The sequence below is a fragment of the Akebia trifoliata genome, chromosome 14, assembly GCF_017979445.1.
Source record: "Akebia trifoliata isolate Shusen 1 chromosome 14, ASM1797944v1, whole genome shotgun sequence".
In the NCBI taxonomy this organism is placed as follows: Eukaryota; Viridiplantae; Streptophyta; class Magnoliopsida; order Ranunculales; family Lardizabalaceae; genus Akebia; species Akebia trifoliata.
The window spans coordinates 35,014,345-35,075,292 of NC_141388.1; the positions used below are offsets into that span (position 1 = coordinate 35,014,345).

Below are 60,948 nucleotides of genomic sequence, written 5' to 3' on the forward strand. Positions count from 1 at the left end.
TCGACTTCACAAATCTCAATAAGGCGTGCCCAAAGGATAGTTTCCCTCTGTCGAGGATCGATAGACTGGTCGATGCTACGTTCGAGCATGAGAGAATGTCATTCATGGACGGATACTCCGGCTATAACCAAATCCCTTTAACAACGGAGGATCAGGAGAGAATGTCGTTCATCACCGAGCAAGGGCGGTTCTACTTTAAGGTCATGCCGTTCGGCTTGAGGAACACTGGGGCCACTTACCAGAGGCTCGTGACAAGGATGTTCGAGGGATTGATCGAGAAGACTTTGGAGGTGTACATCGACGACTTATTAGTAAAAAACAGGAAAGTAGAAGACCATTTGGCAGACCTCAAGCAGACTTTCGACCGATTGAGGAGTTTCCAAATGAAGTTGAATCTGAAGAAGTGCGTATTCGCAGTTTCTTCTAGGAAATTCCTCGGATACATTATCACCAGAAGGGGCATTGAGGCCAACCAAGATCAAATCCGGGCTTTGGTGGAAATGCCGAGCCCCAGTAATCAAAAACAGGTATAGAAACTTGCAGGAAGAATAGCAGCGTTAAATAGGTTTATTTCCCGAGTATCCAACAGATGCCGCCCACTATTCAAGTTGTTGTAAAAAGAAAAGAACTTCGCCTGGAGCGCAGAATGTGAAATGACGTTTAACAACCTGAAGAAGTACTTAGGGCAGTCACCGATCCTTAGCTCTCCAAAGGAAGGAGAGGAGTTAGGGATTTATCTGGCAACCAGCTCATCATCGGTAAGCTCGATTCTTTTCAAAGTCGACTTGGGACGGGAGTACTCGATCTACTACGTCAGCAAGACGCTAGGTCCATCAGAGAAGAAGTACACGAAGACAGAAATAGTGGGATTATCGCTCGTTTACTCAGCATACAAGCTCAGGCCTTATTTCCTCTCATACCGTGTCCGAGTTGTGACAGATAGCCCCTTAAAAGAAATAATGCATAGGTCGGAGAACTCCCGGAGGATGGCAAGATGGACGGTGATTCTCGGAGAATACGACTTACAGTTCGAACCACGAACGGCACTGAAAGCGCAAGTGTAAGCAGACTTCCTCGTTAATTTCCCGGTCGAGGATCCAAACTGGGAAGAGTTGGAAGAAGAGGACGAGATGGTGGAAGAGATGGAATTGTGGGACAAACACGCAGGTTGGAGGGTGTTTGTCGATGGCTCGTCAAATTATTCCAGCTCAGGAGTTGGAATAGTGCTAGAAACACCGAGCAATGACAGACTTGAGAAGGTAATCAAGCTCGGATACTAGGCATCAAACAATGAGGCTGAGTACGAGGCAGTTATCAATGGGCTGAAAATGGCAAACGAGCTAAAAGTTGACCGAATTACGTTATGCACCGATTCGCAACTCATAGCAAATCAGTGCAATGGTAAATACGAAGCAAGGGACGAGCGTATGACGAGATATTTAATCGCGGTAAAATGGGAAATTGAAAGATTCGACCAAGTAAAGATATGTCAGATACCAAGGGATGAAAATAGGCATGCAGACTCGTTGGCATACATCGCTTCAATGCTAGGGGAAACAGAAAGTCGGGCTTTACCGATAGAATACTTGCCCAAAGCAAGCATTGATTACGATGAAGGATAGTGCGCACAGGTAGAGCGAACCTTGGGATGGATGGAAGAATACACGGAGTATCTACATTCAAAGGAGCTGCCACGGGACAAGATGGAAGCAAGGAAGATGCTACGGCAGGTCGGAAAGTATACACTCGTTGAAGGAGAATTCTATAGAATGTCGTTCGGGGGACCACTTCTGAAATGCCTTAATAAGGTGGAATCCAAGCTCATAATGGCGGAAATTCATGAGGGGATCTGCGGCAACCATTCGGGAGGACGATCACTCGTCAATAAGGTAATCAATCAGGGCTATGTTTGGCCAATGATGCAGGAAGATTGCAAGAAGTACGTAAAGACGTGCGATGAATGCCAAAAACATGCCCCTATGCATATACAGCCTGCCAGTGAGCTCCACCCTATGAAGTCACCTTGGCCGTTCTCTATATGGGGGATGGACATTATCGGACCTCTACCTCGGGGAAAATAGGGTAAGCTCTTCATCCTAGTAGCTACAGATTACTTTACTTAGTGTGTCGAATCTGTTCCGCTCATTCGAATTAGGGAGGAAGAAGTCATCAAGTTCACATGGGAGCATATTATAACGTGCTTCGGAATCCCCTATGCACTAATTTCTGACAACGGAACACAATTCAAGGGTAACCGTGTGCAATCGTACTTCAAGGAGTACGGGATCCAATCGCTCCAGTCATCCCCGAGGTATCCACAAGGCAACGGGCAGGCGGAAGCATCCAACAAGAAAATCCTCGAAAACTTAAAAAAAAATTGGCTGAGCATAAAGGAAGATGGGTGGACGAGTTGCAAAGTGTCCTATGGGCTTACCGGACTACAGCCAGGAGGGCAACAGGGTTCACTCTGTTCGCACTGGCCTATGGGATCGAAGCCGTCATCTCGACTGAAATTCAGGTCCCCACTACTAGAACACAAGTGGCCGAAACTGAACTGAACGATGAGATGGTGGCTCAGAATTTGGATTGGTTGGACGAGACACGAGAGAGGGTCATAGAGAGATTGGCACGATACCAGCAAGTGTTAAATAGGTCTTATGATCGGAAGGTACGTCGCAGGGAATTCAAAGTCGATGACTTGGTGCTTCGAAAGGTATTCTCCAACACGAAGGAAACTAACAATGGAAAGCTCGAGGCTAATTGGGAAGGACCCTACATCGCAAGCAAAGTCGGAGAATCTGGCGCATACTATCTAGTAACATTAACATGGGATGTAATTCCGTCGCCATGAAATGTATTCAACCTAAAGAGATACTATCAATAAAAAGTTACCTGCACCTACGCCTAACTGTCCAGATCAAAGCCTTGGCCCTTCACGAGAGCCAAGCCCAACTGATGAGCTAGATTAAGAAAAAGCCTCGGCCCCTCAACAAAATCCGAGCCCAACTGAGGAGTTGGTTCAAGACAAAGCCTTGGCCCTTCACGGGAGTCAAGCCCAACTGAGGAGTTGGATTAAGGAAAAGCCTCGACTCCTCAACAGGAACCGAGCCCAACTGAGGAGTTGATTCAAGACAAAGCCTTGGCCCTTTACGGGAACCAAGCCCAACTGAGGAGTTGGATTAAGGAAAAGCCTCGGCCCCTCAATAGGAGCCGAACCCAATTGAGGAGTTGGTTCAAGACAAAAGTCTTGGCCCTTCACGGGAGCCAAGCCCAACTGAGGAGTTGGATTAAGGAAAAGTTTCGACCCCTCAACAGGAGTCGAGCCCAACTGAAGAGTTGGATCAAGTCAAAGCCTTGGCCCTTCACATGCACCAAGCCTAGACTGAAATGTTGGTTTAAGGGATGGCCTCGGCCCACAACGAGTGTCGAGCCTAAGGAGTCGGTCAGATGGAAACAGGGTTAATTATTCTGAGATTATTATTAAACAACAGACCTCAACATCAAAGAAAAGCGAAAGGCACAAGGATTAAAAAAAATAAAATACTTTCATTAATACGAAAAGAAGAGTTACATTCAAAAGTAACATTAGAAAATTATAAAGGTTGCATTACAAGGTAAACAAGAAAAGAAAGGGGAGGGATCAGGAAGTTTGCTTCGATTTCGGCCTCCGCATCATTGGGGGTCTGACCCTCAGCTGGTGCTGCCAGAACTTCGGGAATCGGCTCGGGAGTAGCATCAGTGATTGGCTCGGGAACAGGCTCGGGGACAATGACAAGAACGGCTTCGGGTTTCTTCGCCGCCGCCTCGGCCTTCCTTAACTTTGCCTTAAGTTTGTTGTAGGCTCTCTCCTAGGCCTCCTCCGAGGAGTCTAGCTGGGCTTGGAGGGAGTTGAGCTGATCTTGGAGGGCTCTCTCTTGCTCCACTTCTTTGGCTTTCACCAGTTCTTCTAAAGAAGAAATTTTCTCCTCCGCAAGAGCCAGCCTATCTTTATTCTGCTCCAACTCGGATAGTGTGCTATCCAAGCTCGATTGGAGCTTTATGGAATTGGCCGTAGCCGCATCCCTTTTAGTTTGGAGCTAAAGTATGTGAGCTTCTACGACATGAAGGTCATGCGCGGAAGCATCGCGTGCTTCACCAAGCTTAGCTACGACATGTTGCGCCTGAAAGAAAAACAAAAAAATAAAGAAGTTAGGAGGTGGAAATCATATAAATGACAGATCAAAAAAAGGGGGAGGAAAAAGAAAGGGAACTCACCGCAGCTAGCGCTCGGAAAACATCATTATAGAATTTTGTCGGGTCACCGGAAAAATCCTGACATGTCTTTTCTACGTCTCTCGGTAGAGCAGAAGCCTCAAAAATAGCCCGCGCTACCGCGGGATCAGACAGGACGGAGTCCCGATCTGTCACTGGCCTTCGCCCCACCATAGGCCTTACCACCTAGGAAAAAGGCTGGGGAAGGTTTCCTCTTAGCTCCGAACCAGCAGATGAAACCTGAGATGGCTTGGTTGCCTGGCTGGGCCCCTCGAGAGCTGGAGGTGGTGGAAGAGTTAGTGCTGGGCCTGGGGAGCAGGGCCTCTTCCTCAACCTCTTGAGGAGAAGTTGGTGGTCTTCTTCTTCTTCATGGGCTGCACCCCCACAGCAGGTGTCCCTTCTGGTTCGCTCGCAGCCAGGGTGGGGAGAACCTCTGGGACGTCGTCCTCGGAGTCCGACCCCAAGATCGGGGGTGCACGCTTGGATTGGAACGCCATGCTTGCGGGCCGGAGGGATAGAGGTAGAAACTCGATAACGTAGTTGAAGAGCTCGGGGTTTGATAACAAATGGGTTATCACCACCGACTCTTCTGGGAATTTATCCTTGCTCGGACCTGTGAACATATTCAAGCAGTGAGTAATAAATTCCAGGAGACTAAGGAATACAAACTACAGAAAGGTAAATGGGAGGTAATAAACGAGACTCACCATGAGGATTGAAAGAGTGGTGCGTCAAGGGGGGAAGCTCGTCCCCGGGAGCATTTTCCCACTGACCGGACAATTGAATCGGAAATAGAAACCATTCCTTATGCGAGTCAGGAAGCTCGATCAAGGACGACTTCCCTCTCCTCTTGGAAAGATAGAAGAAGCCCGACCTGTTCGGACATTTCTTTAGGGCAAATTGGGCCCTAATGTCTGGTAGGCCGAGTTGCAGACCTTCTTCCAGTCTGTCATTCATTAGCTCTAAAGCTTGAATTAGACGGAAGAAGTTCCCGCTCATCTGGCCGGGAGCCCTCCTGAAGAAGTTCAGGACCTCTCGAGTTAGCCTACTAAGAGGAACTCGGAGGCCAGCCTTCCGTTGTCCCTAGTATACAACAGTGGTACCGGGGAGCATTCGCGCTGGGTAAGGGTCTCGTCCATATAGGACAAACCCACACTGCTAGGGACACTAAAAACATCCCGGACAGTGCCCAGAGGAGGACAAACAGGGGAATGGGACTTCCCCTTGGCCATTTAAAAGAGAGAAGAAGAGGTAGAGGAGAGGGGAGGGCCTTGATTTCGTTACCTTTTCTCCTTGACCTTCTTCTTCAAGGAAACCAGGAACTTCAGGCCACTGGGTAGTAGGTGACGGAATAGCACAGCGAAGGCGCAACAGAGGCACGAACGGAAACAGGAAGGGCGCAAGAGGGCAGACGGGCAAAATAACGGCAATGTGAGTGAAGGTGAAAGTGAAAATGAGAAATGAGTGGGGTATATATAGACATGAGAGACCTTGAGATGCGCGCTTGCAATCAACGGTTGGGATCTCATCAGCTAATAATGATGGGGCATTAAATGCTGGGAGATCCGATATGACCGTTCCACCGTCGCACGCGAATCAAGCTATTCGAGAGCGCCACGTGTATGCTGCACATAAACGCGCCAAAAAAATCAACAGACCGGACACGCCCTACGAGAGCAACCCCACCGACCGCCGCCCTAAAAAAACGAACGGACTAAGTATCGATTCATCGCAGTAAAATCATTAACCCAAGCTGAGACCCGCTGAGAGCTTGCCATGTGTCAAATTTCCACTTTTTTAGATTAATTTCTCGAGTACCCGAGCAATTGGCTCGTGCCCTCGAGAGGGGGTATTGTGGGGGGAAATTCTCAAACATGGACACGTGGCTCGAATGAGGCCCGGAAGTGTGGACTTGAAGCTCGGATGGACTGTTATATGGGCCCAGTTAGTTAGATGCCTCGGATGCACGGACACCCAGCTCAATCCATCATATAGCACGGACGGTGTACTCCGTGAATATCAAGTGCCAATGTAGGTCGGCAAGACGAGTCTAACAGATGTGCCATTGATTGACAGTTCTGACAACCCATACTATGTCAGATCAGCTCTGATTATTCTAGGATTGACAGAGGAGTTGCAACTACTCCTGCAGCTTACGTGTCAGAGGGTGAGCTAACTACCCTGAGAGTAAGCTAACTGCCCTGAGTCACTTCAAAGAATGGCACTGAAAACGATCAAGTTGGATGCTTATAAACGGAAGAGGACCATGGGCAAAGGGGAGGTTCTTTTTCTTCTTCTCTCTGAACTAGATTAAGATTTTTAGACTTAACTTTCATAGTGTCTAACTTGATCGTCGAAGTGGGCTAATTCGCAGGTCCGCCCGAGTAAAGAGAGGAGGGAAAAGTGTAGAGCAAGATTTTGCATCTACAGAACCATAGATGTTTTTCACTCATATCTCAATGAAAAACATTTATGGCTATGTATACACATCCACATCAGCAATGTCTGAATCAATGTAAATTTCAAAGTCATTTCAACATTTTTCTTACTATTAAATTAAAAGCATGAAGTATGAAATATAATTGTTGGATTTTCATTAAATTCAAGTGCGAAAGATAAATTTGAATTTATATTTGTTAGAAAAATCTGTAGAAATTTGTAAATTTCTATGATCAAGTGGGTCACTTTAAGTTATGATTTAAGTAGGACCCACACTTTGTTTGAGATAGGACTACTTAGAAACTTATTCTTTTCTTTGAAGAGAATAATTTCATTTATTAAGTTGTCGAAAATCCATTTTGGATGAATGAGAAATCGACTCCAAATAACCTCTACTAGCCATGGTTTGTTAGTATGTGGTTTGTAGAACTATTGAGTTTGTAAGTAAAACTCTTTAGTCCCACATCGAATAGGAATAAGAAATTTGTCTTGTTCTTATATAGAAGTTCTCATATCACTTGAGTAAATATGAGAAAGAGACTTGGGTAAGCTCACGCACGTGCAAGGGACCCATGGGCTCAATAAAGATTTAAACCATTGGTCCAAAAAATCCTTAACGAGTGTGAACATGATACGCGTGCAGGGGGGGTGCAAATTTCAACAATTTGACTTCACATGTGTGTGCGGGGGTCCTTTTGCTGATTTAAGTGTTGGGTTTAATATGAAGGGGCGTACTCCTTAATTCCTATCTTGTTTTTCATGGTGTCTGTTTGTTCAAAAAAAATTTCTTCAAAAAGACACATCTCTTGGGTTGTGGGTTGTTTCTTAAAGAGACACTACATCTCTTTTTCTTTTTTTTTTTGAAATAAGTCATTTCAACCTTCGTTGTCATTCATTCGATTTTCTCTTCTCTTCTGTTTTACTTGCATTTTGAAATTCTCATATGTATTTCTTGAGAGTACAAACTTAGTGTTCGGTTTGCTAGACATACAGATTGAAGTGCTGCCTCTGCACACATGATCATTATATCTTAGGAGACAATTGTTCATAGATCTGTGGGCACCAAATTGCGGGAACAAAATTATCTGAAGGAAATTGTTTTCAACACAAGCCTCGGTCAATCTCTAATTTGTTCGGTTTGGATTTCTAACCAGTTGTAATTTTACTTATTTTGAATCGTTTCTTGCTGATTATCTTGTGAAAATCGATTATCGAGTATCTACCTAATGACAATATCTTCCTCTTGATGAGCAATCCATTACAAAATTGACTATCAAGCATATTGGCTAGGTAATACACGATTGGTTAAATAATCATTTGCGAATGATATTTGTCATCCGATTTATTTATTTATTTATTTTTGCTAGAACGATTTTCAACAAACATCTTTTATTTTTGTAATAGTGTATCATCATCATGAAAACCTTATCCTAGAAATTAGGGCACTCATTCTGTCTAAAGTCATGTCTTTTGCAATTGGGTGATAGTAGTAATAGGATGGTTGACCTCCCAGGAAGTCCTCATGTTACAACCCTAACTCTACCAATGTAGTGTTTCTTTTACTTTACGTTATCAATCCCAAACTTCGGTAAAGGAGGAGGAGGGTTACGTCAAGTTAGCAGTCGGTGTAAAAAATTTGCCACCTCCTAATACGAATCCTATTCCTTTCTAACATGACATGTAATATATTCGAAGAATAATTTGTTGCATAAAGATGATGTTGATAACGTCCCGACGAAAGACGCCATATTGGTAAGAAAATTGCATGCTTGAATTCGGTACTGCACATTAAAGTCATTCCATGATCATCCCCGACATACGCATTGTGTATATGTGCAGAGTGCTTCGATTTCCGACAACAACTTCCCCTTTCTCGAGTATGTCGTTCAGATGCCTAATTCCCCCCCCCCCCCCCCCCCCTCCTTTCCTTTTGTTAACAATCTTAGCACGATCAATGAGATTCACATTTGTTTAATCGAGAATTTCTAAAAGTATACTTCTTTACTTTTCTTTTCTCATTGAAAACTAATTAATTTTACTCAGAAAATTTTAGCATTTAAAAAAAAAAAAAAAACAAAAAAACTTCTGATTCAATGTAAGTATTTTTAAAATTAATGGGAAAAATTCAGTTTATAATGATTTATTTATTTTTCTAAAAAACCACACATATCATGATTCGTTCACTCGACAATATTCGTAAAACATAATATAGATTTTGAAGGAAGTGATTCTCTCTGGTGGATCGACTCTGCAACATTAAAAATGCTCTTATTGACACAAAATCTAAACAAATAAAAAAAAAGATGAAGAAATGAATTTTATTGAGGTGTCTTAGAGTTTCAATCTTTAAGTTTTTTTTTTCTCTTTAATTACCTTATTAATGCTATAAAAAATTAAATAAAATGCACGGTACAAGAACATTTCAGAGACATTTTGTATGTGGAAACTGGTTTTGTACAAATATTTTCATTATTTTCCAAAAAAAATTTCTCAAACCATGTAAAAAAAGGATAAAATCATAGCTTCTTACACCCCACTGATAGCTCAATGGTCGGTTTGCATCCCACACCCAAGTGGGTGGTCATGGGTTCAACCCCATGACAGGAGGGTTAGCCTAGTTGGGCACCCTACCCATTGAAAAAAAACAAAAGAAGGAGGAAACCCGAAGTTTCCATCATGTTTAGAAATGGTTTTAAGTGTATAAATACATCATATATAGGTATCACGGATGCAAATTAGATTGAATTTCTATTGTTTTTTCCTTTTGATTGTAACTAGTAGTGTGCTTTATCCCACGGTGATGCAACTTAGATGGTTGAGTCTTCAAAGTTTCTTTCGACGTCTGTAGTCCTTCTAATGTGGTGATAACATCTCTCATGAGGGGTCTGTTCTTGGGGTCATTGTGGATACACTGAAGAGCTAATGCAGCGGCTGCTTGGGCTCCTTTCTTCGAGTATTGACCCCCTAATCTTGTGTCCATGATTCTCAGTACTCTCCTATTATCGCCTAAGAATGGCTTTGCCCAATCAACTAGGGTATCTTCATAACCGGGTCTATCGTCGTCCATTGCTCGTCTTCCTGATAACAACTCTAATAAGACAACCCCAAAGCTGTAAACGTCACTCTTTGTCGTCAAGTGTCCTGGTTTCAAAGAATGTATTAAGAGGAAAAGATGAGTAAAAGCCCAAAATAGTGTCTAAGGAGTAGCCCCCCAACAGTTTATAAAAGGGAAAGTCGATTTAGGTGATTCGGTCATTTGCAATGAAAGCTGATTACAATCATACATAGAAGAAATGTGCAAGTTGAAGGTCTTAAGAGCAACTCCAACCAGGCTTCAAAATGAAGATTTGGGCTCTGTATCACTGATCATGTCTTTCAAATATAGAGCACTGGAGGATTTTTGAAGCCACTATCTCAATCACTGTTCACCTTATTCAGAATACCTATTTTATCCTCTCTCTTTAAAAAAAAAAAATTTTAATTAAATGCTAATTTTAGCCTTCTTTTTGAAGAAGCTGCCAATTTTAAGCCTTGGGTTGGAATTCAAAAGTGGTTCAGAGTATATGCCAATTTGAAGCCTTGGGTTGGAGTTGCTTTAAAGGAGTGAGAGGAAGACTAAAAGGTATGTAGATTGAGGTTGTGTGGGCAGATATGAACACACTAAAACTAATAGAATACATGACTTGAGACAAAATTGAATGGAGGAATATACACATTGAAGGTTCTAAAAGAGTGAGAGGAAGACCAAAAGGATTGAGGATTGAAGTAGTGAGAGCAGATATGAACACACGGGAATTAACAAAAGAAATGACTTTAGATAGAAAAGAATGAACATTGAAGTTGAATGTTCTAAAAGAACAAAAGGTGGACCAAAACACGTGGATTGGGGTAGTGAAAGCCCATATGAGCACATTAGGATTAACAAAAGACACGGCGTTGGACAAAATTGAATAGAGGAACAAGAGTCATTTAGTTGACCCCAAATTTTCAGGATAAGGGTTTGATGGTGATGATGATGATGGAAAATCCATAAAAAAATGTAGATTTAATTCCTTGATCCATTTTATTCATTTCTTCTTTGATTTCACTAAACTTAAGTAATTGAGGTAGAAATAACCTGTTGCCACATATTCTGGGGCAGCATAACCGCGAGTTCCCACCACTCTAGTCGAAACATGAGTGTTATCTCCGGTAGGACCATCTCTTGCTAAGCCGAAATCCGAAAGCTTTGCATTGAAATCCTACAATTTTTGTTACATAAGACATTTGGTATCCAAAAATATGAGATGAATCTAAAACCATAACTACTACATTCATCTATATTTTCTAGCTTACCGAATCAAGCAGAATGTTGGAAGCCTTTAGATCGCGGTAAATAACTTGGGTTTCTAAATTATGTAAGAAAGATAGTCCCCGAGCAACACAAATAGCGATATTCATCCGTACAGCCCAAGATATAGGTTGAACACCTCCTGCAGAAAGAAGAAATGTGGTCGCTCATTTTCAATCCATCACCGATGAAAATTGTTTGTAACTCGATGAATGACATACACATTATGAATGGTGGATGATGTATTACACTACGACTTTGAGGACTACAAGGAATGTAAAGAGCATCGTACCGAAATGAGGTAACAAAGTCATTATCATCATTATTGAAGCTTTGTCCCCAAAGTTTGGGGCTGTCTAAACAAATCTTGTTCTTTGGAGTCAAATGTTTGAAAGAAAATTAGTTGAAATTTAAAAGAATAGATTTTCCAATCATGTTTCCTAGGGCCTTTAATGTGAAGGAAGGTGACTCTATTATGGTCTCCTTGGTATGGACGAGGGTGTCGAATGTATGGAGGCTTTTACTTGCAAATCTTAGTCAAAATTTTCAGTTTTGAATACTAAGTCATGGAATGAAACATGATAATCTCTGCAACCAATTATTTTTCATATATTCCTCATTTAAAATGAATTAAAAATCAGCCAAATGTTCTTGGGTATTTATTAAAATCATTGTTGATCTAGAATCTTGGTAACAAAAACATGGCACCAATTAAATTTGGCTAACTATGAGGAATTGTTTCTAGCCAACAAAATCTTCGAACATGTGTTATTCATTAGAAATGAAAGAATTCATGAAAATTTAGGAGTAGCCCCAATCAGTGTTTTAAAGTACCTAAGGTGTACTTGAGGTGTTTTGTAAAAGAAAAGACATTGGGAGGGGGGGATTTGTGTAAAGCAAGAAAATAAAATAAAATTGATTTTTTTGAACCATGATATTGGGTTTTGCCAAACCTATTGAGGCGTAAGCCTAATTTTTGATAAGGCTTAAGCCTCATGCCTCGAGGCGTAGGTTTTTTAAAACACTGGCCCCAATAGGTGATAAACTAGGATAAGGTGTTGATGATTATATTATAAGATACTGAGCACGATAAAAGAAAAGAAAAAGTTGATAAATCTTCAGAAGAGATGGGATAACAATAGAAAGTTTACTTTTAAATAAATGATTTTCCAAGCTTCCCCTCGGCATGAACTCATAAACTATAAGTCTGTTATCCGATTCTGAACAGTATCCGACGAGTTTCACGAGATTCTCATGGCGAAGTAGACCCAAATAGTTAACTTCTGCCTGTCAAGCCAAAAAAATCAAGATCAATCAGATGGTGAATATCGAGGCCAATAGAAAAGTTAAAGAGCAAGAAATCGAGTCCTTATGTTACATACAAGCCATTCTTTATGTCCTTGGAAGCTTTCCATCTTGAGTTTCTTGATAGCCACCACAATCCCAACTCCCGGTTTGGTGGGTGCAAAGGTGTTTTCATCAATCCATCCTTTGAAGACACACCCAAATCCTCCTTCCCCAAGAAGACTGTCTGAGCGAAAGTTCCTCGTAGCATTCTTGAGGTCATTGAAGCTAAATGACTTGAGATTTCCCGAGACCGATACATCACTTTTGGACATTGTGAGAGTTCTGCTCATACTAGAAAATATTGTTTCTTGGCTAGAAGAGGTCAAGCTCAAGATTGACCTACTACTAAAAGGCTTTGGAGTCTCTGAAAATGGGGGGAAAAAAGGTAAATGAGAAGGTAAAGATTAGATTTCGAAGCCATATTAAACAGAACTAGAAGATATACTATATGACTTAAGTAGATACTTTTGAAACAAAATATGATCTAAATTTGTATCATTTAGGAACAACTTTTTTGAACTTCGACATAAACAAAGATAAACAATTTGATCAAAATTTACACCAACGACCATGATTTACATTTTCCAAAATCTTGGACATCGATAGAACTCGCAAGAATTTCAATAGCAGATCTACCCGTGTTAACAAACAACAATATTAATTTCAAAATCTCAAATTTTCACATAAACCTTGTACGATATCATCAAAGAATTGGGACAATTGGCAAGCCTTGATGGGGGAAAATGTGGAAGGAAACTCAGAGTTAGTAAATTGTGATGGAAACTCGGCTAGGCTTTCTTAGGACTTGTTTGAAAGATGGGTGTTGAGTACCTTCCGATGATTCCTACTCCAGCAAACAACCAACGCTGAAGTTCATTTCGGGAGTTGATTTGAACTCTCAATACTTCAACTCCAACTCTTGACACTCCACCTTCCAAACAGGACCTTAAACTCATGTTGACGGTCGCTCAATCCAAAATTCTACCAATTAAAGAGGTTAAGTTAGCTTCTTAGTGATCTGTTAGTCTTAATATACATAGACGCCATAACGGTTGACGATGATCCTTTAAATGTAGGATGAGACTCAAGTCCTCTGACCCTCAATAAATATGAGATTCCTCTAATTTTATTTTCTGGTTTGCTCTGTTTGTAGTTGAGGAATCTTCGAAAATATCTACGGATCATGATATTGAAGCTAATGAAACTTCTAATTAGAAATCCATAACTTCATCTAGACTAGAAGATGCATAAAAAAAGAAAATTCAAACATTCAAAAGCTCCAAATTTTCATCTCTCATCAGTCATCAGTGCTTAAAAACATAGTTATTGCATATATCTTCTCCACTCAGAGAAAAAATCAAACACAATGACACAAAAAATAGTGAAAATTTCAAATTCCCTTGTATTGATGGTTTCCACACTCCCCAAATATCTTAACTGAAGAACCTAACATAGTTGACAGAAGAGATACAAAATTCTGAAAATTCAGCACTTAAATTAACTAAAAAACATGTAAAATAGAAGTTAAAAAATAGTTTAAAAAAAAAAACCCCATTATCATAACTTCATTAAAAAGAATAAAATAGTTCCAAAAATAAGAAAAAATTGTTTTATCCCAAGATTGCACTTCAGGAAAAAAAAAAAAGACTAAATAGTTTTTTTAAAGACAGAGTAGTTAAAAGAAACTCAAAATTTTATGCCAAATTTGACTAAAAAAAAATCATAAGCTTCTTTAAAACTGAACTACCCATATAATTCAATACGCATAACAACAAGAAAAAGAGAGAGAGAGAGAGAAAGGGAAAATAAATCAAAATTTTATGCCAAATTGTACTTTAAAACATTATATACAACTGAACTGACCATATAATTCAATACCCATAACAAAAAAAAGGGGGGAAAATTAAAAACAAATAAAGAGAAAAGAACAAAAAAAAAAAAGGGAGGGGGGAGAGAGAGAGAAATAAATAAAGAATCAAAAGACTTGCCTGAAGAAGCTGCAGAAGAGGCATGAGCACATCTTGCACTACTTCCATAACAATTTCCCATGGAAACTCTCCCAAATCATCATCAACTCTCCTCCATCCACCATTAATGAATACATAAACAAAAAAAAACAAAAAAAACAAAAAAAAAGGAAACTTCTCCAATGATCCAGTCAAGGTCTGCTATTAAATTGCTGAAAAACATAAAAAATTAAATAATCAAACCCAAGGTCCCACAGAAATAATATTTTTTTTGACTTAATAGATAAGAGACTAAGTCTTGCTTTCAGAATTCAAAGTTGATACACTTAATGTAATAATATTTGAATTCATGCATGGGTGGTGGTTGCACATAAAAGTCGGGAGAGAGACGTTGTTGGAGTAGATATGACCTCCACAGGTCAAGTTGCTTGGGGTCTGTTTGACTGGAGGGATTTAGTTTTCAAGAGATTTTCAAGTCCTTGGAAAATATCAAAAGAGAGTTGGAATGCTATTCACACCACAACTTGGGCGAGCTAACTAAACTCTACCCGATTGATGGGTGAGTCTGGGTTGGATTATATGGAAAATGAGTTGAACTTAGGTTCGAAAATCTCAACCTGAATTGAATTTGGGTTGAGGCTTTGGGCAATCCAACTCCATCCGAATTGGATGCTATATATTTACATATAAATATTTTTATTTTTATTTTTTAAAAAAATATATTAATTTTCTCTTCCTAAATATATTTATAAAATTATGAAAAAATAAATTATAATATAAAAATAAATGGATTTGGAGGTTGTGTGCAAATTTATTTATTAGTAATTTTATTTTTTATATTGTATTTATTTTTTTATGATATAAAATAAAATTTATGTGTAGATCAAAATGAAATTAGACTTGCTCATTGAGCCCAATCGACCCAACCTGCCCGAAATTACCTAACTTGGGCAAAATCTATGCTTAACCCAATTTTAGAAGTTTAATCTCGGGTTGAGCTAGACTGAGTTTGGGTTAATGAGCTCTAACCCGATGATCGGGTTGAGGGTAAAACAACTTGGGTTGACCCTCCAACCTGCCCAGGTTGCAGCCCTACCCCAATTGTTACTCATTAAGCCCCAATTAAAAATAAAGAAAATAAGTGAATGGTTGAAAATAAGTTAAAATTAGAGTGCCAATAGAAGCTCTCTCGGTTTTTCTTTTTCTATTTTGCTAAATTTCTATTTTTTGGGTTTAGGATTTTATATGAATCTGATCATAATTGTAAACAACTAGTGAAATTGTTTGAATGAGTGTTATAATGTAAAGATTATAATTTGGGCCAAATCTTTGTAATGTTTGAAGAGAGTGTTTTAATCTTTAATTGGGGTGTGATAAATAATTTAAAAACTTGGGGTGGCAATAGCAACGCTCTTTATAAAATTTTTTGAGTCAACCAAGTTGAATGACTCAATTGAATATTCATTGGAACCAACTCACCAAGTCAACTTGACTAATCATCGAGCCAATTTGATCAAGTCAGCTCAACTGAGTTATTTAGTTATATATAATATTTTTGGAGAGAACAAAAATTAAATATTTTAAATATTAAAAATAGTTATTAAATATTCATAAATTTAAATACTTTTTTTTACTCATTCGAGTCAACTCATGAGTTGTCAACTTGAGTCGATCAGAGTCGGGGTGGAGTTATATTTTTTTATTATTTAGTTTTGGGTGTGAGAGTAAATAGAATAACATTAAGAGGAACGTGAATCTATTTATCCTTAAGAGGATCACATTGAGTTAGAATTCGAATTCCCAAAAAAAAAAAAATCAAGAAAAATATTTTTTACCAAGGAAAATTATTTTTCCACCCATTTGCCATTCACAATCAAACAAAACCTTAATTACACCGCCTTGAGATGTATCTCAGTCGAAACTTTTTTTTCATTCACGTGGCTTTTGAATAAAGGTAATATGAAAGGTGCCCCATCTTTATTGTATACTAAACTTAGAAAATAGCTCCATATCAATCAAACAAAAGGTTGAGATGCTTGGGATTTTCAAGAAAATGTATTTCTGAAAAAATAAAATTGTATTAATTTTAGAAGGCTTGTATTGATCTCTCGGAAATCAGTGTTTTTCTTATTATCTCTACTACCTATTTGATGGAGAGCCTCAACCCACCAGATAAGATAAGTCCTGTAAAGATAAAGTTATGGGGCATTATTAAAATATATATATAAATTAAAAGGTAAAAGATGAAAAAAATAAATAAATTAAATGATTAAAAAAAAATAAAATATAATAAAATTAGTAGAAGTAAAAAAGAATAATAATAAAGTAAATCCCACAAAAATTATAATTTGATGAAAGTTTATCCCTTACAAAATTAGATCATACAATTGTGTTTTATTATATAGATTTAAATGAGATTTCCTTGAGATTTGATCTAATTTTCTAGGGATTGATATACTTTTTTTCGAAGGAATTTTTTTCTTGGATGTCCCTTCCATCCCAACATAGAGCGTCAACCTGTTATTAAGTCTAGTTTTTTTCCTTTAAAATAAGGTGGTCAAAATGATAAATATCACAAAGGAAACTTCTTCGAGGCTACACCTAGGGATACTTAATGAAATGGATAACTCAAAAATATATAATACTTAATTCCTCGTAAGCCCATGCTTTTCCTCCCATCCCATTCGTGCGTTATAGGTTAAGTTAGAAAAAAGTTACCTCCAAAGGTTTATTTTCACTATATAATAGAGATAAGATTTATTCTACTTCTGACTTTTATTACTGCAAAGCATTCCTTCGAAGGAGTTTAATCTTGCATTATAGTTGAGAGAGCTTTTATAGCTATTTCTCGGCGAATGTCTTGTTGAATCCTATAATCTTAGACTTGTTCCTAGTGTAACTTGTTCTTCTGTCAAAATACGATTCATTCCAATAGTTTTGGATTTGATAGAGAATATGGACTTAGAGGAGGATTCGATTATATAATCGATCTATCAAGTAGGGCCCGATCTGATAAAACGTGAGAAATTACATAAAATATGTTTTGTGTATAAAACTGAACTTAATTCGGTCAAACCTGATTTTATTATTGTTAGATTGGGACCCTAATATCATAAACCCAATATAAAAGGGACCCGATTTTTGATAAGATGTCAAACAATGCCAACTTTGACTATTGATTAATTTTGGTGGAGTGTCAGTCCACACTTACTTATTTGGAGTAGTGGATGCATTTCAACCTGTAATGCCAGAGTTGCCGTGTCATGCTTATATTCCTTTAGGACTTTTCTAACATCAAATAATGTTAGAAGTTCACCATCAAATATAATATTGAGATTTGAGAAAAAATCAAATTTTTTTTTTTTTAAGATTAATATTTTTTTAAGGGATTAATATAATTTTCTAGAGATTTTATCTCGGTTGATGGAGAATCTCAAACTTTCGAAAAAGAAAATTCATGGAGAGAGATTTAAATTAATGTTCTGCTTGTGTTGTAAAACCTAAATAGAATAAGCGGAGGCTAACGCGCACACGAGACCCAAACAAAAATCTATTAAACCCAACGAGGTAGTTCAAAAATTAGTTAATCAGGTGCAATGCACACAATCATCGTGTGCAAATCGTTTAAATAATTAAACCATTTTATTCTAAACATTGTGAGTAATTAAAATTAGAGCATTTTAATTGAACAGTTACCATACCATTTTAATAGAATTAATTTGCTGGTCAAAGTATTGGGGTCTATACAATCAATTTTTCCTCAAACATAGAAATACATAAATAGTCTCTTCCTCTCTTTTTCATGCTGGTCACATCTTTGTCGTAATCTTTTCTCTTCCTAATTTTGATAAGGAACTATCAGAGTTGTTCATTATCTCTCTTAGTCATTGCAAGTGCACGTTTGATTTGAGACTTTGATTGTTATACCCTAGAGGGTATTCCGCTGTGACCTATCACACCCAAACAATATCTTCGTGAGACGTTATATTCTTAAGGGCAGTGATTCGTCACACCTCAATCATCATTGATTTTCTGCTATCAGTCTTGTTTGTTACATCTACTATTTTTTTTTCCAACAATTTCATCTATTATTTGGGTGCAAGATGTTTGATCAACATGAGTAGCCTAAGTGGTCTAGGAGAGAACATCCTAGACAATTTGGTGGCGTGAGCATCGCGGGCCTTTGTAAAGAAGTTATAAATATTGTTGTTTGTATAATAAGTTGACCCGTAAAAAATGTATATTATTTTTTACAGATTCATACTTCCAAAAAAAAAAGAATATTTGGTCGTCGCGTGTGCATTCAGGTTGAATTTGGGTACCATGCCATGATCATGTTATTGTCATCTTGGTGACGAAGTGAAATTTAAATCAATGATTTGAATTCACACAAAGAGATTTGGCACAAGTTTGACACGGTATCTAACCCAAAATTTCAACTATCGAATTAGATTTCAATTTTAGAGAAATTGTATGTTTGTTTGAAAGGTGGACTCTCGAAATTATTTGATTGTATGTTGGTGTTGTCATCATAGGGTGCCCACACGAGAATGCTCAATAAACTTAATCACGATCAACACAGGGGACTGGACACATTTATAGGATATAAAGCACTAAGTTCTGTGGGTAGCTTGTGTTGTATTTTTATATGCCTTTGTGTATTTCAAAATACAAGTATTTGATATGTTGGTTGTTCTTCAAAACATTTAGTCCCACATCGAACAAATAAAAGACTACTTTACTACACAATCTAAATGGTTTGCATGATTCACCAAAATTCTTACAAAATTTCAGCAAGCATTGCAAATCAGTTGCAAAATTATTCTACTCCGAAACATGCAAATCAAAATTATTAAATTAACAATTATCAAAGAAATTAATCAGATTATAAAAAAAGTCGTGATAATGTGACTCCCCCACATGGCATACTCAAAATTATCTTATGACGTGGCATGTGCCAGAACCATAGACTTTATGTCTCGGGATACACAACTGTCCATCCCCATAAATTTGTGCAGTTGTGTATCCCGATGAAAGAAAATCTATGTTTCCGGCACATCCCATGTCCACGTGGGGCCGTGGGGGTGTTAGATTATCATTACTCTTATAAAAATACCCTCAAGACTTGTTATTTACTTTTAAGTTTACTAAAATACTCCTAATTAAAGATACCTTAAACTGCATATTTTAAATTACAAAAATAACTCTCAAAGCTTGTTAAAGTAAAATGCATGTTAATTCACAAAAATACATCTCATCAAAGATACATTTATTTACATATGAAAATTATAAAAAAAATACTCTTCACCAGTATCATTATAAAAATCTCTCTCATCAAGGGGGTATTTTTGTAAATTCTAACAAGTCTTAACTGTATTGAATTTCGTAATTTGAATAGTTTCCTTTGTCATTTATATGTATGTTAATGTAGCAAGTATTGAACGTATACTTGTTTAATTTGAATTATTTCTTTTAAGAGATTGAATAAGATAAAATTGTTTCAATCCCGAGGGATTAACTCAATGGCAATTTTAGACTGTTAAGTGGTTAATGCTCGTAGGTCATGGGTTCGATATCCAATACAAGCATTAATTCCTCAGGAGGCACCTACAATGGCGCACCCTCACTTACTTAGTGCATGTGATGTGCGTACAGTGCGCGTGCCTTGGGACTAGTCCTTGGGCCCGGTCTATTGTCTACAGGGATACCCAGTTATAAAAAATAAAAAAAGATAAAATTTTTTTGACGAACTAATCACAAAAAATAATTCCACAAAATTTATTTAGGTGGCTACCAAGTAAAAGTAAGTTTTTTATGGCAAAACATTTGGAGGACAAATCATTTCCATTTGCAAATGGTTTGTAGTGTACGAGGGGTGCATATGGTTCAGATTGGTTCAGATCGATTTTCGATTCTCATACTTTCAAAATAGAAAAATTAGTATTTTTTCTTTCAAAAGAGGAATCCTTTGGATTATATAATAAATAATGCCTATTTTAAAAATAAAAATGATTTCATGATTAAATTCTGACTAAAATCTATATAAATTAAAAATTAGAGGAAGCTCAATGAGATTAAAGAAAAAATTACAATTTTAAAATTTGTATTTTTGATGGATTAATGAGGAAACTAATCTATAAATGGTAGATTAACGAATCCAAGCTTAGGTTCGTATAGTATATTTCATCTAACAAACACGGTATAAAGGTTCTCCTTAAAAAACAAGGAATCAAACTCTTTAAAAAAGTTTTTCCAGATATGGATTGATTCATTGGAGAGTTGAAAAAGAGATTTGTGTACATTTTTTAGGAGTTTTTGTTAGAAAAAAATAGATGAGATAAAGTCGAAGACTTTGATGAGTTACCTCTTCATATATGGATCAGGTTCAAACGACAACCATATAGACAATGCGTTTTGTCTTATATGGGCAAAAATGTTTGGAATGGGCTGATTTTTTGTGAGGATGATCTCTATGGTGAGGGGATCATCCTGGCAAAAACTCATCCCATTCCAAAACTTCTAGACCGTCCGATTTTTGTTGAAAAATTATAGACCGTCCAATTTTTGTAAATCAATTTTGATGGGGTTAGAAGTTTTGGAATTTGATGATTTTTTGCCAGGATGATTCTCTCATCACAGAGATCATCCTCACAAAAAATCAGCCCATTCCAAACATTTTTGCCCATATAAGACAAACACGTTGTCTACATTTTTTATGAGTTTTTGTTAGAAAAAAATAGATGAGATAAAGTTGAAGACTTTGATGAGTTACCTCTTCATATATATATATATATATAAGGTTCAAACGACAACCATTTCAACACACATATAGACAACGTGTTTTGTCTTATATGGGCAAAAATGTTTGGAATGGGCTGATTTTTTGTGAGGATGATCTCTGTGGTGAGGATATCATCCTTGCCAAAAAATCAGCTCATTATGAAACTTCTAGACCGTCCAATTTTTATTGAAAAATTATAGACCGTCCAATTTTTGTAAATCAATTTTGATGGGGTTACAAGTTTTGGAATGGGATGATTTTTTGCCAGGATGATCCCCTCATCACAGAGATCATCATCACAAAAAATCAGCCTATTTCAAATATTCTTGCCCATATAAGACAAACACGTTGTCTATATGTGTGTCGCAATGTGTGTTGCAACCCGACCCTATATATATATATATATATATATATATATATATATATATGGGTCCCGTTCGGCACCCTAAGTTTTACCACACACTTTAACAAACGCGTTTTGTCTTACATGGGTTAGAAGTTTCAGAATGAGTGATTTTGGTGAGGATGATCTCTATGGTGAGGAGATCATCCTCACCAAAAATCAGCTCATTCCAAAACTTCTAACCCCATCAAAATTGATTTACAAAAAATGGACGGTCCACGATTTTTCAACGTGTAAACATGGGGCTAAACATTTCGGAATGGGCTGATTTTTGGGGAGGATGATTTTCTAATCATAGAGATCATCCTCACCAAAAATCAGCTCATTCCAAAAACTTCTAACCCATGTAGGACAAAAAACGTTTGTTAAAGTGTGTGGTAAAACTTAGGGTGCTGAACATTTCCCTATATATATATATATGGGTCCCTTTCAGCAACAAACATTTTGGCAAAACATTTTTCAAAACATGGTTAGAGGTTTGGAATGGGCTGATTTTTGGTGAGGATGATCTCTTTGGTGAGGAGATCATTCTCACCAAAAATCAGCCCATTCCAAAACTTCTAGCCCCATGTTTACAAGTTGAAAAATCGTGGACCGTCCATTTTTTGTAAACCATTTTGATGGGTTAGAAGTTTTGGAATGGGCTGATTTTTGGTGATGATGATCTTTTCACCGTAGAGATCATCCTCACCAAAAATCAGCCCATTCCAAAATCTCTAACTCATATTTTGAAAAATGTTTGCCAAATGTTGTCAAAATGTTTGTTGCTGAACATTTCCCTATATATATATATATATAGGGTCCCGTTCGCCACCCTTAGTTTTATCACACACTTAACAAACGCGTTTTGTCTTACATGGGTTAGAAGTTTCGGAATGAGCTGATTTTTGGTGAGGATGATCTCTATGGTGAGGAGATCATCCTCACCAAAAATCAGCTCATTCCAAAACTTCTAACCCATCAAAATTGATTTACAAAAAAATGGACGGTCCACGATTTTCAACGTGTAAAACATGGGGTTAAACATTTCGGAATGGGCTGATTTTTGGGAGGATGATCTTCTAATCATAGAGATCATCCTCACCAAAAATCAACTCATTCCAAAACTTCTAACCCATGTAGGACAAAAAACGTTTGTTAAAGTGTGTGGTCACTTAGGGCTGCTGAACATTCCCATATATATTATATATATATATATATGGGTCAGGTTCCGTAGACAATAAAGCTTACTCATAAAGCTAAAACGTTTTTGTCTTATATGGTTAAAAAGATTCGGAATAGGCTGATTTTTTGTGAGGATGATCTCTATGGTGAGGGAATCATCCTTGCAAAATCATATTCCAAAACTTCTAACCCCATCAAAACTGATTTACAAAAATTGGACGGTCTAAAAATTTTCAACTTCTAAACATGGGGCTAGAAGTTGTATAATAGGCTGATTTTTGGTAAGGATGATCTCCTCACCATAGAGATCATCCTCACAAAAAATCAGCCCATTCCAAACATTTTTGCCCATATAAGACAAACCACGTTGTAGTTTTATGTGTATACGGATCCTAATCCTATATATATGGGAAATGTTCAGCAACAAACATTTTGGCAAAACATTTTTCAAAACATGGATTAGAGTTTTGGAATGGGCTGATTTTTGGTGAGGATGATCTCTACGACGAGGAGATCATCATCACCAAAAATCAGCCCATTCCAAAACTTCTAACCCCATCAAAAAAGGTTTACAAAGAATGGACGGTCCGCGATTTTTCAACTTGTAAACAGGGAGCTAGAAGTTTTGGAATGGGCTGATTTTTGGTGAGGATGATCTCTTCACCGTAGAGATCATCCTCACAAAAAATCAGTCCATTCCATAACTTTTAACCCATGTTTTGAAAAATGTTTTGCCAAAATGTTTGTTGCTGAACGGGACCATATATATATATATGGGGGCGGTTCAAGAGCCATATGAGAAAACATATGAAAAAAACTTTCGTTTCAAAATAAGAGTTAGAGGTTTTGGATTGAGCTGATTTTTTGCAAGGATGGTCACTATGATGAAAAGATCCCTCCTTCACAAAAAATCAGCTCAATCAAAAACTTGTTGAACATTTCCCATATATATATATATTATGGTCCCGTTCAGCACCAAACATTTAGGCCAACATTTTAGCCAACCATTTTTGTCCTACATGGGTTAGAAGTTTTAGTGAGGAGATCATCATCACCAAAAATTAGCCCATTCCAAAACTTCTAGCCCCATGTTTACAAGTTGAAAAATCGTGGACCATCATTTTTGTAAACCATTTTTGATGGGATTAAAAGTTTTGGAATGGGCTGATTTTTGGTGATGATGATGGTGATCTCCTCACCGTAAAGATCATCCTCACCAAAAATCAGCCAATTCCAAAACTTCTAACCCATGTTTTGAAAAATGTTTTGCCAAAATATTTGGTACTGAACATTTCCCATATATATATTATAATAGATACTTTGGATTAGTTCGGTTCTCGGATTGACTCAGTTCTATTATACCCCTAATCCGAAATCAAATAAAAAATACGATTCATTCCAATAGCTTTGGATTTTGATAGAGGATATGGACTTAGAGGAGGATTCGATTATATAATCGATCTATCAAGTAGGGCCCGATCTGATAAAACGTGAGAAATTACGTAAAATATGTTTTGTATATAAAACTGGACTTAATTCGGTCAAACATGATTTTATTATTGTTGGATTTGGCCCCTAATATCATAAACCCAATATAAAAGGGACCCGATTTGATAAGATGTCAAACAATGCCAACTTTGACTATTAATTAAGTTTGGTGGAGTGTCAGTCCACACTTATTTGGAGTAGTGGGATGCATTTCAACCTGTAATGCCAGAGTTGCCGTGTCATGCTTATATTCCTTTAGGACTTTTGCAACATTAAATAATGTTAGCAGCTCACCTTCAAATCTAATATTGAGATTTGAAAAAAAAAAAAAACAAAAAAAATTTAAAGATTAATATTTTTTTTAAGGGATTAATGTAATTTTCTAGAGATTTTATCTCGTTTGATTGAGATTTAAATCAATGTTTTGCTTGTGTTGTAAAACCTAGAAAGAATAAGTAGAGGCTAACGCGCACACAAGACCCTAACAAAAGCCTATTGAATCCAATGAGGTAGTTCGAAAATTAGTTTAATCAAGTGCAACGCACACAATCATCGTGTGTAAATTGTTTTCAACCCATTTTAAATAATTAAATCATTTTATTCTAAACATTGTGAGTAATTAAAATTAGAACGTTTTAATTGAGCGGTTGCCATACCGTTTTAATAGAATTAATTTGGCGGTCAAAGCAGTGGGGTCTATATAATCAATTTTTCCTCCAACATAGAAATACATAAATAGTCTCTTCCTCTCTTTTTCTTGTTGGTCACGTCGTTGTCGTAATCTTTTCTCTTCCTAATTTTGATAAGGAACGATCAGAGTTGTTCATTATCTCTCTTAGTCATTGCAAGTTTACATTTGATTTGAGACTTTGACTGTACCTTGGAGGGTATTCCGCTGTGACCTACTACACCCGAACAATATCTTTGTGAGACGATATATTCTTAAGGACAGTGATTCATCACTCCTCAATCATCAATTGATTTTTTGCTATCTTACATCTACTATTTTTTTTTTTTTTCACAATTTGATCACAATACCCTGTATTATTTGGGTGAAAAATGTTTGATCAACATGAGTAGCCTAAGTGGTCTCGGAGAGAACATCCTAGACAATTTGGTGGCATGAGCACTGCGGGGCCTCGTAAAGAAGTTGTAAATATTGTTGTTTGTATAATAAGTTGACCCATAAAAATGTATATTATTTTTTACAGATTCATACTTCCAAAAAATAAAGAATATTTGGTTGTCGCGTGTACATTCGGGATGAATTTGGGTACCATGCCATGATCAGTTGTTGTCATCTTGGTGACGAAGTGAAATTTAAATCAAGGATTTGAATTCACACAAAGAGATATGGCATAAGTTTGACACGGTAGCTAACCCAAAATTTCAACTATCGAATTAGATTTCTATTCTAGAGAAATTGTATGTTTGTTTGAGAGGTGGACTTGTAGGAGTCTAAGTATGCAGAGTTGAAATAACTCTCGAAATGAACTTTAGTATTTGATTGTACGTTGGTGTTGTCATCATAGGGTGCCCAACACGAGAACGCTCAAGAAACTTAATCACGACCAACACGGGACTGGACACATTTATAGGATATAAAGCACTAAGTTCTATGGGTAGCTTGTGTTGTATTTTTAAATGCCTTTGTGTATTTCAAAATACAAGTATTTGATATTTTTGATTGTTTTTTAAAACATTTAGTCCCAGATTGAATAAATGAAAGACTACTTTAGTTACACAATCCAAATGATTTGCATAATTCATCAAAATTCTTAAGAAATTCCAGCAAGCACCGCAAATCATTTGCAAAATTATTCTACTCCGATCCATGCAAATCAAAATTATTAAATTAACAATTATCAAAGAAATTAATCAGATCATAAAAAAAGTCGTGATAACAGACTCCCCTACATGGCATACTCAAAATACCCTTATGATGTGGCATGTGCCAGAACCATAGACTTTATGCCTCGGGATACACAACTGTCCATCCCCAAAAATATGTGCAGTTGTGTATCCCGATGAAAGAAAATCTATGGTTTTGGCACATCCCATGTCCACGTGGGGGTGTCAGATTATCATTACTCTTATAAAAATACCCCTAATCAAATATACCTTAAATTGCATATTTTAAATTACAAAAATAACTCTCAATACTTGTTAAAGTAACATACATGTTACTTCACAAAAAATGCATCTCATCAAAGATACATTTATTTACGTATGAAAATTATATAAAAAAATACTCTTCACCAGTATCATTATAAAAATATCTCTCATCAAGGGGATATTTTTGTAAATTCATTTGCCTGTTATTATAACAAGTATTAACTGTATTGAATTTCGTAATTTGAATAGTTTCCTTTGTCATTTATACATAGGTTAATATAGCAAGTATTGAAACTATATATATATTTTTTCATTTGAATTATTTCTTTTAAGAGATTGAATAAGATAAAATTGTTTCAATCCCGAGGGATTAACTCAATGGCAATTTCAGGCCGATAAGGGATTAATGCTTGTAGGTCATGGGTTCGATACTAGTATGAGCATTAATTCCTCAAGAGGCACCTACGATGACACACCCTTACTTACCTGGTGTGTGTGATGTGCGGGCGTTGCACGTGCTTTGGGACTAGTCCTTGGGCTCAATCCCTTGTCTACAGGGATACCCAGGTATAAAAAAAAAAAAATAATAATAATAAAATAAAATAAAATTGTTTTGACATACCAAACACAAAAAATAATTCTGCAAAATTTATTTTGGTGGCTATCAAGTAATAGTAAGTTCTTTATGGCGAATCATTTCATTTGCAATTGGTTTGTAGTGTACCAAGCAAACCCATGAGCTAAAACAAGCACAAAACGGCCAATTTTTTTTAGAGTCAAATTAAATTAGGCACAACTAAGTCTATAGTTGTTACGAATTCAAGCATTTGAAATGAAACCTAGGACAATCAATGGATTGGATCAGATCCAATGTTCAATCCATTCTGATCCAAAACTTTAAGTCCAAAACTCCAAATAAAGAATTTGAGTCCCAACAAGGATCTAATCTAATGACGATTTTTTTTTTTTTATAATATTTTTATAACTGGGTATCCCTGTAAGCAACAGACCCAGGTCCATATAAAGGCTTTCCCCAATCCATAGACCATGGAATTGTCCAAGAACTAGTCCTGGGGCACGTGCGACGCTCGCACATTACATGCACCAGGTAAGTGAGGATGCACCCTCACAGGTGGCCCCTAAGGAATTAATGCTCCTATTAGATATCGAACTCATGACCTATGTAATTAATTGATTATCAGTCCAAAATTGCAATTGAGCCAACCCAAATTGATTTCATGGGATTGGGTTTGGGCTGATCATACGCCTATCCGGAAACATTGAATTTTCTGATTGGATCTGGAATACTAGATCTTATATTGGATCCAATTGAGTATGAGTATGGATAAGGTGAACCCAATAAACATTACAATCTAGGGTCGGATTCGGGTTTGAACCAGTCCATTTGTGCATTTGCTACTCCTTAGTCCTTATTTAATATTTATTTTGAATTTAGTTTCAACCGTTAGCAAGCATGATCGTTGCCGCACTTGTCAATTGTCATGATACCGGGTGGCGTTTAACATTAATGGGAATATTAAAACCTACTTTAGAAATACCTCCTCCAAATTTGGTGGATACTTGAAATACCCCCTGTATTTTCAAACTAATACATGCCCCCTTTCCACATCTTCTTTAGTAATTAAAGTTAATGACCTAAATATCCTCATCTCCGTTAGTAGAAAATTCTTGATTTTCTCCCCCAATCAGTCATCGTCAACTTTTAGAAAAAAATAATAATAATAATAAATAATTATCCAAATCTTAACCTTAAGATACCATCTACTTCAAATCTAAATCATCTTGTGGAAGAAAAAATAATAATGTAATTTTGGATAAAAAATTTCAAAGATTTTTGGTAAAAAAGTGAAGGTGACATCGAAGACAATTGATTGGAAATGAGATTTAATAAATTAAAAATAACTAATATAGGTTGAAAAAGCATTAAAATGATCGACTTTTTAAAAGAAAATTTATGAAATTTTGATGAGAACTTAAAGATAAGGGTATTTAGATTATTTTGTGTTAATTTATTAGAAAAATTATGGTCAAGGGATATCTCAACTATTCATCAAAACATAAAGGAATATGCTTAAATCTCCCTACTTAAAAAAATTATCATTTAAAAAGAAATTAATTTAATAGTTATTTTTAAGTAAAATAAGATATTAAGTTTGAGTATTATTAAAGGGGAATACTAATGTTCAAGATCTTATGGGTATGTTGGTATTCTTCATCACATTCATTTTTTTAATAATATTCTTGCCTATTTTATTTTTTAGTAAACAAGAAAATGGTATATTAGTCTTTTATATAGTAAATGCTCATTTTTTTTAATAAAGTGGAATGATGACGTTAGTATTGTTCAACACTTTTTTTTTCTCAATAATGCCCCTCATCATTTTCCCTTTTAGTAAAAAAGATGAGGGCATATTGATCTTTTACACAATACATACTTGTTTACATAATAAATGATATGAACATTTAAGTATTTTGAATTAAAATTTTTTATTATTTATAAATGCTTTGGCAATCAATGCCAACATAATAAATGAATTTATTAATGTCATAATAAATGTATTTATTGTGTAAAAGACTAATATGCCTTTTTCTTTTTCATTAAAAAACAAAACGAGGAAAGGTATTATTGAAAAAAAAAAATGTTGGACAATACTAACATCTTCATGAATTCTTGGACATTAGAATTTTCCTTTAATAAATTTTTGTTTACATAATAAATGTATTAATTGATACAACATTTATCATCAATAATGCATTTATATTTAATGACTAAAATGCCTTTTAACATTTGTTATGTAAAAAATGAGTATTTGTTATATAAACAAACATTTATCATATAAAGTAACAAAACCTATGACTTTTTCATTAAAAGACAAAATGGATGTGTAGAATTAAAAAGTGAAAGTAGCGGAGAATATTAATGCCCCAATGACATGATCACTTGACTTAGGTTTTCTTTGCGAGATAAATGAAATGACCTAAAAACCTTCATTTTTCACGTCTGAGCAAAAAAAATCTCTTTAATTTTAGGAAAATGCTGAAATGACAAAGTATTTACTATGATTCTCGTAAGTCTGACGTGCACATAACTATAGATGTGTTTCCTCGCGATACGAGTAATACCATCTACGGTTATGTATGCATGTCCACGTCAGAATTATGAGAATCATAGTAAATCTTGTGTCACCCCAGCACGACTCTTAATTTTATCCTCAAAATTAATCATCTTTAACTTAATAATAAATTTGAGACGTGTAGCAATGACATTGAAATTGGCATCGTTTGGGACATTGGTATGCATACAACCATAGATTCTTCTCACTTGTATCTTGATGAAAAACATCTATGGTTCTATAAACGCATCCACATCAGCAATGGCTAAAATGATGCCAATTTCAATGTTACTTCAGCATTTTCCATAAATTTTTCTTACTCTCAATTTTCAACCTTTAGATTTATCTTCAACCTTAATAAAAATATAGGACTTCAAGAAAAGTACAAGGATTGGTTTTTCCTAAACTTGGTTTTTGTGGATAATCATTATAGTAATAACTCAAGATCACGACACGTGGCATGAACACAAATCCCAAGAATATGAAAAGATGTGCTTGGGTCCGAGTTTGAGGGACAACCTAATGAGTCTGAGAGATAACTTGATGAGTCCAAGAAATCGAAAAGACAATTCCAATGATGGAACATGGAATTAAAGAAGTGGATTTAAAATCAAACCCCAAAATACACAGAATCAACGAGGTGAAAAATTATGGACTTACCTAGATTTGAGGAAGATGTTACTAAACAGTTCCATGAATCTGGATGTAAAAAGGAAGAAAAAAAATTCTAACTAATACATCGAATTTGAAGGAAAATAATATCGAAGGAAATCCAACACAGATCATGATGTGATCTCTATGAATAAAAAGGGAACAATACACAAAATGTATATTTTTCTGGGGGAAGGGGAAAATTCTGCAAATTTTTATACTTATTTTCTGACTAGAATGTCGAAAAGGTTGTGTTGTAGGCACCCCCATGGCTCAGGACAAGCAAAATCAAGATCAGAGGTGCAAATTTCGAGGTAGTACGAGAAATCACATTTATAATTTGACACCATCTGTGGGAAACAATACAATGAGAAATGACCAACATGGGAAGACTAAGGCGAGAAGGGACTGGAGAACTAACAAACCCTCTACCAACAAACATTCCACCAATAGACCCTCAACTAGCAAACTCTCCCTTGGGTTCAGTAGATCCAATGTTGGTTGTCCAACACATGCTTACTAAGATGAGAACCGAGATGCAACAGGGGTGAAATCGCCTGGACTCTTTTTCCACTGAATAGTGAAAAAAGTCTAATTGGTACATAGGGGATTTTCTGAGAATTGGGAGTCACCGCTTAATTTAGGTCTAGGAACCCAAAATAACTCCAAAATGGATCTGGATTAATCCACATGTAAGGGATATGGTTAAAAGGTTAGATTACGAGTTTCAAAAGGAGTCAATCACCGAACCCGTCCAATCGAGGTTATCGATTTCTACTACGATCCAAAAATATCTTACGGTCAACATACAAAGACGAAAGCCAAATTAGGATCTAATCTTCATCAATTTATATCGGACTAAACAGATCATTCATTTAAAATTTTCAATTATTATATGATTTTTTAAATTTTGCACAAAAGGAAAATTTTTGAAAAGGCCTTAATTTCATCCCATGTTCTAAAGTTCATGTGCAATATTTTTCAATTAAAAATTCACATATGCAAATATTTTCTAAATCAAATAAAATAAGAATTTGTGAAATTTTTTCAAATTAGAAAATTATGAATGTGAAATTTATAAATAGGCAACTTATGAAGTCTTTAAATAAGAAATCTGAAATTTCCTAAACTAGAAATTTATGAATATATGATGAATTCTCAAATTAGAAATAAAAAATATAAATTTTAAAATAGAAAATTATAAATATAGGACGAGTTCTAAAATTAGAAATTTGCGAATATGGATTTTCCAAAATAGAAAATTTCAAAAGAACACGAAATTTCTAAATTAGCAGATCATAAATTAATATGGAATTTTTACATAGAAAAATGCAAAACTCCTAAATTGAAAAACTACAAAAACATGAAATTTCTAAATTAGAGATTTATGAATATGAATTTTGTTAAGATAGAAAATGATAAAATTTCCACATTAGGGAGCTCCAAATACAAAATTTTCAAGATAGAAACTTTTGACCATGAACTTTTCAAAATAGAAAATACATGTATGAAATTTTAGCAATTTGCAAATATGACTTTCCAAAATAAAAATTTATGAATATGAAGTTTTTTAAAATAAAAATTATGAATATGAGTTATCTAAAATAGAAACTTATGAATATGAATTATTTCTTTTAAAGAGAGAATTTGCAAATATATGACGAATTATCAAATTTGAAAATAACCGTGCACACAAAATTCGCAAATTGGAAAAGTCCCATATTAGCATGCTTACCAAATCGAAAATTGAAAAAATAATGAAAAATTCCAAATTTGAAAAAAAGTCCTCCAAAAACAAGTATATTCATCTTAAAATACATCATTTTATGAAAGAATTTTGAAATTCTCAAAAATCCCTAGCCACAAAATCGGCAATATTGTCTAATATTACCAAAAAGATAAATTTGAACTTCCATTACCATGATTCACATAAATTTGATTCGAGCACAATGACCATAAAGTAAAAAAAAAAAAAAAAACTATTCTCCTAAAATTGTTAACATGAAAAAGAGAAAAATAATGAAAGAACGAACCTTTCCTATTGTAAATTGATTCAAACGTGATGATCATGAGATTATCGCAAAAAATAACATGGTATATAATTCGGCTAGCTAGAAAAAGTATGAGAATAATAAATAAATAAAAACTACCATGAAATATCGATGAAGGACAAAGATAACGTGAAAATAAAAGAAAATTGGGATTCATCGCAATGAAGAAAATACTAAAACAAAATAAAAACAACGACTTACCTGTAGAACGAAGTAGCTGCTGTTTTATTCTTTCAGAGGTGAATCGAGAACTTGTCAGTATCATAGTTAATGAAGGAAAATAATGACATTACTGTTACTGCGCATGTATTGGTACTGTTGTGGTTACAACTAAGAGTTAGTGGTTGGCTGCTGTTGTGGGTCGATCAAGAGAATAAAAGGTTGATGAGGTTGGTGTTGAGGAGGGAGTTAGAGAGAAGAGAAACAAAAACACAGCAACTGTGTTATGGGGCGTTCAACTAAAAGGACTGAAAGCAACAGAGAAGGTGTTATTGGGACGTTTAATAGAGGAAAATAATAAAGTTGCAGACAATGTTACCATGTTTTAATAACACTTCGAGGAAAAAGAAGAAAGGCAGAAGATGCTGCTATTTTTTTTATTCTTCGAATCCTATTCTTCTTCCTCTTTCATTTTCTTTTTATTTTTTTCTTTGAATATTATTCAAACATGAAATTTCTAAATTAGAGATTTATGAATATGAATTTTGTTAAGATAGAAAATAATAAAATTTCCACATTAGGGAGCTCTAAATACAAATTTTCAAGATAGAAACTTTTGACCATGAACTTTTCAAAATAGAAAATACATGTATGAAATTTTAGCAATTTGCAAATATGACTTTCCAAAATAAAAATTTATTTATAATATGAAGTTTTAAAATAAAAATTATGAATATGAGTTATCTAAAATAGAAACTTATGAATATGAATTATTCTTTTAAAGAGAGAATTTGCAATTATATGACGAATTATCAAATTTGAAAATAACCGTGCACACAAAATTCCCAATTGGGAAAAGTCCCATATTAGCATGCTTACCAAATCGAAAATTGAAAAAAATAATGAAAAATTCCAAATTTGAAAAAAAGCCCTCCAAAAACAAGTATATTCATCTTAAAATACATCATTTTATGAAAGAATTTTGAAATTCTCAAAAATCCCTAGCCACAAAATCGGCAATATTGTCTAATATTACCAAAAAGATAAATTTGAACTTCCATTACCATGATTCACATAAATTTGATTCGAGCACAATGACCATAAAGTAAAAAAAAAAAAAAAAACTATTCTCCTAAATTGTTAACATGAAAAAGAGAAAAATAATAAAGAACGAACCTCTCCTATTGTAAATTGATTCAAATGTGATGATCATGAGATTATCGCAAAAAATAACATGGATATAATTCGGCTAGCTAGAAAAAGTATGAGAATAATAAATAAATAAAAACTACCATGAAATATCGATGAAGGACAAAGATAACGTGAAAATAAAAGAAAATTGGGATTCATCGCAATGAAGAAAATACTAAAACAAAATAAAAACAACGATTCCCTGTAGACGAAGTAGTAGCTGCTGTTTTATTCTTTCAGAGGTGAATCGAGAGAACTTGTCAGTATCATAGTTTAATGAAGGAAAATAATGACATTACTGTTACTACGCATGTATTGCTACTGTTGTGGTTACGACTAAGAGTTAGTGGTTGGCTGCTGTTGTGGGTCGATCAAGAGAATAAAAGGTTGATGAGGTTGGTGTGAGGAGGGAGTCAGAGAGAAGAGAAACAAAAACACAGCAACTGTGTTATGGGCCGTTCAACTAAAAGGACTGAAAGCAACAGAGAAGGTGTTATTGGGACGTTTAATAGAGGAAAATAATAAAGTTGCAGACAATGTTACCATGTTTTAATAACACTTCGAGGAAAAAGAAGAAAAGGCAGACGATGCTACTATTTTTTTTATTCTTCGAATCCTATTCTTTGTCCTCTTTCATTTTCTTTTTATTTTTTTCTTTGAATATTATTCTTCTGTCCTTACAACCCGAGAGTTGTTGAAGGCAAAATGTTGGTTGGTGACCTGAAGGCCACCAACCTTTGGGATCACGGACCAAGGGGTCCCAGATTGGTTGGGAACCTCGTAAGCCCGACCCATCACTAAGGAGGGGAACAAATGAAGTGATGGGATGGACAATAGTCCGTTCTTTCTCATTAAGTGGAGCAACCTCTGTACTGGCGAACAAAGACAAGCCACCCTTCCAGAGTTGCTTGAAGGGTTGAAACAATGCCCCCTTGGCCACGACAACAATAATGGCAGTGATGGATGAAGGAGTCAAGCGCGTCTCTTGAACATCCAACTCGGGGACAGGATCATCAGCAGGAACACATGATTTAATGACGCCCATGTTGCCAAGGTCTTCTTTTTCCTCATGAAAACGTTGGAGAGGACCCGGAGAGCTTCTTTTTACTGCCTCGTCCTCTTCGTCAACCTTGACAACCAAGAAGTCAATGCTCCTATTGTAAATGACACAGTTGGCAATAAGATTGGCGATTATGATCGACTCCTGAACTTTCTTGTCTTTGCTCGGATCTGAATGAGGTATTGAGTAAAATAGATTAACAACAAAGACATAAGATAATAGAAATGTAATAAACATAGGTCAGGAACTCCCCAGATCAGTTGAAAGTCTTGAAGGAGAGAAAATGACCTTCATCCCCGATTGCACGCTCCCATTTCCTGACCAATTTGATAAAAAAATAAGAATCAGTCATTGTTCGAGTTGGGCAGAATGAACAGGGGGGCTTTCCCCATCCTTTTTGTTAAGTAGAAGAAACCCTTCCCCCTAGGGCACCTCTTGAGGGTGAAGTGAGACTAGATATTTAGCAATCCAAGCTTTTCACCTTCATCCAACCGAGCATTGATTTGCTCAATATTATGCATGAGACAATAGAAATTACTACTCATCTGACATGGGACCTTCCTATAGTAATTCAGGATCTCTCGAAGTAACTGATTAAGCGAAACTTGGAGGTTTGTTTTAAATTGCCCCTAGAACACCATAATGGTATCCTGGGAAAAATCTTGCGAGAAAGGGTACTTCTTAGTATATGAGGTCCCCACTTCATCAAGGATATTATAGGCATCCCTAATCGCGTCCATGGGAGGGCAAGAAGGGGAATAGATAAAAGAGAAGAAAAAACCCCCAAAGCCCTTACCTAATACACATATACGATCAAGAAGGAAGAATCCTTCAACCTCTTTTTCGACTTGGATGAAGATGAAGGTAGTGAAACAACAAGAAAGCAAGGAGACAAGAAGGAAGGCAAAAAATAGATGGTGGAAGAAAAAAGAATGGAAGGGGTTTGAGGGTATTTATAGACCCCGAAGCATTGAGATTCGTAATTTGAAATGAATGGATGACATGGCATAGCAGAACGTACCAATAATGAGTAGCTCCCGCAGTAAATGAACACAATTGTTGAGGCAATCAGTATGAACACCCGCGTTGATGGACTAATCAAGTGAGGTCACGTGTAGAATACAATAAATGCATCGATATTGGGTTTTGCACATGGCGTAGCCACTAAAACACCTCAATAAATGCTTGTCATGGTGTCGTTCTGATTCTTGAGGAAATCGGTGGGGTAATTAAAGTACACCAATAAAGATAAAGGCGCCACATGTTATAAATAATTATGTCAAATCTTAGGGATTTAGATTAAATCTGAATCCCCTAGAGGGGGTATTGTGGATAATCATTATAATAATAACTCAAGATCACGACACATGGCATGTATACAAATCCCAAGAATATGAAAAGATACACTTGGGTCCAAGTCCGAGAGATATCGAAGAGACAATGCTAGGGATGGAACACGAAATTAATGAAGTGGATCTTGAAATACACATAATCAACGAGGCGAAAAACTAAGGATTTACTTAGATTTGAGGAAGATGTTTGTGGCGCCCCGCCGAACGCTAACACAAATCCCCATGTCAGATCTCGAGGTACTAGGTGGCACCTCGAAATTTCGGCATGGTCTCCTCTGTTTATGTTAGCAGTCCAAGGCGTTCAACCTACACCTGATAAACGACATACAATCCTGCATACATATATAAAATATAATACTAGCGGAAGCTTAAATACGTCTAATAACGTACGAAAGATCAGAGTGCGGAAGAATAACCAGAATACAGGATTATACAAAATTTCTTACTCTAACAGAATTCCTAACACTCAAGACAGAATCCATAAAACTACCTGGGGGAATTGACACCACTAGGGGTATAGCCCTAGTACTTACCAGGTGACGAACTCTGGTTGTCTATCTGACCAACCAGATGATCCTCATTCGTACTCTATACTTGCCTCGCCAAGCTTCGGATCTGAAACTAAAAAATAGAGAAGGAAATGGTGAGTAACAATGGTTACCCAGTAGGGAAACAAACAATTTCTGCCAATAACCCCTCCTAGCATGAACGAATAAGCATACTGAATCATTTTAAAATAATCAAAGTTTTACATAATAAACTACGATTAACTGGTACATATAACCAGGGATGAGCAACTAAACATTTTAAAACTGACATTACATCAATTAACAGTACTCACTATACCATTTTCTCTATGTACAAATCTAATTGATCAAATGGAAACATTAAACATGTATTTCATTTTATATATCAAAGTAAAGCAGCAAATACATAATACACAATGGTGGAGTATTGGAATTAGAGAGTTGGGATTCACGACTGGATCGCTCCCAATCGGGACATGATGTTACAATTCCTTTCTGGCTTTTAGTTCCTGATTTTGTAGTCGGTCGCTGCCCTTACCACGTTTGGTTGACCATTTATCCGGCTCAGGCTGGCCGTTTGACGTGACCGTAAGCAATTGGTCTCTTTTCGATGTGTCAGAACGTTCGACTACTATAGATTGTTAGTGATCACTGACTAATCATCTTCGTCTATGCCTATCAGACGTACATGTGATTCCCAAAGATACAGACCATTCGTATACGACCACCTTTACATTACAAGTTCACTGGTAAAGGTAGAGAGGAATAAACCCGGATTCCAGTTGTGACTCCACTCTCATACGCGTCCCATACCACGTATGAGTTTGGTGGTCCCTACCGTACATCCCAGGATAGTACACCACTCCGGATGATATGACGCACTATCCCTTCAGGCATTCACAAACTCTTTAACAGCTCACAAAATAGCTACATATGTATATTATTTTTATTTGAAAACAAAAGAGAAATTAACAATATAAGGTTGAGAATGGATATCCAGTTTCCTACCATGCAAGTGTGGCCACCCGGCCTAAAATAAATAACATAACGGAAACGTAAACAGCGCCTCGCGCTAACAGAAAGGAAATAAACATGCAACAAATAATATTATCCCTGGATATCTGTTCACCAACCTACACACAACACAACAACGTAAAATGCAGACATCACCCCTCGGGTGTGACTCTGACATTTTACCGTTTCATACCCTTTTTCCCTCTTCCGATTTTTTACAATTTTCAATCTCTTTAATAAAACATCCATTTTCTGATATTCATCAACTCAATATGAGTTCATTGAATATTAAATCACATTTTCCAACTAAATAATTTATTTTTTATCAAACCTTGAAAAAATACAAAACTTATTTTAAAAATGGGTTCCGAGCAGTGCACAGGACCCAACTTACAGAAATAACCCAATAAAATACCTCACCCACATATAATTTGTTAAAAATACAATTAAACATATCAATCATGTAATTTCTAGCGTGAATTTTTGAAATAACAAAAGAATTCTACCTTTCGGAAATACATCCAAATTTTTTCAATAAAATCTTAAATGCAATTTTCACAATCTACGATTACTAATAGAAATTGAGAGTTCCTTACAATCTCTAGGCGAAAGGATCAAAGCGTGTGCGCGAAAATCGAGGCGATCGGTACGGAAATCGAGACGGACCAAACTTCGAAGCGGCTGATTTTCGAAACTGGCTTGGTGGTTTCGAAGATCTCGATGTACTCGTCTCTTCTCCCTTCTACGGCGAAAGACGGTTTGACCCCGAAATCGATGAAAACAGAGGTCGAAGTTACGAAAATCTCCGTATAAAAATACGGCTGATTTTTGACTATACAGGGTGAAAAATACGAGAAAACGGAAGGAATTTGGTTGGGTTATGTAGAGAATGAGGCTGCGGGCGTTTCTCCCTTCTGCGTCGAAAGACGGTTTGACCCCGAAACGGACGAAATCCGAGATCAAAGTTTCGAAATTTCCGTATCCAAATACGACTGATTTTTGACGATATCGGGTGAATAGAAAGTGAAACGAAGAAAGGTTGGGTGGGTTTTGTAGAGAACGTAGCTGCGGACATTTTCCCTTCTGCGTCGATCGTCGACAACGAACCGTTTGTGAGAGATCTGAGGTGAAGAATCGGAGGAAAATCAAATTTTTCGTTTTATATGTCTCGGCCATATGACGCGTTGGGGAGATGAGTTATATAAAAAAAAAAAAATTATTATTTAAATGAAATTTGGGACGAATTTGGTATTTCGTCTATTGTTTTGATCGATGATAACTTGATCATTCGGTCTCCAAAACTAACAAATGAATACTCTATTTTGCCTAATTTTTCGTTCCGGATTTAATGGTATAATCAATTTCTCAAATTATGTCTCCATCAAAAATTTACATTTTTGGCCTGACGTGACCCATAAACTTGATGTCGTTTTCGTTTTTGGCGATAATTCAACTTCCTGATCTCAAAAAATGACAAATAAATAGTCCATGTTGAATAATTTTCGTTATGAACCCAATGGTATGATCGAATTTTTAAAAATTATTGCTCTAAAAAATCACTTTTTTAGCCTGATCCGACCCGGGGTAATCGAGGATTTTGCAACTTTTATATTCGGACTCGCATTTGAGCGTGCTTACAGGCTAAAATATATTTTCGATCATTTTGAATTTAATGGTGAGGTCAGATTCCATTAAAAATGATCAGAAACATCATAAAATTTTACCCCTAAATCCACTTTTAAGATTTTCTTAAAATTTCACTATTTATTTTTTCCTCGAGATACGAATTAAAAATTCGGGGTGTTACAATGTTACTAAATACAGTTCCCTGAATCTAAATCTAAAGAGGAAGAAAAACATTATAACTAATATACCGGATTTGAAGGGAAATAATATCAAAAGAAATCCTGTGCAGTGTAGATCATGGAGTGATCTTTATAAATAAGAGGGGGGCAGAACACAAAATGTATGTTTTTTCTGGGAGAAAGGGGAAATTCTGCTCATTTTTATACTTATTTTCTGACTAGATTATTAGAGAGGTTGTGTTGCAGGCACCCCCACTGCTCAGGGCAAACAAAATCAAGACCGGAGGTGCAGATTTCGAAGTCGTGCGAGAAATCTCATCTATAATTTTCATCGAGATATGAGTGAAAAGGCATCTATGATTGCTATCTACTTTCACCTCAAGATGTGCGATATGAGGTACAAGCTTGAGGACTCAAAATATAAATGGTTTTGGATAGAGGTCGGAGACAAGGGCATTTCAGTCATCTATGTTAGTCTCTCACACAAAACATAGGTCAAGGGCATATCATAACTTTGAAAACGTAGGGGTATCTCTAATATTGACAAAAATGAGGAGGGTTACCTAAATTATTTCACTACACATGGAAAGGCTTCCTGGTAATTTCGCATCTCCATTTTCAGTTCCACCTCCATCTGTGGCGGTCACGTCTCATGTCCGATGCTGTCACACGTGTGCTGTAAAGCTCTTATCATTCTCCATCTGCACGAATCGAGAGATAAATCCAACGGTCCAAAGTCTCTGACAGTACGACTTCTTCCCACTTGTCCCGATCTCAGACATTTCTGTATATCATATATATAAATTAAAAAAAAATGAAAACGTAAAAGTTTGCTGCAAACAGTGAGTGAGAGAGAGAGATTTTAAACCCTAAATCAGAAGATCTCAAATTCTCAAGAAAGGTAATTTCGTTCAATCCTCTGTTTTTTCTACTGTCGATCGAACTAGTTTTTGTTTCTGATCGTTTATGCAGCTTCAAATTTTCGAAAAAAACCATCAAACCCCTTGTTTTTTTTTTTTTTTTTTGTGTGGAATTTTAATGGTTAAATGTGTGCTCTTCATTTTTTAGATCATTTTTTCACTCGATCTTCACTCGTTTGAGCTTAATTTTTTTTTTTTTTTTTGGCAAGATTGGGGACCTATTTCTTTGTGAGAGCTTCTTGTGTTTCTATGGTTTTTGATTTTGTTTTGTTTCTACTTGCATTTTTGTTTTAGGGTTTATAGTGGTGTTTATGAGATTGGATTCAGTGACTCTGTTTGTGGTTGGTGGAGCTTCAAATTGGTTTACTGTGCTTGTGAGTTTACTCTTAGAGAACAAAAATGGACCCAACAGAGTCTGGTCCTTCTTCAGGTTCGTACGATAAAAATAAAGTTCTTGACGTAAAACCATTACGATGTTTAGCGCCAATGTTCGCATCTCCGCCACTCGGGTCCGACTCTCCTCCTCCCTTCCTCTTTGCGTCTCCATTCGGCCCATTCCCTCCTGGGTATTCTCCATTTTACCCATTTTTCAACCCTTCGGACCCTCAAAGACCTCCCGAACAAAACCACTCACAGAGCCCAATTGGAGCCACCAATCAAGAAGCACCAGGTTTCGGTCATAATAACCACCCGATGCCGACATCATCGGTTCCACCAACTTCGTTTCGAACACCACCACCACCACCGGTGTTTGCAGTTCCCATAGATGGCGGTGTAGGGTCTTCAAAGAAGAGCTCTAAAAACCAGGACACCCCCAATTTACGTTTGCGCTCGGGAAGTGTGAGTAAGGGTAATTCTGTCACTTCAGCATCGGAAGATAATGAGTGGACTAGCCTACAAAAATGGGAAGAATCGCACCCCAGACTTAATAACAAGAGAGATTCTACGATATCTGTCTCTGAAGAAGATGGATGGAGTAACAACCGTAAGCGGACAGCCAATCTTTTAAGTGGCATTAATATGAATAGTACTGATGGAGAAGGTACTAGTAATGGAGAGAGGCAGAAGCCCAAGTCGCACAAGAGAATGAAGAACAGTGAGGAAATCGGTGATAGCGATTCAGTTGGGAATATTCTCATTAAATATGAGGCGCTCAGAAGACGGCTCTCCCAAATTGAAGATGCAAAGGATAAGGAGGCTTCCGGGAACAAACGGTCTGACCTAAAAGCCGGGACATTAATGATGAATAAAGGGCTTCGAACAAATATGAAGAAGAGAATCGGAATTGTTCCCGGGGTTGAAATTGGAGATGTTTTCTTTTTCAGGATTGAGATGTGTTTGGTGGGATTGCATGCTCCAATTATGGCTGGGATAGACTACATGAATCTTAAATTTGACCAAGAAGAAGAAACCGTGGCTGTGAGCATTGTATCATCAGGTGGATATGAAGATGATGTGGAAGATAAAGATGTGTTGATTTACAGTGGCCAGGGTGGGAATGCTAATAAGAAAGATGGAAAGTATGTAGCCGATCAAAAGCTTGAAAGGGGTAATCTCGCTCTTGAGAGAAGTTTGCGTCGGGGTAATGAGGTAAGAGTCATTCGAGGTATGAAGGATATTGGGAATCCTACTGGGAAGGTCTACGTATATGACGGGCTCTACAAGATCCAAGAGTCGTGGATGGAGAAAGCGAAGTCGGGTTGTAATGTTTTCAAGTATAAATTGTTGAGATTACCTGGGCAGCCTGAAGCATTTGCAACTTGGAAATCAATCCAACAATGGAAGGAAAGTACGATTTCTAGGCCGGGGCTTATATTGCCAGACCTAACTTCGGGAGCTGAGAAGTTACCCGTTTCTCTTGTAAATGACATCGATGATGAAAAGGGGCCTTCTCATTTCGCATACTTCCCTAGTCTCAAGTATTCAAAATCAGTCAACTTAATGGAACCTTCTGTTGGATGCAGTTGTCGGAGTTCGTGCCTCCCGGGTGATCCCAATTGCTCTTGTGTTGTTAAAAATGGAGGTGATCTCCCATATACCAGTACCAACAACTCAACTCTCGTAGTTCAGAAACCCATGATTTATGAATGTGGTCCTTTGTGCCTTTGCCACCCTAATTGCCGGAACCAAGTGGCCCAAAATGGTTTGAAAGTTCGCTTGGAAGTGTTCAAGACAAAGGATAGAGGTTGGGGTCTGCGATCTTGGGATCCCATCCGTGCGGGTGCATTTATTTGTGAATATGCAGGTCAAGTCATTGATAAAATTAAGGTCGAGGATAGAGATGAAGATGAAGATGATGAGTATATCTTTGATGCTACGGGTATCCGTGACAACTCATTTGAGTGGAACTACATACCTGAGTTACTAGGAGAAAAGAGACCCAATGTCACAAATGAGACATACAAGCCCTTATCCCTGATCATAAGTGCAAAAAGTTTTGGGAATGTGGCACGCTTTATGAATCATAGTTGCTCCCCGAACGTGTTTTGGCAGCCAGTCTTATACGAACACAATGATGAATCTCTTCCCCATGTTATGTTTTATGCTATCAAACACATTCCTCCCATGACAGAGTTGACATATGATTATGAGTTCGGTGGGACTCGCAGTAGGAATTTGCAGGGTAGGAAGAAAACATGCTCATGTGGATCGTTGAAATGCAGAGGTTATTTTGGCTAGGCTTGTGAGAGGCATAAAACCTGAAAGATTGAGTGGTTCGGCATGTTCCCCCTAAAGGTCAGGAATTCTTCAGCATTTGTAAATGTTTGTAGACTTGAATATCTTCACTTTATTGCTCATCCTTCCATGCTAGGTTTCTTTTATATCATGTTAGCAAGTTGCTTGTCTTGTCTTCTCTTGAATTTTTGTGGTTCCCTTTTTCTAAATTTTATAAGTTTCTATTTTCACTCAACTTTTCAAGTAGAAACCAGACGATGATCGGAGTGAGGTGAGGACTTCCTCTTCCTTGATAAGAACTGAGGGTTGAATTCCTAGTCCTTTTGTCTATTGTTTTTTAGGACGTAAAAAAATGCAATAATCCCAACCACATGACTGTTCAAAAAAATAAAATAGCAATAATAATAAACAAAAAAGAAATGAACCATGACTTGCTAAATAGAAGAAAAGAATATCCTTAAGAATCTGTGTGGTGCATACTAGGTGGATTTAGTTCTAACCAAAAACTTTCTATTCAAATTCTTCTATCCTAAAACACTATTGAAAGAGACACAGAACGCTTTAGATGATTCTTTCAACTTAAAACTAGTAAACTCTTTACGGGGTATAACCCATCACAATTTCACATCTATGTGGTTATATGTTTGGGGTTTTGTGTTTAACTAGGATGAACTCTGAGGTCCATATCTTAATTTGACAGCCATCAAAATAATTCTTCACATGATTTAGTAGACCAGCTACAAGTTCAACTGTAATATAGTTTGGACCCCTTTATAATCTAAAGTAGTTAAAGTTCTTCCTTGATTAAAAGTGGTAAGCGAGTAATATTACTGCAAGGTACTATCATCTCTTTGACTATCCATGCATCCCATTTCTTTTCTTTATTTTTTTCTATTTGTCAATTAATTATTTACATAAGAATAATGCTGAAGTGACCTCAAGCTGGAACCTCATATTGCACTTCATGATGTGAAAGTGGATAGGAACCATAGATGCTTTTCACTCGCCCAGCGCGACTTTTTATATGATATACATTTAAGTTTGTGTATGGTGCATTGGGGGGTCACAACTGACTAGTACTAGCATGTTTAAATACAATCAATAGTCTACTCCATACAAGGCATCACTTAGGCTCTAGTGCCCGTTATAAAAATGCCATTTTCAGTCTCTTTCCCGTTGAATTCCTAGTCTGCTGAATTTGGGCACCAAGGCATCATAACACTAGGCACTGCAATACCTCAATTCTCCTGGAATCACTCTCTAGGCATCCAGAGAGTTAGCCACCAAATGGGAGAAACATAGGGGATAAGGCTTGAAGCACGGGGAATTTCCCCTCACAAGGATCCTCAAACACAAACACAATGTCATGATAGGGGAAAGGTGCCTTTAAGGGTCACTCTAGGTGTCACCACTTGGCATGAGGGTTGATTTGCCTTGCTTATGTGCCATCAAGCCCTATCTGGAAGGACAATTTACCAGGTGATCCGCTGGCAAATCTTGGAAGTTGGTAGTGTCGTAAACAGAGGGTAGCAACATTATTATTGGCATTTAACAAAACCACGGGTGTAAATATCCAATCATCAATTACCGTGAAGGGATATCTCCATGGAGATCTTTGGTGTCAAGGTTGTTCTCCTTACAATTCTAACTGTGCGGCATGTCCAGGTTGTGACATGCAAGTAAATGCCTAAACAATCCAGACACACAAGCAACACTAGAATCCAAAAGGCAAATTTTTTTTTTATGAAAATGCCCTAAAGCCTTTTATTATGGTATTGAAAGGCACAACTATGTACATGGACACTTTTACAAGGCAATGATTGGTCTTGTGGTAGGCTGCCACGCAACAAGAGTTCGTATGCTACGCACTTGGTAGTTCACAAGGCACACTTTGCTACATATCTTGTATCTTTTCCCGTAATATCCCCCCAAAGCCAATGCTAATCCTTTTACATATTTTCATAAGGAAAACATCATTTTATGGGACTTAACAAGCAGGGACAGATTTATAACTTTTTTTATATTTATAATTATGATTGAATGCTTATACTTGTTTTCTTGGCATTTAAGCGACATTCTTGTCCATTCTGTGATGCTTTTTCCCTCTGTTTTTTGTTTCAGCTTTTTGTAGATGATGGCCAAGAAGAGTTTTAGACAAGATGCCCATTATCACCTATGAACAATAGTAGTTGGTTGTACAGGTATGGGAATACACCAAAATTTTCTCTTAATGACATAAGCTAGCTATCTAGGGCATAGTGAAGGGTATTCAGCTGGTCGATTAATCCCGAGGCATTAACGTATCTTGACTTAAGATTTTATATGATGCAGCCCAGTTGTTTATTTAACTGAAGCTTAATTTATCTTCATGTTGCTTTTAGCTTTTAGACAACAAAAGAATGATGATTTTCACTAAAGATTGGTAGTTTTCTTCCAGAGTTAAGTAGTAGAAAAATCCCATACATGGTTGTTGCTTACTCTTGCCAAACTGTGAGCATATCGGGGTGGTGGAGCATTGGTCCAGTGATCTGGGTGTGCTCCAAGGGTCGTGAGATCGAATCCCCCACTCATGAGTTTACCTGATACACCTATTCGTAGTGTCGGCATATCCGCAAAGATTAGTCCCACTTCTAAAGAAAAAAAGAGGGCGGGGGGGAGGAAATTAGAAAAGAGAGATTCTTTAATGAAAGATGAAATGGGATGGATACTTGTCACTTCGAATGATTAATGACAACTTCGTTTCATTCATATGGATGAGAAATTGGGTATCAACCCTATTACTCAGAATTAAAACAGCCATCAGTTATGGATTTACATTCAAGAAATTGCAAACCCAAGATAGTATTTTTATTTTTATTTTGTTATTCTGATTCAATGAATTGTAACCAAGAAAAGAAAGTAAAGTTGGCAGCGTCCGCAGTTCACAGGGGATCTGTAACTACAAACAGATGGGGAAATCAAGTTATCTAAAGCAATGGCCTTAAAAACCTGACTCAACCTTCTTTTTATTTTTTATTTTTTTAGAGTGTAACATACAATGTAAACTAAAGGGGATGGGTATACAAGGAGTTAATCATCTTATTTTTATTATTATCCAAGTACTAATATTTAAAATGAGGATAGAAAATAATTAAATAAACTCTTCATCAATGATGACTTTTTCAAGTATGTCGGGAAATTCAAGATGTCTTTGAAGAAGAGGAGGAAAGTGTAGATATAGGGATAATAGAAAGTCTAGTTTCCCATGTCATAATATTAAATATGCGTAATCAAATCGTTTTGCAAGTATATTGAGCTCTGTTGTATTCTATGAACGCATATATTTTAGAATGTTTCTCTTCATATCTACTCTACTCTTGTTTGGTACAAGAGTATTGATTTGATTGACTTTTTTATTAAAACTGATAAAATACCTCTCCATCGGTTGAGACTAACCCACTAAGAATTCATTGCTTCGGGGGATTTCCAACACTAGACCTATTTAACCCCACAGGTGGCCCCAAAGAATTCATTGCTTCGGGGGATTTCCAACACTCGACCTATTTAACCCCACAGGTGGCCTCAAAGAATTCATTGCTTAGGGGGATTTCCAACGTACCTAATAGACTAATCGAAAAGACTCAGATGGCCAAGTCTTAAATCTCTGGGTGAAGTCCATGCACATGTGTTGAAAGGGCATATTTATAAATTAAAATATTACTTAATTGGTGGTTTGAAGATTATAATAAAAAAAGGATAAATTTGTAATTTTGATAACTAACCAACTTGATTTTCAGGATTTGTGATGGTACAATTGCAATATTTTTCTAATTTTGACCAAAATAACCCTTAACAGTATAAAGTTTTTAAGTGATGAGGTTCGAGACATTTTTAGAATCCAAATTGTTGAACAACTTAATACTCCGCCTCTCATTGTAATAGTAAACATATTCAACCTTAAGACTCTATATACTTAAAGTGAAGTATAAAACATTGGATTTTTTTTTTTTTTTTTTTTACGTAGAAAACAATGTGTGGTAGATTAAAGTTAATTTACCAAAGTCGTACTTTTTTTTTTTGGAAGGTAATCGAGAGTTTAAGCAAACGTCCAGTTGAAATATATTGCCACATAAAACTAAGGGTATGTTTAGTCATACTTCTGAAGTCTAAATTCTAATTTCTGCTTTTTGAAATTTAAAATCTAAAGTCTTGTTTTGAAAAAAGTTGTTTGTTTATAATTTTTAAAAGTTTCTGGTTACAAACAGAATTTTAAAACATAATGATCATTTTGATAAGATTATCTTTTTGTAATTCTAATAAATTGTTAATCGAAAACATAACATGTTTTGCATAATGAAATCATCTACATATTTAATTTCAATTTCTAATAAATCAAAGACCCCAAAAATATTGTTTTCAAATTGATTTCATACTTGAAAAATTATATTCTAATAAGGTAATACTCAAACAATAAATAATCATGTATTTTCTAGTTCAATTGCGATCTGATCACATAAAGTGATGTGAACTACCTAGAAATTTAATAAATAAAATCAAAAAGAAAAGTGGATTGAGATGTGAACTGCCTAATCAAAAGAAAAAGTAGAGAAACCTTGACAGTGTAATTGTAGAGGAAGAAGAGGTAGAAGAGAAAGGACAAATAGAAAAATTAAAAGTAAGGATTTTAGAGTTTGTATAAAGAAGAGATAAGTGATAGAAATCAGTGTTTTGATGAGAGTATTTTAGAAAAAAAACTATAATTAAGAATCCAAAAGTTTCATCTAGCGTCCCCTCATTGTTTAATAAAAAATTCTGAATTTTGGTTCTTAAGACTGAAATCTGAAACGAAACAAACAAAAATAAAATTTCTAAAGTCTGAATGTTAAAAGTGGACCACCTCTATTCAGACTTTAGAAGTGTCACCAAACACACACTAAGACCTTACATCGGATTTGCCCTTGGAATCTTCACTAATGATACAATGTAATTCTCTAATTCTCTAGGAAAATAGTTAGGCAATATGCTTATAGACAAATGAGCAGCCCTGTTGACTTCTCTTAGACAAATGAGAACCTCACAAAATGGAATTTAGGGATAAGATTCTTGATGCTTTTATAAAGACTTTTTTTTCCTGCCAAGGGATTGGAATCTCGTCGTTTAAGCATTGAATGTCTGTTAGAAAGTCAGCTGCAACATTTGATGTTCAGGAAGTTGTGGTTGAATGCAAGCTCCAACCCATCACTTATAGCAATGAATTCGTGGACAAGACTGTTAACGCCACAAGTGCAAGAAACCATAGCTAAGGGAGGCTGGCCTTCAGAGTCTCTGATGATAGCACCATGCCCTCCATTGCTACTCCTGAAGGCACCATCTGTGTTGAGCATCCAACAACTTGGAGGAGGTTTTTCCCATTTGTAGGAGGTTGGGGTATGGATGGAGGTCGCATCCAAGCCCGAAGACCCACAGAAGTCTCTCGATCTGCTGTTGTCTTGGAAAGGGGGAGTCACCGAGTATCTAATTCTGGTTTCATCCACAATCAAGCACTTAATAGCTTTGACTGTATGAGGAGGACTTCCTTTAAGAATTCTGTTGCACCTTTCTCTCCAGATACGATAGACCATAGCAGCAAAAACACTCTTCTTGAAGTTGTTTAAAGTGTTGTTGCCCTTCAAAGAGGTGGTCATCCAATGAATTTCCTCCTTGGCCTTCTGGTTATACCCGATCAGTAAAAGAGGTTTGACAAGATTTGCTTGTCGAAAGGGCATTCCATGAAGAGATGCTGGATGTTTTCTGGGCTCGAGCTACAAAAGGTGCTTGAGGTAGATTGAAGGCAACCACGTGCAACTAACTAATCCTGAGTTTTAAGAACCCCTCTCATCACCATCTAGAAAATGAACTGGTGCCTAGGGGAGCATTAGAAAAACCAAACTAGGTGAGCCCAATCAACAGAGGTAGGAGAGGGCTTCAAGAAGTTAACCATGTCCTTTGACGGTGAATTGACCACTACAAGATGCAGACCAAATTACCTCGTCTTCTTCATAAGTATCCATCTGGATTGAAGGGAGGAAAGCCCAAACTTGATCAAGGAATCAGTGAGCCTGCGAGGAGGGGGGGATCCAGTCTTCATTGTTCATGATGGCGGCACAGGGTGCATTGGAGTGCATCGTTGAATCATATCTCAAGTTCTCCTGGAATAGGCCATGGAGGATACCTAAAGGGTGCCAAGGATCATGCCAGAATTTTGTAGATCTAGCATTGCCCAAGAGGTGGAGAGCCAACTTTTGATCTTTTCCTTTGGACTCCAAGATTTTCCTCCAGGCCCAAGAGCAGTCCCTGGGACTGTTCATGGTCCAGATGTGCTTCTGCTTAATCAAGTTGCACCTCACCCATTTAGCCCAGGGGTAGTTAGGTTGAGCTCCAAGAAGCCAACAATACCTCGTAATCGCAGCTTCGTCCAGATTTCTAGGTTACTGATTCCCAGACCCCCTTCAGATTTGGGGCTGCTAACTCTTTTTTTTCCAGCTCACAGAGTGACCTTTGTTGCTGTCTTCATTGCCAGTTCAAAGGAACCTTGCACAGAGCCTATTGATTTGGGTGCTCACAACTTTAGGAAAGATGAAACAAGTGGTCCAGTAGTTGTGCATGCTGCAGAGAACAGATCTCACAAGTTCAAGCCTACCGTGATCTTTAGGAAAGATGAAACAAGTGGTCCAGTAGTTGTGCATGCTGCAGAGAACAGATCTCACAAGTTCAAGCCTACCGTGATCTTTAGGAAAGATGAAACAAGTGGTCCAGTAGTTGTGCATGCTGCAGAGCACAGATCTCACAAGTTCAAGCCTACCAGCATAAGAGAGTAATTTCCCTTTCCAGGATTTTCACTCTATTGGAGATTCTGTCTATGAGGGGAGAACAATCTGAGGCTTTGAGCATGGTAGGGGTTAAGGGAAGACCCAGGTAGTTCATAATAGAATTGCATTCTCTCCATTGCAAGGTACTCAGAATGAAATTCATCGCAGAGATGGGAGTATTAGAGAATACAATTCTGCTTTTAGCATTATTGGCTTGAAGTTCAGAGAAAGCTTCGAAAGATTGCAGAGCCTCATGGAGAGCATTGGTTGATCCAGGTTCTCCCTTGAAGAACACAAGGAGGTCATCTGCAAAACTGAGGTGGGATGGTTGAGGATTCTTGCAATTATTCAACAACTTGAAGGAACCAGACTCCACTTCAAAGTTCAGTAAGGAAGTGAACGCCTCCATGATGAGGACAAAGATGAAGGGAGTGAGAGGATACCCCTGCCTAAGACCTCTTTGACCTTGAAAATAGCCCTGAAGACTGCAGTTGATGGAGATGTTTCCTCTCTTAGCACCTACTTTAAAATAAAAAAAAGATAAAAGATTTATGCAGTTATTGTATTACTATATACACTTACCATCTTCACAATCTATTTTTACTGAATGGAAAATCCTAACCATCTTCAGTATCTAAAAGGAGAAAAATAATAAATTTGAAAGGGTATTATTAGAAAAGATGAAAAGAGGAAAAACAATATAGAAAGTTGTAGGGGGTATCTTTTGAAAAGGAAAGTAGAGAAAATACAATAAAATAGGACGATTTCTTGGGAAGGGAAACAAGAGAGAAGACAAAAGACGGACAACTATCCTCAAGATACACTGTTGTGTTTAATTATATGGATTTTTGTATAATCCGAACACCTCAAAATTCAATTCAAACTAGCCATTCATATGAAAAAATGTGTGAAATTTTCAATTCAGTGTACCAATACCGAATCATTTTTGCAAGGTTTGGTAGGTACTTACTGATCTTATACATAAATATTCAATACTGGCATACCGAACAAAAAGTTTTACAAGAGAAAATTTGTTCAATAGGCGCTTATCAAATCTCTTTTGTAACGTATAGAGGGTACCTAGCAAACAATACTTTCTTGTGTAAATCTATGTTTTATATGCCAATATATACCGAAATGATTTTGAGGGATGGTTCATGGAACAATAATGGTGACAAAATCTATGATAATGGTTTTTGTCTTATATGGGTTAGAAGTTTTAGAATGGGCTGATTTTTTGTGAGGATGATCTCACCATAGAGATCATACTCACAAAAAAAAAAAAAAATCAACTCATTCCGAAATAGAGATCATCCTCACCAAAAAACCAACTCATTCCGATTCTAAACCCATCAAAAGTAGTTTACAAAAAATTAACAGTCCATGATTCTTCAACCTATAAATTGGGGTTAGAAGTTTCGGAATGGACTGATTTTTGGTGAGGATGATCTCCTCTTCATAGAGATTATCTCATCCACACCAAAAATCAGTCCATTCTAAAACTTCTAATCCCATCAAAAGTAATTTACAAAAAATCATTGTCATATATTTTGTCACAATTATTGTCCCATGTACTGACCCCTTGATTTTGTAATGTTTGGTAGGTATTCACTAAATCAACTAAAGTATGCTTAATCTGAACTTACCTAATAAAATCTTTGATTCTTCGGGTTTTTCAATCAAAAATCGTCATTTTATAGGTTTTGATAATAATTTTTCTATCTTCTTTCGTGATTAAATGTAATAATAAAAAAAAAACAAGATAAATTTCAAAAAGAATAAATAGTTAAAAATAGAAGCATAAAAGATTAATCTCCAAATTAAACTTCACACAAAACTCGAGGTGAATATTTTGTTCAATGACTTGTAGAATGTTTAGTTGTGGGTGCATAGAACACAAGGTGAGTGCAATGAGACTTAATATTTAGTGGTGGGTGCCGTTAAAGTGACTTTTACCATAGAGGTTGATAAGCTTGAAGATAACTGGTTTTGGGAAGAAAAATGAAAGAGAACTTTTGAGATTCACGCAAATACAAGGATATCTCTAATATTCACCAAAACGTGGGGGCCATGTCTAAATCAACCCTAAAAGAATAAAATATAAAATTTACTGTTCAAAATACATTTAATTGCTCTAAATATTGTATTCTTTACTTAAGTTCAAAGTACAGCCTAAACAACATCAAATAAAAAATCCAGGCATTTGGGATGTATTCATCCAATAACCCCAACCATTAGATATCAAATGACTATAATGCCCCTCATCTATTGAATCACGATTTAATGTGTTTATTATTTATATTTTTTTTTGGTTTACAATTTCATAGTTTTAATAATCTCTAGACCTCCAAATCTACGTCCTCTTTGTCCCCTAAGTTGACTATGTTTTTTTCACCTCACTCATAGTCAATCCATGTGATGCACACTTGGATTGATTTTGTATTTAATTTTATATAAATAAAAAATATTCAAAATCATTAGAGAAAAAAAAGTTCTTTCTTTTGAATATTAAAAAACACAAAACCCTAATAGTTAATGTGATGAACGATTTACATTGACTATCCTATCTGAAATCCAGATATCACCCAAATCATCTGAGTCTCGAACAAATTTTTAAACCATGCTAACCTTCCTAGAGCAGATTTTACATGAATAATGAAAAGAGTCACGTAGCACAGGATACCTCGTGGTAGTTACCACTCCTTTGTGGACACGGTTTTCTAATATAAACTGAGATGAAAGCTTGAAAATGACCTGACACAAAATCTCCATGGCAACCACAATATGCATCACGAGCAACATCCAGACACGTGTTAATAACCTGCAAGAAATCCCATTTGAACTGGTTAACCCTAATGTTCAATGATAAACAGTCATTATAGGTAAGAAAACCTATCCATATCATGGTTTTCAATCTCTGCATCGCATCTCATCTCATTCGCAAACGATACTGAAATGACTCAGACTAGAGTTTTTTTTTTTCACAAATCTCTGAACCAAGAAAAGATGAAGTTGAAGATTGAAGCACAAGAATTAGAAGATCTCAGTGATGGTGTCTCATTTCATTCAAAAACAAAACTGAGATGACTCGCCCAAGTCAGCTCAGTCTCAAATAACTTTTAAAACCATGATCCATATGTTGGTCAGGTAAAACCAAATGGAAGTTTTTATTACAATGCAGTTTTAAAACTAAACTAAACACCTGTTCAAGATTGCTATACCTTACAAATTCCTTCTTTGAAAAGGTAAGCTAAGGCAGATTTTAATTATCAAAAAAGGTTTATATTTCATGATAGAAGGTCCCAACTTGCCAAGTTGGTTAAAGTCGAGTGTTGATACCATGACCTGAGTTCAATACCCACCTTCACCTATTAATTACCGTCCACTAATCTGGCTTTGCATATTTTATAGTAAAAGAGCCCATTAGCATCCTCAGAAACAATCCTTCTGAGAGTTCACATGATAAGGTTGGATTTGAGCTCAACTTCATCAGTACAATTAAGGAAAAAAACAAGATGATTTGTAGCCTAATTGGTCTCCCTAAAACAAGAAATGAAAAAACTATCAAATAAAGAAACATGGCCCTTATCAATAGCATAAATTAATATTCTTTTTTTTTTTTTATAAATTAAAAGATAAAAGGAGGCTGAGGTAGCCCCCAAACACCAAGAAAAGCAAAACTACAAAAGAAGGAGAAATAAATCAAAAATACAAACCCGCTAGGGACTACACATCGCAAATGTTATTCCAATTAAAAACAAAGTCTTGGAAACACGCTCCCTCAAAGTTTTTACTCAGCTTTGACCAAAGGAAAAGCAAACCCAAGATCTCTAATATCACCGTGTGAGAGGAGCTCTTCTTGCTATGAAATACCCTGTTGTTGCGTTCTCTCCAAAGACCCCAAGCAATTGCGAATGGTAGGATAGCCCAAAGAAGCCTCTTTCTAGAATTGAAGATATTTAAACTCCAACCCTCCAGAAGCGCCCAAAAAGATGAAGGAAATACCCAATCCACCTGAAAACGGGATAAGAAAAACATCCAAATACCTCGAGTAAAAGGACAATGAATAAGTATGTGATTAATAGACTCCCCATCCCTAAAGCAAAGAAAGCAGAAATTTGGGGTAATCCACCCTCGATAGATCAAATTATCCAAGATATTTAAACTCGAACTCTTGAATGTTCAACTCTCACAGTAAACAATATTCTAACTCGCCAGCATACTAAAATCAATTATAATACTTACAAAAGACCAACATGTGGGCAGAGACACACATTGCCAGTCATCACAATGAAGGACTCGTGAGATTTGCTTGCTTGCATTCACATGTGCACAGCCTTCTTGATTCTTTCACCACACGTTGTGTTCTACGGATATGCAGCTTGATGTTTGACAACTTACCTGCAAGCTGTGTAAGGAAAAAATAAAACCAAAAGGAACAAGGGACTCAAGTTAAGCTTTGTGATTGTGATTCCTAAAACAGATTTTACCAGCACTTGTTTGCACTGAAAAAATGAAATCCGTTGGCTAGTTGTGTTCAAAAGACAACCAGGTTTGGCAGAATAGAAAACCCACTTCTTTATAGATATGATTTTTTAATGCAACTGAATTAACGATCAGAATAGATTCAAGCTTGAACATGACCCAAAAAACCACCATGGCACGAAATTAATCATGAGCAGTGTCCTGGTACCACACCACAGTGACAATACAGGGCTACTCACATGTCAGCAGCCATCCCTTAACGGCCTGTAATGAATTGGTACTAAAGGGAAAAAACAGTCAGAGCCGAGCAGTACCAGAACATACTTCATAGTTCATACCAAGGAAAAGTTATAAATCACAAACTAAAACCAGGCTCTAATGAAGGAAAGAGAAAATCACATACCATTCTCCAAGTTAAATCCTCTGGACCCAAAGGTTGAGCTGGACTGGAGTATAAGAAATGCCTTGAGTACTGAAAAATTAAAAATTCCATATGCCATCAGCAAGTTTTGTTCCAAATGCAAGATAGTCTGTCTGACTTCAACAGAAGTATGCACAAGCTTGTAACAAGAACATAATCAGAAAAAAAAAAATCAAGACTTGGATTTAACTGAGTAGGAGGATTCAGCTACCATCCCAATGGATTAATTTGAAATGCATGCCTAAGCTTATGACCACTTAACATTGATATACAGATTATAGATACTGAATTAACAAAACTTCCACTAAAAATAAAGAAACAAACCTTCGCAAGGTTGGCCTGCATCTTTCTGATTTTCTCAGCAGGAATACTCTTGAGGAATGTTACAAGCCAGCCTGGTTGTATGGCATCACTTGAAGAAACAAATAAAACTATCTGCATATAAGGTAAAATGGCTTAGAAACCACTACTAAAATAAAGCCAATCAGACAAATTCTTCATAAAGATTCGTGGTCATGTCTCTGCATGTTTCATCAATCTAAAGAGGGGCAAGCATTCCATCTTTTCATGCTTGTGATAAGATAACTTCTTTTTTTTATCAGCTTTGCTTCTCTCGTCAAAGTTGTCTTGTTTTCATTGTTACCAACGTTACCTAGCTTTTGTTTTTTTTGTTTTTTTTTGTTTTTTTGTCTTTCGTAATTTCTTCAGAAAGATACATTAGGGGAAGGAAAAAAAAACCATGCTTTAAAAAAGAGGGCTTCTATCGCCACACCAACTTTTGCTAACGCCACCCCAACATATGCGTTGATTCTTTGGTGATTTACATATGAATTGGGACGGCGTTAGCAAAAGTTGGTGTGGCAATAGAATCTCCCTTTAAAATTATGTACCTTTCGATAATCAAGTATTCCTTCAAAAGGAAGCTCCAGTTCATCACTGACTATAACGGGGATGCACCCACTGACAATAGCATCAAACAGTCTAGCAGATGATGGAGTATCTCCAGCTGGGCTTAGGCAAAAGATAGATCTGAAGTCCAAAAAATGAAACTTTAATAGCAGACTAAGGCATTCCAACGATAAAAGTTTGGGACAAAAAACATAAGAATATAAGATGTTAATTTGTACCTGCGCATGCCATTCTGAGCTGCTTCTTTCCCTGCCTCTCCTGTTGATCCCTCCTCTATAGAAACTCCCTCACCATCACTCAATTGTACCACTAGTTTGGCACGTATCTTTCCACCCTGATATTGCAGCTCCTTAGCATTAACAGCCATATACCAGAATACACAGACTTAACCAAAACCTAGTTACGTTGTCAAGAATAGAATGAATACTCAGATCAGGATGGAGGATGTGAAGAAGTCGAGGAAAAAAAAACAAGATTTGTTATAAATGTGGAAGGAACAATGGATTCGTACGCTATGTTTCTTTTCTTTGTCCAATGTTCCAGATGCAATATTTTATTGGTCCCACCTAGAAGATCTCATAGGTCAACACAGGGTTACCAAATTCATTGTTGAAGTACTGAACCGCGAACTGATTCGAATCAAACCAGTTTGTGGTACGGTTTGCTATTGGTTCATCAAATGCAGTGAACCAAACGTACAACATAATTTAAGTTAATTTTTTCCATCCCCCTCTACATATTGATAATATTTGAAATATCTTCCTAAATTTTCAAATTGATAGCATGCCCCTTTGACCTTCATTTTTATTGATAGACTGATGGAAAATGACCAAATACCCTTCAACCCATAAATAATAAAAAAATCTGACTTTTTTCTTTCCAAAATCTACCATCTTCAGTATCTTTTTTACCCTATTCATCACTTTAACCTTCAAATACCCTCATCTTTGTCTACCTTTACGAACCGGGTTCATTCTTGATTGGCAAGCGAACCTGAATTCGAACTAAGCGAACCAATGAATCAGGTAACATAGGGCCAACAATCAAATTTATCAGACGATCCAAAGAATCGGATCGGTTGTTTTTTTCCTGAACCATTCATATCTTCTTTGACCACCAATTTCTTTTGCTCTAGATTATTTCTTTTTCTTTTTCTTCACTTTATTTGACTAGAAGAATGCAATATCTTGATTGTTAGGATCACACCAGGTCGATTTCTCTCCTAAGAAAAATGTTCTAGCCTTCTAGGTGGGACCCATTAAATGGTGGATCCCAACCCCCTCCATGCATGCAATGTGTACCATTAAAGCAAGACAGTTTTTTTTTTCTCACAAAACACTATATAATAATAAGGATAAAAAAATTAGAAACTAAACTTTTGAGTTCTGGAAAAAATTCTCACAGCATTTCTTTTGAGTCTCCCACGGAAGAAGAGTAGTATGGTTCTCCTAGATTCACTTTCCGATAAACATTTGGCATCACATGCTTCAACATTTGGGACGTAAGGAAGAATAAGGTCCTTTTCCAGCCAAACTTCACCAGGCTTGTACCTAAATACATTCAAATCATCAATTTCACAAAAACATAACATTGCACTTTTCAAGTTTTAAGGGATCATACTTTAAGAAGCACAAAGAAAGTATCAAGTAAGAGTGTAACCAGTTTCCTGTGGAGTCCATATCTGGTAGAAGCCAAATCGCTTTCTTCATAAATCTGCGAACAGATTTTAAGGACCAGGGATGATGAACAGGAAGAATATGGTCTCTTCCTTCAGATCGCTTCCAGGCAGGCTGGTCTGTCACCCACTTCAAAGCCTCCTACATTCACAAACAACTGTACATAAGATCTTCAAATTTAGAAACTCTTAACAGAGATGATAAAAGGAACAAAAGCATTTGAATCTCATACCACACCCATCTAATGCACAACTTAATTTTGTGAAAAATACGAAATAGCAAAGTCAACAGAAAATGCACAAATACAAGGATTTACGTGGTTCGGCAATGTGACTACTTCCACGGAACAAAACAAGACCAATCACTATTTTCACATACGTTTTACAGCCCTAGAGATCTCTATTTATTAACCCGGGAGTTGCTCAAACGTGTTTATCTCCCCAAAACAGAAACCCCCCAAAAATAGAAAACCCTAAGAAAATATTACATGATTGCCCTTTACGTACCCCTAAAAATTTGGGCCAAGGGCGCTGCCCCCTTCACCCCCGCAACTCTGCGTAGCACAACAACATATAAAACATCTCAAACACAACAACTTTTAGGGAAGGTATTCATTGCATGGTTTTAAAACTCGGTTTTGCATCTCGTCTCATCCATGCCAAATTCCGAGTCGTCTCGGATGAGTTTTCCAATACATAAGAGACATCTTGTTCAAAAATTAAAAAAATGAACATGGGGTTATAAATCTCGTCCGAAAAATTGACTTGCCCATCCATCTCATCCATGCCTGATACCGAGACGACTCAGACGATATATCTCAGTCTCGGATGAGTTTTGAAACCATGATTCATTGTAGAGATTCTGAAAGAGTTACTTAGACACCAATCCACATATACAGCAAAAAATAGATGCCTTTCCATCAACTTCTTACCATGGCCAGATCTCAAATGGATAAGATCTCCTGCTCTTAAAACTAAATGTTGGAGTTTTACAACTAATAACCTACGGGTACCTAAATTTTGTCCTGAAGAGTGACAGAAGATACAAAATAAGCTTTCAAGATGATTGGGAAAAAGATGATGGATAAAGGAAATGCAGAAAATAAATTTTAAAATCTCATAGAAAGATCTTACTAAATAAGATTGTCAGCATAACAGTAATCAAATGCAACATGCATCGCAACTAGCAGGAACATACCATGACATCATGAAAATTGAACATCACACTCAATTTTCAAGTTATCACTCATGCGATGAAGAAGAAACACTCATATTGAGGAGGAAAAAGGACAAATTTTCTATTTTTGAAGCAAATACGGTTGCTACTGGCACATCTCTTACTAACACTTGCACTCAGACCTAGGACTTAACTAAGATGAAACAACTTTTTTTGTCTGATAAGTAAGATAAACTGCTTGTTGGAATGTTAAAGAAAAATTCTAGAAAAATAACATCTGACTTCCAACTTAAAACTGAACACTTAGTTAAAATAAAATTAAGAAACAAAAAAACTTATAAAACAACGTATACAGACCATGGTTTTTAAACTCGGTTTCACGTCTCGTCTCGTTCAGCCCAGATACCGAGTTAACTTGGACGATACGTCTCGACTCGTTCAGCATTGAGACAATGGTTTTTAACTATTTAAAAAATCTGAAAATTTCTGAAAAAATTCAGAAATGATTCCTATTAAAAATTGAAGTAAAAAAAAAAAACATAAAATTAAAAAAAAAAAAAAATCATAATATACCTATCAAAATAAATAAATTAAATATTTACATTGTTAAGTATTTCATTTTCATTGTTATGTATGTTTCATCCGATTTCATCTTGAATCGGATGAAGAAGATGAAGTTTTCCTCCAAAACCTTCTTCTTTTTTTTTGTTCACTTAGTTGAGAAGATGAAGAAAAATCGATTTGGGTGAAAGAATATAGGGTTGAGAACGTTTAACTCATTTAACTCGGATGAGATTTTGAAAATCTCGTCCGATAGATATTGTTTGTCTCGCGATTTATTCATTGCTGTTAGGTATCGTTTGTCTCGGATGAGATTTTGCAAAATCTCATCTGAGACGTCTCGCCTATCTCACGATACGTGAACGTCTCAAATAGGTTTGTGAGTTCGTCTCATTCAGCCCCGATACCGAGTTAACTCGAGCAATACGTCTCGATCTTGGACGAGTTTTAAAACCATGATACAGATTCGCTCATGCACAAAAACTTACTGTTTATTAGGTAATTTAGGATCAAAATGATGGCTTCAGACATAACAAAACATTGCAATTTTTCATAAATATGGCAATTTATCAAATCACAGCTCAAACATAAACCTTTGGAAACACGCTCCCACCCTGTAAAGTGCTTTGCATTGCTGTTTCTCCAGCAAAAAGAAGCTTATAGTCGTGAAGAATGGAATGTAGAACAAATCCGCCTCTTCTTGTCGATGAACCCTAACAACATTTTTCAAGTACCTCTCTGATTCTGGAGCGATCAAATCCGCCCATAACCAGTAATCGACAGAATGCTGCATCAAACATGCTCAAAATCAGTCTAAATATCATATCTCAATTGAATTATGGAAAATATATAAAATGTTCGATGAAATTTACTTGTTCGATCAACCGATGCACGGGACTACCGTTAGATGTCAAATTCGACGTCTCCCTGTAAGTATTCCTGAACAACCATAGCAGGTCATACGTAAATTTAGCTGGCATTTCGTAAACATAAACCCTAATAACCGATGAAGTCGATTGGTGAATTTTCTCCATCTCTCTCTTCCAAATCAAATCATCCAAATCTTTCACGGATTCTTCATCGAAGCCATTAATGGAATATTCAGATACTGATTGAGGTTTCGGGATCTGAGATCTGGATGTGAGGAATTTCTCGAGTGATGCGACGAAAGAGAACTCGGGATTAGGGTTAGGGTTTTGGAAGATAGTTGAAGAAGAGTGAGACGAAGGTTGGTACGGAGTGAAGAAGAAGAAGATGAAAGCGATGGAAAGGAGAGAGAGAGTGAAGAGAATAAATGCTGACGTGGAAGAACGATGGAAAGAGAGAGATGGAATTCTCTCTCTACTGTTAAAGTGTTTTCCTGCCATTCAAGGAGAAATGCAGAGGAGTTCTTCGTCTTCTATCTATGGTTTCTAAACTCGGTTTCCATTCATCTCGGCACTCAACGATATCGAAATGACTCGGACGAGTTAGCTCGGTCCTCACGAGTCAAATCATTCTTGCCCTGTAAAAGACTTTTAATACTTGAACTTGATCCTACTTGTTAGGGTGCACATTGGATCGGGCCAAATTGAGAACCGAACCAATGCATTTTGGTTTGGTTTGGTTTGGTTTGGGTTTTTTGCTCTTCGATTCGATTCTGATTTAGCATTTTTAAAAACCAATTGATTCGATTTGGTTCTCGGTCGATCATTGCCATCATCAAAAATATGAAGAGGTATGCTCTTTCTCTCTCCTCTTTTTGGAAACATAGAGATGTGAGGGGCGTGCAGATTAAGGCTTCGGTCATGAATCCTTCATACCTTCTTCATCTCTTCCTTATCCTTTCTCCCTTCTTCGATTTCTAGGGGTTTTTTTATGAGAGGATCAATTGACCTTAATAACATCGCCATTAATGACAAGACAAAGCTTCTACTGTTTTTGCTTCTGTCGTTGATGGAGATGAAGTTTTAATAAATAGGAGAACTGAACTAAACTAAACTAAACTAAGTCGGTTTGGGTTGGTTCAATTTCTAAGGGTAACCGATTCGATTTCTATTGCAGATTTGTAGAATCGATCATATTTGAT

General features: G+C 36.4%; 3 protein-coding genes and 1 long non-coding RNA gene across 15 annotated transcripts; 1 reads left to right on the top strand and 3 right to left on the bottom strand.

Moving 5' to 3' along the window:
* Positions 1 to 9,199: 9,199 nt before the first annotated feature.
* LOC147386962 (putative serine/threonine-protein kinase PBL3) lies at positions 9,200 to 14,725 on the bottom strand. The gene is made up of 6 exons (XM_086422656.1): positions 14,356 to 14,725; positions 12,403 to 12,731; positions 12,172 to 12,307; positions 11,026 to 11,162; positions 10,808 to 10,931; positions 9,200 to 9,831 (listed from the first exon to the last, which is right to left on the bottom strand). Exons 1-6 carry the CDS (start codon positions 14,414 to 14,416, stop codon positions 9,413 to 9,415), a joined length of 1,206 nt encoding a protein of 401 aa, XP_086278782.1. The 5' UTR covers positions 14,417 to 14,725; the 3' UTR covers positions 9,200 to 9,412.
* Positions 14,726 to 33,806: 19,081 nt separating this feature from the next.
* Positions 33,807 to 38,582, bottom strand: LOC147386963 (uncharacterized). The gene is made up of 3 exons (XR_015172149.1): positions 38,021 to 38,582; positions 36,417 to 36,504; positions 33,807 to 34,848 (listed from the first exon to the last, which is right to left on the bottom strand). It is a non-coding gene; the product is annotated as an uncharacterized LOC147386963 (long non-coding RNA).
* A 1,390-nt stretch (positions 38,583 to 39,972) lies between these two features.
* Positions 39,973 to 50,196, top strand: LOC147386964 (histone-lysine N-methyltransferase, H3 lysine-9 specific SUVH1-like). 2 transcript variants are annotated; one of them, XM_086423523.1, is made up of 3 exons: positions 39,973 to 40,130; positions 40,444 to 42,885; positions 44,947 to 50,196. In XM_086423523.1, exon 2 carries the CDS (start codon positions 40,549 to 40,551, stop codon positions 42,826 to 42,828), a length of 2,280 nt encoding a protein of 759 aa, XP_086279649.1. In that variant the 5' UTR covers positions 39,973 to 40,130; positions 40,444 to 40,548; the 3' UTR covers positions 42,829 to 42,885; positions 44,947 to 50,196. The 2 variants fall into 2 exon arrangements, with proteins under 2 accessions (XP_086279649.1, XP_086279650.1); XM_086423524.1 differs by having other exon boundaries at positions 39,990 to 40,130; positions 40,453 to 42,885.
* LOC147386965 (putative arabinosyltransferase ARAD1) lies at positions 50,029 to 60,370 on the bottom strand. Of its 11 annotated transcripts, XM_086423533.1 has the most exons (12): positions 59,753 to 60,370; positions 59,494 to 59,667; positions 57,127 to 57,284; positions 56,870 to 57,017; positions 55,686 to 55,801; positions 55,449 to 55,587; positions 54,883 to 54,993; positions 54,541 to 54,609; positions 53,898 to 54,060; positions 53,369 to 53,666; positions 50,235 to 52,473; positions 50,029 to 50,137 (listed from the first exon to the last, which is right to left on the bottom strand). In XM_086423533.1, exons 1-9 carry the CDS (start codon positions 60,245 to 60,247, stop codon positions 53,938 to 53,940), a joined length of 1,533 nt encoding a protein of 510 aa, XP_086279659.1. In that variant the 5' UTR covers positions 60,248 to 60,370; the 3' UTR covers positions 50,029 to 50,137; positions 50,235 to 52,473; positions 53,369 to 53,666; positions 53,898 to 53,937. The 11 variants fall into 11 exon arrangements, with proteins under 11 accessions (XP_086279659.1, XP_086279661.1, XP_086279660.1 ...); XM_086423535.1 differs by lacking the exon at positions 53,369 to 53,666 and having other exon boundaries at positions 52,407 to 52,473; XM_086423534.1 differs by lacking the exon at positions 53,369 to 53,666 and having other exon boundaries at positions 50,029 to 50,171; positions 52,407 to 52,473.
* Between the last annotated feature and the right edge of the window lie 578 nt (positions 60,371 to 60,948).

What these genes read in the sequence shown, in the direction of transcription:
- LOC147386962 (XM_086422656.1), bottom strand. Translation starts at nt 14,416, where the DNA reads ATGGGAAATTGTTATGGAAGTAGTGCAAGATGTGCTCATGCCTCTTCT. An exon ending in GGAAAATCATTTATTTAAAA is followed by an intron (nt 11,163 to 12,171) that starts GTAAACTTTCTA and finishes TTCTTTCTGCAG; the next exon opens with GAGGTGTTCAACCTATATCT. An exon ending in CCAACATTCTGCTTGATTCG is followed by an intron (nt 10,932 to 11,025) that starts GTAAGCTAGAAA and finishes CAAAAATTGTAG; the next exon opens with GATTTCAATGCAAAGCTTTC.
- LOC147386964 (XM_086423523.1), top strand. Translation starts at nt 40,549, where the DNA reads ATGGACCCAACAGAGTCTGGTCCTTCTTCAGGTTCGTACGATAAAAAT.
- LOC147386965 (XM_086423535.1), bottom strand. Translation starts at nt 60,247, where the DNA reads ATGGCAGGAAAACACTTTAACAGTAGAGAGAGAATTCCATCTCTCTCT. An exon ending in ATGGACTCCACAGGAAACTG is followed by an intron (nt 57,018 to 57,126) that starts GTTACACTCTTA and finishes GAATGTATTTAG; the next exon opens with GTACAAGCCTGGTGAAGTTT. An exon ending in TGCAGGCCAACCTTGCGAAG is followed by an intron (nt 54,610 to 54,882) that starts GTTTGTTTCTTT and finishes TTAATTTTTCAG; the next exon opens with TACTCAAGGCATTTCTTATA.